We start from the raw sequence: 72,089 nt of genomic DNA, 5'->3' as shown, positions 1-72,089 counted from the left end.
ATCGAGCTTTTTCAAGAACTCATGAATTTTTCAGATATGCATGAATTACTTTATTCTATCATATTTTATTATACATATGAATTGAGATATTCAGATTCAATAAATAATCTATGTGATAAATGAAGGAGAGTGTTTTAAAAAGGTTGAATACACAAAGATATTATAAATTTTTAAAATAATTAAATAATAAATTATTTTATAAAACAAAAAGATATTATAAAAATTTAAAATAACTAACTAACAATTGCTTTTTCAATTATTGTCATTAAACATAAAATAATATCTTTTTTGTCATAAAATCAATACAAGTCCATGATGGATGAAGTCGAGAGCTTTAAATAAAGCAAGCAAGATGAGATAATGTGTATAATTATAATAGTTGTATTAATTTTTCCACTTTCCAAACGTGAATGAGGCTAGTAGTATTGATCAGCAAAAATTCCAACCTTTCATTAATTAAATAATAGCTAGTGCAAAAACAATGTTTAGATAATTCAAATTAAATATAAGTTGCCAAGATATACTAAATAATTATTGTTTATCATAGTTTTAGAGATAAACAATATAAATGAATAGTAAATCATATTATGTTATATATATAATACTTAAATCCAGTTGTTATTATTGTTGATGTTGTTGTTATTGTTGTTGTTGTCGTTGTTGTTATTATTTGCCAAAGATGCATTTCATTAAAACCAACAAGGGAAAAGTACAGTAGGAAATCGCAAAGACAGCCGAAAGCAACAGAGACGAGTCCCAACGAGAAAGTAAGCAAACTGAAAGACAGCGGCAACCATCAAGCTTTTCCCAAAGACTTAATTGTTTAAATTTTTAATAATTCACCTATTGATTGTAATAATTTTTTGTACTTGATATGACTTAATATGTTTATTTACACAGTTTTTTCATGGCTTTCTATTAAAAAAAAGACAGCGACAAAAATAAACAAGGCAAAATTAGTTATGCTTTTGCTCAGCTTAAATGACATGGTTTTTAATCACCAGAAGCCTGACCCAATTTAAATCCAGTTATACACAGACATGTTCTATTATATATCATAGCTAAAATTTTATTTATCGATATAAACAGGGGACAAATCGAGTAAAGAGGATGATTAAAATTAAAGTGTATAATTTCTTAAGAACAAAAAAGTGCAGCATATAACCATAACTGACTCTATAATACAACGAAATTTAAATTCCTTAAAACATTGAAACTAATTACCATAAAATGATTCATATATCAATATAGTATATCCTAAAAACAATCATAATGGTCCTCATAAATTAAAAATAGAAAATAAAATCCCTACGTAAAAGTAGCATCAAGAAGATGTAATAATAGTCTAAAAGCAGCTTAGACCATCAAATTCTGGCGAAATCCTTAGTCCTCCGGCTACCATGCGCTGAGAAACTTCTATTGCCAGCCTCTATTTGGATTTGGCTCGACCTCAGGCTTTGGCTTGGGCATAGGTTTTGGCTTAGACTTCGGCTCCATCTCAGGCTTTGGCTTATTCTCAGCTTTTGGCTTGGACTTTAGCTTGGGCTTGCCACTATAACGAGGTAATCCACCGAAGAAGAAGGAATCAGGGGGACCAAAGATGAACATAAACATAGTTTTTTGTGGTTGTTGTTGCTCTTTGTTGTGTCGTGTGAAAAGAAAAGGATGGCAGATGGGATATTTATAGGTAGGATTTGAGAGAGTTTAAGTTGGAGAGGGTATATATATATATATATATATATATTTATTGGAAGAATATTTATAATTTTTTATTTAAACAGATTTATATCTGATAATAAAATTTCTTAAATATCCAAATTTGATTTGACTCTGTATCATATAAATCTTAATTTTATTAATTATTAATTTTATTTTTCCTTATATAAATTGGAAAGAAAAATAATTAGTTTCAGTAACATACCTTGCAGTGTTAATTTAGATTGAGTTGTGTTTAGCTTTAAATAAAAGATAATTATAAATTTTATTAATTTTTAATAAAAATTTTTAAATATTTCAATATTTAAAAATATTATTGGACAATTTAATATTTTATAAATAATATACGTATAAAAATTGTTAAATAAATTCATCCATGACTGTAAAATTAATATTCAAACAAAAACAATCATCTAAAGATTAAAAATATTATTAATTTATCTTTTGATTTACTTGAAAGAAAAATATTTTAGTTGATTTAGTTTCATACGCTGCATCCTTTATGGATATAAATAGCATAGAGAATCTCTGACCAAAAAAAAAATAGCATAGAGAATCTCATAAGCATCAAATAGCATTCAATAAAATCAATTTGAATTTTTCTTTTCAAAACTTTATGGCCAAGAAATAAGTTAATATTTTTACCAACTTCCCAGCTACGATTACTCATTCTCTTCCCTCCTCCATCCTTCTTTTAATATTAGAGTAAAATATAATGACATTTCTTTTATTTTATTTTGAGAAAAAATTAGTCTTTTAATTTTTAACTCACTTGCAATTCAGTTTCTCAATTATTACTCACTGCGGCTCAGCCACTTAACTTTTGACTCGTCCATAACTTAATCTCTCAATTTTTGACTCGTCAATGATTCAGTCCTTCAATTTTTGTTAATTCTCTTTTTTTCATCTTAGCTTAAATCTTGCATCAAAGAACATGGATAAGGTATTTTAGAGCAAGATATGAGCATTTCTTTTATCTCTTTTATTTAATAAGAATGATTTTTAAAAAAAATTGAAAAATAAGAATTAGGTTATAAGTAAGTCAAAAATTGAGAGATTGAGTCATCGCAAGTCATAATTAAGGGAGAGTCGTAGCAAGTCATAATTGGAGGATTAAGTTACAATGAGTTAAAAGTTAAATAATTAAAAGATTAATTTTTCCTCATTTTGATTATATAACATCTCTCTATTTTTAAAAACTACATCAACCTCCCTTAAAATAATTAGTTATTAAATGTAAACCTTCCTCCTACTTTTGAGATTTTATTTTTATCACCCGATGTTACTTGACCGTTAATCATATACATCTAACCAAAATACCCCTTTTTAAATATTAATGTTATCTAAAAATTATCTTATGTTTTATAAATAAAAATTATTTAAGTTATCCAAAAAATTAATGGATATGTTTTTACCTTTTGAAATCATATTTTTTATTTTTTAGTTATACAAACTTATTTATTAAGTTTTTTAAAAAAATTTAAATAAATAAGTTATCTAAAATAATATTTCAAACGTGTATGTAAAAAAATTAATAACTTAAGAATTTAATATAATAAGAGATAAATTAATCAATATAATTTATTTTTACTTTTTATAAATTTTATAATTTTAATAAGATCTTTTAAGTTTTTTTATTTAAATGCTGTCGTACTTAATTATTTAAAGTTCTTTAAATTGGAGAGAGAGGGTAGACAATTAGATTATAAGGAAAAATTAATAATTTTAAAATTTTATACATAATTACAAATAAAAATTAAGAATTTTAAGATATTTAATGGAATGATCTTAATCGTGTCAAAAATTGGACTAATGTGTAATTTTTGAGAATAAAGGATAGGTCTCTTTAATTTAAGCAAAATAGAAGGAAGGTCCCTGTATTTTATTCTTAATATTATTGTTAAGGGATAAAAAGTCCTTACTTTGTCTTATTGATTGATTTGGTCTCTTAAATTTACAAAAATAAAATCGCCCTTTTATCAGAGACCTATCATTTTCTGTATTATTTGCTAATATGAAATAACCATGGGCTCACTTGTAATAATAACAAGCCTTTACACATGCCAACGTGCTTTTGCTTATGGTCCTAAGACTACCAAGAAAGCCAATAAATAAGGGGGGAAACTGGTAAAAAGGACCTAGTTAGAAGCAACATTAGTCCTAGGGACTAAATGTACTTGAAGAACTAAAGCTAATATTTTATTCATTAAATAATTTAAATAAATGACCAAAATGCCTCTTTGTGTTAATTAATTTTTTTTTCAAAATAGCACAAAATCCTAGTGACAATGCACCTATCGGAGCTCTAGCTGGTAGGTGAAGTGTTGTCAAAAAAATCAACACCCTTTGATTATATGTAATCATCAAGAATTACATGTAAACTCAACAACTATGCTAGGATTTTGACTCAGGGTGTAAGGGTTCTGACTTGAGTACAAGGCTTTTGGCTTGGGGTGTGAGGCTTTTGGCTTAGATGTAAAGGTTATGACTTAGGTGTAAGTGGTTTGGCTTGGGTGCAAGACTTTTGTTTTAGAGTGCAAAGGTTCTAGCTTAGATACAAAGGATCTGGCTTTAATACAAGGCTTTTGGCTTAGAGTGCAAGGTTTTTAGCTTGGATGCAAGGGATCTAATTTAAGATGAAAATGTTTTTAGCTTATGGTGCAAGGCTTTTTGCTTGGACAATTACATATAATATCTTGAGAATTACATGTAAATGAAATACATAGAAAGCACACCCTTGTCAATCCCCTAGAATTACATAAAACTGACTATGAATTACATGTAAATCAATACGGGAATCAATTCGCAAGCATGTCAGAAGAATAATTTGCATGTAATCTCTAACAGATTATATGTAAATCAAACACACAGAGAGCATGCCCCTATCAATCTCCTAGAATTATATGAAAATGATTATGGATTACATGTAAATCAATATGAGAAAAAATTTGTGAGCATGTTTGAAGAATAATTTACATGTAATCTCTAGAGAATTATATGTAAATCAAATACATAGAGAGCACGCCCGTGTCAATCCTTTAGAATTACATGAAAATGACTATGTATTACATGTAAATTAATATGTGAAAAAACTCGGGAGTATGACTGAGAAATGATTTACATGTAACCTCTAGCAAATTACATGTAAATTAAACACACAGAGAGTACACCCTTATTAGTTTCCTAAAATTACATGAAAACAATTACGGATTACATATAAATCAATATATAAAGAAATTTGCGAGTATGACTAAGGAATGATTTACATATAATATCTAGCGTATTACATGTAAATCAAACACACATAGATCACACCACTGTCAATGCCCCTGAATTATATGAAAATAGCTATGAATTACATGAAAATGACTAAGCCAAGAGCTTTACACCCTAACCAGATTCTTTGCACTTAAGCCAAAAGCCTTGCACCCTAAGCCATAACACGTGCAGCTAGAAAACATACATCTAAACGAGAAGCCTTGCATCCTAAGCCGTAAGCGTGCACTTTAAGTCAGAAGACTTGCACCCAAGCCTAAGCCAAAATCCTTGCACCCTCTGGTTCTGGTATCCCAAATCAAAAAATATATTATGGGGAGTAAGAACAATATCATGCCCATGTTAAATTACATCCTATCTTATATAAAAAATGAATAAGGGAACACTCACATTAAGTTCCCTCTTGTTTAAGTATTATAAATTGTATAGAAAGCTATATTGACACGTAAATGATGCAGATTGAACAATGTAACATGGATGACAACTAAATTGTCCCTAAAAAATAAGTAAATGTGAAGAAAGAATTAACAATAATAATTTCAATGAAAAAACATTAATTCCATTAGGTTTGGTCTCTCTTTCTATCAAGTACAATCCAAAAGATAAACAAAGATCATAGGGCACCTCATATCAAAAAATATACTATAAGGGATAAGAACAACATTGTACACATGTTAAACTATATCTTATCCTATGCAAAAAATAAATAAGAGGGTTGACCATAAGTATACTTTAAAATACAATTAAATTTTCATTCAATCTTCCAAGGAGATTTTTTAATTAGCATTTCCTTATAGCTCACTTGAGTTATGAGTCAAATGCAAGAGCTTCTTAACTTGAATTTATTTTTTTCTCCTCTTCAAACAAAACCTTGTGCTTTTATGTGTATAAAACATTATGCCTAAAATGAAAATTAGTAGCCATCACAAGTGGGACATTCAAGCATTAATTGATCACTACTTTATGGGGTGACATATAGAAAATCCTCCCTTTAAGGTAGAAGAATCAACCATTTAAAAAATAACAAAAATGAAGCTAGTCTCAATTGCACAATTTTAGAGATTCTTCAAACTATTGAAGGTAAAAGAATTAAAAACCTTATGCAAGAGTGATGAGATGAACTAAAATATTGTTCATGATCACATTTTATGAATTGTAGCATGTGTTGGCAATATGCATTCTTCATTCAGAACAAGAAAGCAAATAGCACAATAAAATTTATCAAAGCCTATTATAGTACCTGAGAATGGCTTTGGCAACTCAATGTTATATGAAAATTTTCAATAGATTTTGGCAATGTATAACATTATTAAAGAAAAATAAAATTTTGACACCATTAGTGATGCTGGAACAAGAAGGATCAACAAAGAATATTCACTTAGAATGAAGTCATATTTTAAGGAAAAACTTACTCAGTTCAAGGTTCAAAATCATAATTCATATTACATCTAAATTGACAATTCCATTTTAATTCACATTCACAAATAAACTAAAAAGGAATGTAACAATTGAGATGAATGTTATATACATGACAAAATGTAACATCTTGATTTTTAGATAAGAAAAAAATTTTAAGATTTAGGTCTTATTGAGGATAAAAAAGCAATAATTGAAATTTATATTATTTGAGGAGTAGTAATATGGTTAAGTATTTAATTATAAATTAAAAATTTAAATTTAAAATTACATAAGAGATATTTAGTTAAGATATAATTATAAAATTTAAAACATATAAATATGTGTGTGTGTGTGTAGGTAAAAAAAAAAGGTGGTGCAAGGCTTCTTTTAGGTCCCACATCAATTAGATGTGGGAAGAGGAATGGTTCCTCATGTATGAAAGCATTGAAACGTGCATCAAGTGGAGGCAAAAAAGGCATTGAGCAATTTGTAAAAATTGCAACTAACGACTTAAGGGTTTGAATAATTAAATTTAAATCTATAGTATTTTTTAATATAATTGTGAGACTCACAATCTCATTTTTATATTATTTTTCTCCAATTTCTCTCTCCCTCCCACATTGTTTCATCTTCTCACACAAGGAGTGTTTATTTTCTTTTTCTTCTTAGCAAGCTAATACTATTTAGGAAATAACTATGAAATTAATTTTGTAATTAAATAATTTTTTTAAATGCTAATCTAAACTGAAAAGTTAGAGCATATCTGAAGAAAAAGGAAATAAACACTCCTTACATGAGAAGATAAAGTAACATGAGGGGGGAGAGAGGGGGAAAAATAACATAAAAATGAGATTGTGGGTCCTATAATTATATTAAAAAAGACTATAAATTTGAATTCAATTATTCAAACTCTTGGGCTATTAGTTATAATTTTTACACATTGCTCAATGCCCTTTTTGCCTCCACTTGATGCAGGCTTTTATATATGAGAAACCATTCCTCTTCCCACATCTAACCGATGTGGGATCTAAAAGAAGCCTTGTACCACTTTTTTTTTTTTACCTACACACACACATATTTATATGTTTTAAATTTTAAAATTATATCTTAACTAAATATCTTTTATGTAATTTTAAACTTAAATTTTTAATTCATAATTAAATGCATAACCATATTATTACTCCTCAAATAATATAAATTCCTATTATCATAATATAAATTCCTATTATTATTATTATTATATCCTCAATAAGACTTAAATTCTAAAACTTCTTTCTTATCTAAAAATCAAGATGTTACACAAAATAACCAAAAAACCTACCTAATCAATTTTCAATGGTCCCCCTCACAAAGACAAGCATATGCTAGTATTATATCTCCAAGTTTAATGCTGATGATATCACATAAACCAAGATTGAGGCATCTTGCTCATTCCATGTAATATCCTAAATTTTAGATAAAAAAAATTATGAAATTTAAGTTTTTTTTAAAATGATGATAATAATAGGAATTTATATTATTTGAGGTTATTTTAATAATATGGGTAGGCATTTAATTATGAATTTAAAAACTTAAGTTTAAAATTATATAAGAAATATTTTATTAAGATATAATTTTAAGATTTTTTTTAAAAAAAAACTATGTGTGTGTGAGAGTTTAAAAAAAAAAGAAAAGAAAGTAAAAAAAAAAAAAGGGAGGGGGTTTAATCCCACATCGGTTAGATGTGGGAATGAAAGGCACCTCTTCATGTATAAAAAGAGAAGGTGCATTGTGGAGGAAGCATAAGGAATTATTTATTGTAATTTGTGAAAATTGCAACTAAGGACCCAAGATGCAATTTGTGAAAATTGCAAGTAATGGCCCAAAGGTTTGAATAATTAAATTCAAACCTATAATTTTTTTAATATAATTTTGGGACCCATAATTCTATTTTTATATTATTTTTCTCTCTTCCTCTCACGTTGCTCGGCGTCTTCTTGCAAGGGGGGATTATTTTTTTTTTCTTCAGGTATGTTCTAACTTTCCTGTTTAGATTAACATTTAAAAAATTTATTTAATTACAAAATTAATTTTATAGTTATTTTCTAAATAATATTAGCTTTTTAGTGATATAATTATTTTGTTGGATAGAGTAAATATTCTGATTAGAATTTTTTTTATAGGATAGTTAATCTGATGATATGATGGATTACAAATATAGGTTAAAACTCTTAGGAATATAATAAATATTATAGAATATTTTCTTGAGGTTAAAACTCATGTTTAAGAATTTTCGAGTTAAAATCTAGATCTATATGGTTGAATTTATATGGAATCTGAGATGTAGGGATAAACCTCTGATTATTAAATATTTATTTAAGTATGAATAGGTATTTTTGAGGTTATAGAAAGGTGATTTGAGGTTTCAGGATAATTTTAAAATTTTTAATTTATTTTTGGACGAATTTTTAGAATATAGAAGGATGAAATTGTGATACTAGAAGTGATTTGAGGATAAAAAAAATAGTTTATTAGGATACAAGAATTTTAGAAAAAGAATTTGAGAAGTTAAATGAGGCATAAATCTTAAATTAGTATTAATATGGATTATAGATCTAAGACTTTCTAATTCTTTAAATTAGAGTTATTTATTTTAATGTAAAATTAATATATAGTATTGTGAAATATTATGTAGATTATATTGACAAAGATAGTGGTGAAAAAGGAGTTGTGAAGGCGAACTTGTTATTCAAGACACAAGGTAACCATTATTAATGTGTTGTGATGAGTGTGTTTGTGAATGGTTATGTGTTGACTTGTTGTTTGAAAAAATTATGAATTATTGAAAATAAATACTGTTATATACTTGTTTGAAATTATTGCCAAGTGGGTCAAAAATTTATTTTTATTTATCATGATGAGATATTATTGTTCAGATATATTCTTGTTTGGATATTTGAATGATGCATGACTTGTCAGGGTATTTTAATGTATGGTGTTAATGGGAATTTCTGTTCGGTTAATTATTACCACGTGGTAAGCCCTCATTGGACCCAATGAGTGGCGTGTCGCTTGGTCCAACTCACCTTTGGCCGGGTGATTTGGCGTCCGAGCATGGCGAAAGGAGGATATAAGGTGTAGTCATGCAAATTAAATACTTGTTCGGTTTGTTTGAAAATATTGTTCGGTTAAATGTTTTGTGTGCCCACTTAGCAATCGCATGATTAGTTACAATCGCATGCATCATTACATATTAATTTTTAATTATCGGGACTTTTAAGTCTCATTCCCCGTGGTTAATATTTTTACAGGAGTGAGTCCGGCCGAGAAAGCACCAGAGGTGTAACTATGGTGTATGAAACACCATCTTTTACGTTGCCTCTTATTTTGGATTATACAATGTATCTTATGCCAACTTAGGACATATCTTCTTTGTGAAGCATGTAAACTCTAATCCTTTTTATTAAAAGTGTTTATTTGACCAAGAGGATTATGTTTGTCTCTCTTGATTCATGACCTAATTTAAATATCATGCCATGAGGATCCTGACTGTCCCTCATGGTTTTAATTGCTTTTTTGAGATATTTTAAGACTTGTGGTATATTGTCTTGGATGTATCATGATAAGAAAATTTTCTACCATGATAATGGTTTTAATAATTTGCGAAAAATCGGTTTGTATTTTTTAGGGTGTTACATTCCACCTACCTTCTCGAAGAACCTGAACAACAAGTAGGAGGAAAATGATTTCATGGGACAAAGAACAGAAAAATAGAAAGGGAAAACTAGACTGCGCTAATAATTAAGCTAAATTAGAGTTAGCAACCATTAATATGAAATGAATTGAATGCTAAATATGACACCTTTGTTTTTAAAGCAAGACAAGCCATGAGAGCAGCTGCAACATTACCGACATTGTTTTCCTCAATGAAACTAATTGTTAAATTGATGAGAAGCAGAGTGATGATACTTACAAAGTATTGCCAATCAAGGGGCTTTCCCTATATAAAAAAGTTTAAGGAATAATTAAAATCCTCAATAACAAAAGCATTAAAGGTTTGAAGAAGTTTTTTTTTTTGAAAGTTCAACAACAAGAACTCTAAAAGATGAATAGACAAGCACAATTGCCATTTTAGCAGCAGCCTCCTTAACCCATAATAGAGGATTCGATATAAAACTCAAGGACTTTAAAATTTTGCACTCCTGAACGATAATTTACCAAAAAAAAACCAACAGTTTTTATTTTTTACATGGTTTTGATTGAAAAAGTAGCACTAGGAGAAGGGAAGGTATAGGATAGGATGAGTTTTGAACCTTTTTTTTCTTCAAGTTTGTTATGCTAAAAAATGGTGAATCTCTCCTCGAGTTTGCTTCTGGGGAAAGGCGATGGTTGAAAACAAAATGAAGAGAAAACAAAAACAATGAAATTGAAAGAAGAGGAAGAGGAGAACAAAATCAGTGGTGAATATAGTGGGAACCATTGGTAGTAAGAAAGTTAAAAAACATGTTCGGCAAGCATCAGAGTCGCCTCATCAAAGCTTAGCTAGCAATTTTATAGTAGAGGTTGATACCATCTTAACTCATGGGACATGGCAGCATCATCGATCAAGGAGTTTCCAACAGTGACATCGGTAATGCGATGATGACTTGAACAGGGGGCACAACCAAAGGGACATGCAGAGATAGTAAGGAGTGGATAGGGCACATGTGTATTTTAGTTAGATGAGAAAGTAGTTAAATTAAAAAAATAATAACCTTAGTCCTTCAATGACATTTAGTCCTTAGGACTAATTTTCATTTCAGCTAGGTCTTTTTTTACTAATTTTTCCTAAATAAAGAGCTTCAATTGTCTATTAAAATATAAGAGATTCAAACTCATTATACGGTCTACTAATTGACGTGAGCACATTATATATGGAACCAATTTCAATGCTTATCATTTAGATAAGTACTAAGAGCTCATCGTCTCTAAATTATTCAGATTTAATCTAGATGGTTCGGGTTTACAACTTTTTACTTTTACTTTTTTAAAAAGACTTATTTTAATAGATATAGAATTTAAAATAAAGACAATACTTTAACTGTCAGTTTTTTCAAAAAAAATATCTTTTATTTAAAAATCACTAGTTGAAAACTATAAATCTAGACTATGAAAATTAGATCTAAATAATCCAGAGACAATGAGCTCTCAATTCTCATTTGTATGATGAATACTAAAACTGGTTCTCATTATATACTCATCAATATGCTCATTTCCAAATCTAGACTATGGAAATTAAATATGGATGGTTCAAATTTCATTTAATTTTATTATTCTATTTTTATTATTTTATTATTTTAATAAGAGTAGGGTTTAAAATAAATATAAGTTTTCAACTATCACATTTTTAAATGTGATCCCACAATATGGTCTTCTTCTTCTTTATTTGATTTTATTATTCTATATGAGCACAAATCATACTCATCAAGATAACAAGCATGAAATGCTCATCTCAAATCTGAATCATTTAAATTAAATATGGATGGGTTAAATTTGATTTGATTTTAGTATTCTCCTTTTAATATTTTGTTATTTTAACAATGTGCTAATTTAGAATAAAGATAATTTTTCAACCATCACATTGTCTTAAAAGAATAAATTGACCACTTAAAAATCCTAAATATAGATTGTCCAAATAAACTTTGAATGATTCAGAGTACCCAATTTAAACCCTTTAAATCTTTAATCTCTCAATTCCTAGATTTATTCTTCATCTGAACCGCAATCCATCATATAGATATATAATAATTTGAAACAAAAAATAAGATGCAAAATTAAAAATAAAAAAGGTAAAGATAGGCCCACACAAAAATAAAATCCACATAACAAAAAAGGATGCGATAAGACACCAGTCTCTGGTTCACTCAAACTAAATCAAACCATAACAAAGACAACAACTTAAAAGATAAGTCATAATTAAATTAAAAGGCACAGATCAAGAAGGCCAGGCAATAGCTAGCTTGAGAGAGAATTAATTTGAAGGTGAGCCATTTTGAGAGAGAGTGAATAACTCAGATAATCTGGTGGCCACATTTTGTCTGGCAGCAGGAGACACACCATTCTTGCCAATAATGGATTCCAACACTGCCTCTGAAAGTAACTTGTTCTCTATTACTACACCCCCAGCTTCAGGAATTGATCCATCTTTTGAGAACGTTATCTGTTCAAATTCAACAAGGGAAAAAAAAAAACAGTAATTACATGATGATTTAAGATGAACAATTTTTTTTTTTGTTTTGACAAACTTATATGTTCAAATTAAAGGAAAAAATAAAAGTGAAAAAATTGGATTTGGATCAAAGGAGTCACTTGAATCTACTCACCCAATGAGTGTCTTACATGACACGATAACAACTATTCATTTAATTAAATGGTTATAAGATATTTTGTCCTATAATATTTAAAAAGTTATCAAATCTTAAATTTTTTGGAGAAAATATATCTTGATAATATTTATGTATTTATTAAATCCAATGATTATAATTTAGACACTCATTAACTGAATTAATTTATGTCACACTGAATTCAAATAAAAAATGAACTAGATGATGATTTGAAATCCTGAACCAAGTTACAAATTTTTTTTTTAAAAAAATATAAAACTCCATTATACTTTAAACTATATACAAAAAGCCCATTTGAGCCTTATAACTTGATAAGAAATTTTCCAAAACTTTCATGTTTGTACATAAAACTACCCGTTATCATTTTGTTATTTTACTACAGGAATATAACATATTAATAATCTGCGGTGTCTCGATCCACAAGCCGAGGCCCAAACTATACATTTACATCTAAGCTAGCATCAACCAATAAGAATGAGGTAAGTTAATTGGTCATGTGGATGCTCCTTTAATTTAGTCCTTTCTCTAACCAAAAGATAATAATTCAAGAATATTCTAAAGATGCCACGTGTATTCTTACCTAAAATTAAGAGCATAAATCTACCAAATCAATCTCTAGATCCATAAAATAAGGTATTGGTTGATAATTCCTTCATTCATGACTTTAATCATTAGTTATTTTCAATTCAGAAAAGAAATGCATGAAATGTACTATCAAACTCACTTAGTATAAATTTTGAAAAATAAGTCACACAATTCATAATTTGTTAATAATGTGATATGTTACAAGCATGTTTGTATGTATTAATGCATTAATATTGATGACATAATACATATGACTTTCGTTGCCGACCAATATAATATAACATAAGACTTTCGACCAGAAGTATAATGCTTTTCAAACTTCTAATAAATTCGTTTAAATTTTGAACTGAACTAATCTACCTGCCATTCATGACCTTCTAAAAAATCATAAAAGACAACAACATAAAACACAAAGATGATATTGCTGAATAATAAAGTTCTTTTAAAATTTTGAAACATGTGAATAGCATAGTTTCTTCAAAATAAGATTCTATTTTCATTCCTGTAGAATACATGTAAACTCGACTCATCCAAAACTAATCTTTTAATTTAATTGAAAATCATGACTCTTCAATCAAGAGGCTTAAATACAAGTATAAAAATAATAAGCTAACTTGTAACTTTGATGCTCTCTAATTTTAGATAAAATTTAATTTGATTTATTACTCTCTCTTTTTTGGTAGAAAACGAGGCAAAGCCCAAACATAATTGGTCACAAAACGAGGGGTTGAAATCCCCAACAATCTCAATTCACCAAAAAAACTATTGCATTAGGAATTCTGTAATCTTAGTTTTACAAAGTAACTTTTTAACTCTGTAATCTTAACAACGTAAGTTTCAAATATTATCTTTTGTGCTTATCATTGTCATTTAAAAAAAAGAGAATTAAAATGGCAATTTGCTTTAAATTCATTTTTAGTACAATGTTTTCTTTAACAAAAGCTAACTTTAACTATTAATTAGTCAGAAAATAATGGAGAATCCTTATCTATAATTTTAATGGTGCTAAGATTAAATAATTAGAAATGCACTTTATAAAATTCAAGAAACAAAATGAAATTTCATGTAAAGTTAAAGACCAAGTAAACTTCAGCCAAAATAGTAAATACTATATAGAAACTAGAATTAAAAAAAAAATCTCGTAAACATCCAATCATTGGGTTGTAAGCGATTAAAAAAAAAAGTTTTTTTTTTTTGGTGATATTGCCCAGTCAAGTCAACTGATTAAAACAAAATCAACAGTAGTCTGATTTATTTCATCTTTATTTTTGTAAATTATTATGAGGAAAAAAATATGGTTTCGAATTTAAGCAAGACTAACCGTGAGAGATCCTTTGGGAGATTGAGTGAAAAGAATAGAGGAGCCTGGTGGGAAAGTTTCATCTTTGAAGGTTGAAACAAATTTTTCAATTGCTTTTTCTTCTGCTTCTGTGTAAATTCCCAGAGATTTCCAAATTGCCACACAATTTTCTGATACTTTCTCTGAGTACTGCTGCCCAGTCAATGGCAAGATCATTGTCACCCGCGTAAATTTCTCAAATCCACCTGTGAACAAGAAAATATTTTTTAAAAAAATAGAGAAATTTGAGAACTTCTTAAAAAACAATATATATTATGAGTTATAAATAATACTTCAATGTTATTTATAAGAACATATCTATTGGTCCTGAATACAAGACTTCTTACAAAATTTAATGAAATACTGATGACGCGTTTTTAAAAATACCTTTATTTTTTCCACTCTTAGCTTAAGCAATGACTTTAGTGTTATTAAGGGCATGACTTCCATCGTATCTTTTTTTAGTAGTGGTTAAGGGTATGCCCTTTTCAAACCTTATCACACACGAAACCCACACTAATTGTGTGTATTTCTCAACATAACTTCCTAAAATTTGGCCGGATGCGTATGGCAATCGGACTAATCTTTACCTGTATGTGATTGGTTCATCAAAAGCCACCAGAATCTTGATTTTGATATTTCCAAGGAGAAACCAATCAACACGCTTATATCATCTATCTTATCTCTTATGAATTATTGGATCAATCTAACAATGAAAAAGACTTTTTTTATTTTATTTTATTTCTATCCTAATTCTTTCTCATAAAAAAGGAAGAATCATGGACCCATGCAAGCAAATATTTAAACTTGGGAAATCTTCCAAGCAAAGGAAGTGCTATTGTTATTGAAACAACGAGCAAGAGAGTATTTCAACCAGCTTAACCAATAATCTCATGTTTGAAATAGCACTGTTAAAACAAAGTGGTAAAGTCTATTTTCATTGAAAAAGATCCAACAATGCTCGATCTGAATTAGTATGGACTTCTCTTAAGCTCATGATGCCCGATGTCCAAGCGAAAAACAAAGGACTTAGTTCAAACCAATTAGAGCTGGTAATTTGGGTTAAGCCCGACGGGCCAACTCGAGCCCGCCCGAAAAATTTAGGACCAAACCCGAAAAAAATATTAATTTTTTATTGGTCGGGCCTATTTGGGCCACCCGAATAGGCCCGAGAAAATTCGGGCTAAGCTCGAACCCGATCGGGCTTAGCCCGAATACCCGAATAAAAAAATAACTTTTTTAAAAATATATAAAATATGATAAATATTAATTAATTTTTTAAATTTTATATCATTTTATACCAAAATACTATATATATGAGTGTTTTAATATATTTATTTTTTTAAAAAATTAAAAAGATTTATATTTCATATTTTTATTATTTTTAATCAATAAAATATTTCAAAATAATATTTAAAATATATTTTAATACTAATTTTTATATTTTAAGACCCAATTTTTTTTAAAAAAATTTGGGTCCTATAAATCATTTGCATATAAAAAAATAATTTTATATTTTTTATAAATTAAGATAATTAATTTTAAAGTAAAAATAGAATAAAAATAATTTTAAAAATAAAATTTGAGCATGCATGAATTCCCGACTCTACTACTAGATAACATAATAAATAAAATAATATTCTTAAATAATTAGTTGGTTATTGTCCATGCTAAACTTGATTAAAAATTAAGAGTAAATTAGAGTAAGAATCCCTTATATGTAAGAGTTAAATAATATAAAAATTTAAAAAAATAATTTCAAAAAAATAATATTTTACTCATAATTAAATAATTTTTTATATATATAATGATGGCAATTTTTCTTATACTCATAAATTATAATTTGCCTAAAAGTTATTAAAAACTTTAAATTAATCGGGATAATAATTTTAAGTTAATAGTCTAATTGTGATTGAATTAAGATCAACTTAATCGTAATTAAAATAATATAATTTATTTAAAATATATAAAATATTTATATATGACTATGATAAAAGCAATATTTAAATAATTAAGATATTAATTTACAAGTAAAGGAAACATTCATAAATAAATTATACATAATACAACAAAATAATAACAGAAGTTGATAAGTTATTTTTTATTTTATTCTTTTAAAATTAAGATAATATTTTATGCTTAATAGAATTATTTAAAAATTAAAATTAGTTTAAAAAATAAATAAAAAATACTTTGAAAAAGTTTCGGGTATTCAGACCAGCCCGAATAAGCCAGAAGTCCGATGGTGTTAGGGCCGGGTTTAGTTATATGGGCTTTTTAGAAAGGGTGGAATACTTTAAGCCTGATCTGAATAAGCCCAGCCCGAATTGAACCCGATTCAAATAAGCCCGGCCCGTCCGAATTATTGGCTCTAAAACCAATAATGGAAGGAAGTGAAATAGCGGTGTTAATTACATACGTGCCACTGAAATTTATCACGAGGCTAATAATGACTACGACAACGTACGGTTCAGATTTAATTAGTCAAACGGTGAAATTACGAAAACGTTCATCATCCCAATGCTATTCCAGTGAAAAGATCGACGAAATGGCGGATCCGATACCTGAATTCTTAAACATATATAGAAAGAAAAGGCCAGAAGGACAAAGAATCCAAAATCCATTACCTGTGACGATTTCTCTGAAGAACTCGACGGATTCTGTTAACTCCTCCGCCGTCTTTCCCTTCCATTTAGCGGCAAGCATCGGAACGGCGTCATCCTCGAGGTACACTCCGATGGCCGTGAACTTCACGAACTTGTCCTGGATTTGTAGGCCCCTATCCCCGGCACCGCCAAGGAAGAAGCTCTTGTTGGAGCCCGGAGCTTTCACTACCGGTGGAAACTCAACGTTCTCTACTTGAACAGCGACGACGGACGGCGGTGCCATTGCAGCGGCGATATGAGGATCTCAGAGAACGAAGAGCTACAGTCAGAAGAGAGACAGAGAGGCAGAGAGAGAGAGGAGGACTTTCGATTTGGTGGCGTGCCGGCAACACGATGGCCGCAGGGCAGGTGAATTTAAAGAAAAAAAATTAAATTTTGAATTTTTCTTAAAACTTATTTTTTATTAGTATTAATTAAATGTTGCTCATCTCTTTAATATTATAAAATATTTTTAATTTGAATTATACTTTTAAAAAAATTATTTTTTTATATTTATTTTTATTTAATAATTATCTCAATTAAAAAATTTTATTAATTACCTATACTCTTAATTAAAGATATTTTAAAAAAATTTATTAATTATATATTAAAAGACTTAAAATATTTGATATTTGTTAACATCCTATCTAAAGATGTAAGTAATATGAAGTATAACACTTTTTGCAGAGAAAAAAAAAATTGCCCTTTTAGAAGGAAAAAGAAAAAAATAAAGATAAAGATGTGTCATTTAAGAATATCATCGAATAACTCATTGATTTTAGACTTTATGAGCCTTTTTTTTTTTTTATTTGGCAAGCCTGTGCACCTATTTCATGGGAAGATAAGAATAAGAGTAAACTATTATGGTCAATGACTATAGATCTGGAGGGCAAGAATTTTACCAATTTAACTTCTTGTCTCTTTGTAATTGAATTTTTAGATTTTTATAATGGGGTCATTAACCAGAAAAAGTTAAAACTTAATTTTTTTCTTTTTTGATATATAATTTTTTTTTTGTATTCTACATGGAAATATTGAACTTTTTTAAAAGAAAAATACATGATGTTAGGTCATGCATAGTAACATGGGCACCGGCCGGTTGAGCTTGTTTTGGTCAAGTTTAACATATCTTATCTTTTAAAAAAAAAATTCATATAGTCAAGTCTAACTTTAACTTTTTTTATATGGATTCAGGTTAACCCAGCGAATTTGGCCTGGATTACCAACTCTACATTATAAAGATGATAATTTTGGCAACCGGGCTTATACAATTTAATCTTAAAGCATCCTATCTTTTTAAAAATGTTTATATAATCAAGTCCAAACTTAATTATTATTTGGAGAGTTCGAGCTAATTCATCGGGCTTAGGTCAAATTATAGGCTCCTGTATTTCAAAAAAAAATTGAATGTGAGGCATAAGTAAAAAAAAAAAAAAGAACTATTTAAACAATCTTCTTAAAAATTGTGATTAAGTTTTTTTTATATGATATTAGAGGGAGTATTAACTAGTCTTATAAATTACATTAATTATGGGAAATGATTTTTCCAGTCATAGTTTAAGAAGTGGGGCTTTTCATAGCTCTTTAAAAAAAAAATCTATAGTTTTTATTTTTTATTTACATATCATGAATTATATGACACTTTTTTTACCCCTAGACAAAATATATTGAATAATATATCTACTTTTTTTTTAAAATTTTATAAATAAAATTTATAATCAATCAAATCACTTATCATCATAAAATGATGTGATTTGTTCTTCAAACCCTATTCAATATATTCACCATATATTTTTTTTATAAAAACATCAACATAAAATATAAAATCTATAATAAATTATATTATTTATAAATTATGAATAATGTTAGATAATTGGTAAAATATTATTTACGTGATTTTATTTTTTATTAAATTTAATTTGATGAGTCTAATGGACATGGAGGAGTTTGGTTTGGTGAAACGTTTTAGGGGTTTGATTGAAGGATGAGCGCCCGATCTTGTTAGCATTACGATCTCGTCAGTACTACCGGTCAACTTTAGTTTGCGGTGTTGACTTTTATTTTTAAGAAAAAATATTAGCTGAGTTGGCTGTTTTAATATTTTAATGTTTATTATAATAGAATATCAAATTTTATTTTTTAATTAGGTGAGAGTGACTTACCCGGGCTTTGTTTGGGTGCTTATCAGTCTCCTTGCCATTATACTCATTAATATGATGAGATTTGAACTGTTCAAATATGTTTGATATTTAGAATTAATTTTTATTTAATAAAATAATTATTTTAACATAATAATTAAAAAATTATCTTTAATTTGAATTATGAAGTATATATCAAAATAAAAAATACAAAAAATAACATAATACTGAATCTAATGATGATGACTCAATTTCAATTCCTTACATACCAAAAGTACTAATAACTTACTCTCTTTTTTTGTTTTTTTGTCAATAAAAGTTTAGGTGATCAATTGCGTTCTAGGAGCCCATCAAGATTAAGGCATATATCCAAGCTCAAAAAATGCTTACAATGGCGTTTACCAATAAGTTGCTTCTATTTATGCTTAGTAATGCTAGATAGATGATACCAAATATTATATACTTATAAAAAAAACATAAATGGAATGTAGAAAGAAAGAATTAATCTAAGGTCTCATTCAACACAATTAATTACTATAGGTCCATTAATAATTGAAATTAAAAGAATAACAACGCATTGAGCATGGCAACACAATTTGTGTTGTCATTATTCTAAACTCAATTGTGAATGAATTTAAAAGTAATTAATTGTATTGAGTGAGACTCATATATTATTTTTTCATATAGTAGAAAGGCATCAAACTTGATTTAGATTTTTTTCCCCAGACATTTTTATATATCTCTTCTTTTGTGGGTGTGTGTGTGTGTGTTTTTTTTTTTTTTCCCGTTTATCATTCTCACCAGCAAGTCAACTATTTTGTTGAAGTGTAGATTCGTTTATCACCACATGCTCATAGAACCTAACATTTACACATGGAATTTGTTGGTGTTTTTCTTTATTTACAAAAGCAAATCACACTGTTTTTTTTGTTTAATTTTATTATAATTATATATATATATATATATATATTAAAATCCTGAGATAAGGATCATTGGTATCTACGGTGAAGATTCTATTTAAAAATGATTTGTCTGTATCTTGTTTATGCTTAATTTACCTTCTTTAAGCTGTTCTTCTAACTTACTTATTTTCTTTATTCTATGTTTTTTATTGTATAATTTTCATTATCCTCTCTAAGGAAGAGACAATTTGTATAATTTCTATATAAAGTTACGTTTTCAGGAAAATGATAATTATGAGATAAAATTTAATTTTAAAATTCTTGTATAGTTTCATCTAAATAATGAATGCAAAGGGCGTGCCCGGTTGAAAAACACTAATTTGGGAAGGATATGATCTCTTGTAGTCGAGACTCGAAAGAAATTAGACTTTTTGTTAGTCATGTGATTTTAATATTAAACTAAACCATTATATCAAAAATATATATAAAACTAAACTATTTATTTTTAGTAGCTCAATCTATAAGAAATTTGTATAAATTTATTATAAAATATTGAAAAATTTCTCAGTACAAAATTTTTTAAATTTTAATACACGCCAAGCAAACGACAATAATTATTTACAATTTATTTATAATGCGGCTTAGCCTGATATTATACACACTCAAAAATCTACTTCTTACTACTCATTAATAGAGAAAATCTTGCCTAGACTAGAAGCATCATCTCTTCCATACTGATTCAATCAAATAAAATTTTATATATTATTATTTTTAATAATTTTTTTTGTAATAGAGTATCTCTTTAATTTATTACATTTTCTCTCTTTACTCTTAGATCATAAAAGAGGGAAGAGAGAAAAGATAATAAATTAAAATATGGGTAAAACTTATGCATGTAGCTTCATATACTTACTATACTTTTATCTAATAAAAAAAAGACAAGTGAATTTAAATATATTAATAATTAATAATATTAGTAACAAGAGATTGTTACTCCTTTCGTTTCAAAATATATTTTTAACCGAATCTCACTCCCAATAAAATAATTAACTACTTTCAAACTAACTCTATCTTTTTATATTTACTTCTATTAAATACCTTATAGTGAATATAAAGTCATTCATTAATAGGAATACTTAAAAAAAAAAGATAATTATTATATCTTAAAAGACTAAAACTATCTTATATTTTTTAACATTTAACTCTTCAAAAATTTTTTTACAGTTTTTAATGAAGGAAGTATAATATAAATAATTTATAAAAGATCTAAATATTTTGATTTAATTAGAATTTTTTTAAATATATATAAGTCTAAATATATAAGTTTTTCCCTTAAAATATCCTAAAATGACATGAATTAAATGAGGGATAGCACATATGATTAAATACATTTGACATTGCATGTTTTTATTAGAAAATAGACAAATAACATTATGCGCTATATCCATACAAGAATTTCTCATCATTAATATTCATAATTTTGAACCAACAAGCATTGGTCCTAATAGAAGGGGTTATAGCCACTCAAACTAAGATTTTGAACTCAAGTTTGTATGAATGAAAAAAAAAAACATCTTTAAAAGAATTGCTTTCAATTAAGTCCAACAATTCTCGAATAGGCCAGTTAGATAGACATGTTAAAAAAAAAAAACTCACACTCTTGAGGTCAAACAAAAAAAGTATTCCTAATATTCGTCATTTGTCTATAAACAAAGAAAACCAAGTCAAAGTCAAGGGTTATATAATGCTGCGTATCACATCCTAATTTTTAAATAATAAATAAATTATGAATTTAAATTTATATTGAGAATTTAAAATTTAAGAATTTATCTTGTTTTAATGTTTAAATTGATAAGAATTTACATTTGAGATTATTTGGGGTTAATTACTTGTTTAGATATTTAATTATGAATTAAATTGAACCTAAAATAATATACTCTCTCTGTTATCTGACATTTTTTAAAGTGTAATAATTGTTTTTTTGTTAAAAAAATGTCCTTATTAAACAAATTACTTTATATTTTTTTAGAGTGTAAATAAAGGTAAGTATAGATCCAGAAATAAGGATTGGGTTTAGAGGCTCTGTTTAAATAAGAGTTCGAGTTTTAAAAATAAATTTTTTTTAAAATAATCGAGTTTAAGGGTTTGGCCCTGATAAGTCTTGTAAAAAAGGACATGGACTCGGGTAACCCTTCAAACCCTATTATATTATTATTATTATTATTTTCTTTGGTGAAACACGTGTTTGAAACTAATGACCTACTCACTTGATCCTACACGCATTATATTATTAATTTTAATTTATTCTAAAATTAATTTAATATAATTTAATAAATATCAGTGTATAGTATAAAATTTTTGATATTTTTTATTTTTTATAATTATTATGTTTGTATTTTTATAAAAAAATGAACTATTTTTTAACTAAGATTTAAATTTTATTACTAGACTTCTAAATGTGTTATTTAATTTCTAAAAAAATGTGAAGATTTTAATTTTTTTAATTTTAAAATATTTTAATTAATTTATAATGTTTAGTTTTATTTTAATTTTTTTATTTTTTGAAAAAGAACTTGCGGGCTTGGCCTTAAGCCTTTCACATAAGAGCCGAGTTTGAGAAATAGAATTCAAAATAGAAAATCGAGTTTTAGGAATTAGGCTCATAAGGGCTGGGTCCACGTATTCCCAGCTCTAGATAAGTATAAAATAATAAGGTTAGTTTGAAAATAAGTAACTATTTTATTAAAATAAAATTTAATTAAAAATATCTTATATTTTTTAATGGAGAGAGTAAGAAATGGTTATTAGTTTAGTTTAAGATATAATTTAAAGATACAAATAATAAAAAACTATAAAAAAATAATAAATGAAATAAGAAAGGAAAAAAAGAGAGAAGAGAATAAAAAATATAATAAAATAAATGAAACGGAAAACGGCACAGGCGCTGAAGAAGGGCCACATGAAAATTTAGAGAGAGGGAGAGAGAGCGAGATGGGTGGAGAAAGAGAATCGTGGGACCCACAGGATTATTGTCAAATCTCAACCACTACTATTTGAATTTCGAATACGCCTTCGTGCGTCGTCGTCTTCTCCTCTCCACGTCGGCGTCGCCTTTTTTTCAAGTAAGGTTCCAACTTTTTAATTCATCTACAATGTGTTCAAAATAATTTTCATTCGTCAAGCTCTATTTATAAATATTTTTTACTCATCAAAAGTTATTTAATAATAATATTATTTTAATAAATAGAGTAAATTTTTGTATTATAATTTTTATGTAGAATAATTAATTCAAAGTTATAATGATTTAAAAATAAATACTGAGGTTGTTGAGAGTATGCATGACCTTTCATGAACCAACAATTCCACTAGTCATTCCCAAAATCACTGTTAAAGTAAGCAATAAAGTAATCCCAAATGGTACAAATTACATGAATTGAAAGGATGATGTCTTGTTGCAACTTAGCTACTTGGACTTAGTTATATTTTGAGGGTTAATGAACCTCCAAAGCTTGCAGACGACTAGGATGTTAGGAATTACTATGATCAATGAGAAGGCTCAAATCACCTTTGCCTCATGCTCATTCAAAATTGAATCTAAAAGGGCATCTAGGGTTCCATCCCTAAATGTTGCATAGTGAAAGAATGCTTGCAAGTAGGAGAATGTTAGATATTTTATTATGTTATATAATATATTTGATTGTTAGTTATTATATTTTCAGTTAAATAAAATATCCTGAGTGTGGCTCGTTAGTCAGTTATTGATGGAGTCAAGGTTTATAAATATTACTAGTTATTTATTTAATTAAGTAAAAATAGTCTAATGGGAACTATAAGCAAATGACAGTTGTTTGATTGAGAGTACGACATCTATCAGAAAAATCTAATCTCTACTTTCTAGAGTTCCATGACTAGTGATAGCTATTTCTAGTCTATCACTGTGCCTTTCTACTAATCAGAAAATACCTTAAGAATCTTTTTTTTGACCAAACTTTCTTTCAAATATTCTTTCGCTGCTTGTCCAACACCTTTCAAGTATTCTTTTGCCATGCGACACTTGGGGATGGAACCTTAAATGCTCCTCTGGAGTTGATTTTGAATGAGCATGAGGCAAAGGTGATTTGAGCCTTTCTATTAATCATAGTAATTCTTATCATCTTAGTCAGTGGCAGAGAGAGGGGAACCAGTAGGGGCCACGGTCCTCTAATTTTTTAAAATTTTTTTATATTATATAAGTGTTACATATTTTTGACCCACCTAAAATTTATAAAAATATTGTAGCATATATATTTTTTACTTTTGACCTTTCTTATTTTTAAATTATGACTCCGTCCTTGATCTTAGTCATCCAAGTCATCTAGGGGGTTCGTCAACGCTTAAAGCATAATCTAAATCCAAACAGCCAAGCTATAACAGGACATTGTCCTTCCAATCTAAAAAATTTGTACTGTCCAAAATTACTTTGTTGCTTACTTCAGCAACGATTCTGGAAATAGCTGCTGAAACCGTAGGATCATAAAGGTCAAGTACACTCACATATCAGTCTCAAGGCAATTACAATATTGTACCATGCACATGTGTTGAACAAACAATTCATACAATTATAAATACATATCACTAATACTTGTGGGTTATTAAAAAATACAAAGCCATTTCTATTCCATCCTAATTAAATATGTAATTATAATTATCTACCTGTGGGCAAAGATAAATTATAATTACATAATTAATTACAATTGATATTTAAAAATCCACACGTGATTAATAGTGCATGCAACAAATATAAGGATGATGTGGCTACTCCTTAAGGAAAACATACATGCTAATCACAAATATCAAATCTACATTTAAATCCATATGTGCACAGCCTTTATGAGAATTTAATCAGACAATTTAATCAACTATATCGACATGTGATTAAATAACCAGAAGAAATTCTCCCACTATTTAATGTGCCAAATAATTAATTCTAGCAAGTTCAAACGTAACTTTGCAAACTTAAACAATCATATAATTATCCAAAATTAATTTTGCAAATTTTTTCGAACAATTACATAACAAATAAAAAAAATTCTGCAAAGTTTTCCTGTATGTTAAATGGCTAAAATTGCTTCCCTAAAATATTTAATCTCACAATAAATTCTAAAGTAATTTTCCGAACATAATCTTAACCAAATAAAATATCCAAAAAATATTATCCAAATTAATTTATTTAATCCAAATAGAATCTTGACATAAACAAAATGTTCAAATAAAACAAATTCCTTGTTTAGGCATCCCCAACGGTAAAGGATTTAGAATAACAAAAAAGAACAAAATCCAAAATTTAAGATTATCCAAATAAGTTCAGAGATTTATAATCAAAAGTTAATGCCATCGTGATCAACTGTTTCAAACTAGTTCAACAAGCCAAAATTAAATTAAAAAAAATGAATTTCAAACCCAGAAAAACCGCAATAGGCTCATATAGGAATTCAAAGGAACAAATATATTATCCAGTCATCTTTCAATGGAAGAATCAAATAAGGACGAAAAGCATATGCAACCAATATAATATTAATAACGTCAAAAATGAATAGAAACCAGATCGAGAATTTGACCTTTAAAGCCATGCTCACGGTGATCCAATATATGGTTTCGCCCTCTAGTTCAAAAATTTAAATATTCACAACAATAATTTCATTATAATTTTAGTTTATAGAAAGGTATAAAATTAAAGCCAATCTAAATCCAAATGCATGGCTTTAACCGAAAATAAATGGAGATACATAATATAAAATTGATGGATAAAATTTACGCAGCAAAGCAGAGAAGATAAAAAATGAAGCTCTGATATCACATGTTAGAAAAAAAAAATAATTACAATTAATAATATGATTTTGAAGTAATCATATATTAGAGTCACAATGAAAGGCGTTTATGAAATAAATCTCGCCATTGCTTATTAATCTAATGCAGGGTGTCTACAAGTAGTACTTTCAAATAAAAATACTAAAATCAAAGAAAGTTTTGTCATAAAAAAGATTATTAGGATATTTTTTGACTAGTGAGAAGGCGTAATGATAGACTAGAGATAGCTATTACTAATGTGGGAATCCTAGAGGATAGAGATTAAGTTTTTCTAATAGATGCATATTCCAACTCAAACAGCCATCATTTATTTATAGTCTCCATTAGATTATTTTATTTGACTGAAAATATAATAACTAACAATTAAATATACTATATAACATAATAAAATATCTTACGGGCTTCATAGACTTTGCGTAATGATAAGCCTGATTTTATTAATTTTCTTTTCCACCAAATCATATTTAATTGATGAAAAAAAAATGAAGCCCTTAAGCCATATTTCTGTTCCAACTTCCAATAGTCTAACAATGCAAATTCAAATGAATCATTTTTCCGCACCTATGGTCAAATCATGCATTAACTGATAGTGTTGAAACATATAGCATCTTTATATTATTTAATAAAATCTATCTTTTTTCTTTTTCTTTTTGTTCTCATTCGGACTCACACGTAGAAATATTTAAGTACCATACTTTAATTTGTGGTTTAATTGACTCTCTCTCCATTTGTTCAAGGGAACAATGCATACAACCGGTTGCTTTGAAAGCATCCATACAATTAGTTACGTCATATTTTTTACTGATAAAATATTATTTAATATATAAAATAAAATAATTTTGGTGCCTTTTAGATTGAAAAATATCTTTTGTTTAATCGGATAACGAATAATTACTATTGAATAATAATTCATAAGAAAATTCTCATCTCAGCCACACAGTGTGCTTGAATTCTCTTAGATTCCTTCAAAACCTTATCCGCTGATGCATCTTTTCATAGAGGAAAATTGCTTTTGATTTAGATTTGTTTGATAATGAGTGACCGATTCCACCGCGTGATACCTCTCAAATTGGATACGATATCTGATGTGTATAGATACTTTTATTTAAAAAAAAAAACACACACACACACACGCGCGCGATACAATGCGTATCTAAATTATAAATATTCATAAAAAATACATATAAAATATTAAAAAATGTAATTTTAATTCCAAAAATATTCAAACTAGTATATATAATCATTTATAATAATACTAAATTATAAAACATAATTTTTAATTATACTTTTATTCTATCTATATCTAATGTTTTAGTACCTAATCCCTATTAATAGGTTCTTGCCTAGGGTTTTCATGTCAACAGATTACATTCTTATATCTAATAATTAAGAAAATATAATCTTTATTTTTTTATTATATGTAAAACTTATTTCTAGATATAGTGGGAATAAAAAATTAATATCATAATATTCAACAAAATTAAATTTCTTGGACCTACCTTTGAAATATTAACTTTGCAGTATCTGCCAGAAATCTACAAATATCAAATATGTACTAGAAATTAAGAAAACTTAAATTTAAAAAAATATTACAATACTTTATGAACACATAGTGAAAAGTATTAACAAATATCGGTATAATACTGATATAAATACGTGAGAGCATTTGAAGTACCGGGGTTTTTTGTGTCTCTTCTTCTAAACTAAAAATAATATAATAAATATTTCATATTTTTTTACCAAAAAATATTACTTCGTATTCTCATGAAATGAGGCTTGTCCCGCCATAGTCCGTATAGTCCATAGAGTACTTAATCAAGGGGCGTCTTCGTCGTCTGCTCGCTTTCAACTTTTTTTCTTTATTTAAAAAAGTCAATACCATTTAAAAAAACAAATGGAAAATGACTGCAAACTTTTCTTTTTTCGGGACCGCTATTCAATGTATCAGATTTTCAATATATTTGTTTTCTATTTTCGAACGAGTTTGGTAGACAGGTAAAAATAAAAAAACAAAACAAAAGAAAGAAAGAGTTTGGTAGAGGCTAGAGCACGAGAGTTTGGTAAGCTAACGAAAAGTTTATTATTATTAAAATCAGACCAAACTAACTGAACAACCCGGTCGGACTAGAAATTAAATCCGATCCGCCTCATAACATAACTCAAACATGACCCGACCAGGAGAACTTAGGAATTTAGACCAACTCATTTTCTCCATATTTTTTATATGAGGCTGGGCTTAAAAATTCAGTAAAAGTATGAGTAATCGGGCTTTTAGATTTGGGCTTAAAAGCTCTTCAAAATAGGAGTCGAGCACAGGGACAACTCCTAAAGCCTTTTTATTACTTTTTTTATGAAGTCAAAAATTAATCATTTGATTATTATAGTTTTGACCCAGTTATAACTCAATTTTTTAACTTTAACTCATTATAACTCAGACTCTGAAGTTTTGACTCGATTGTAAATTAGTCTTTGAAATTTTTCTCGTGCAATTTAGTCCCTAAAGTTTTAACATCTTAAATATTAATTTTATATTTTAAAAAATATAATTTTATAGATTAAAAATATTTAAAATTTTAATATTTATAATATTTAAAAGGATTTAATAATTTAAAATATTAATAATAAATTTGAAAATATTTTGAATTTTTATAATTTTTTTAAAATATAAAGACCAATATTTAAGAGGTTGAAACTTCAGGGATTAAATTGTAAGAGGTAAAGTTTAGGGATTAGTTTATAATTGAGTCAAAACTTTAGGGATTAGGTTATAATAGTCAAAATTTAGAGACTGAATTATGTAATATCCTCCTCCTTCTAAGAATGATTAATTTCAAATCTCAATTAATAAGGAGATCAGATTAAGATAATTAATATAAGACTAAGTTACAAATGGTTGGAAAAATTAGGATCCCAAGTTTACAAAATCAAAACAATTTTCAAAGACTTCCAATTCGATAATCAGAGATTCACAAATAGGCAGAAACATGGGATCATTACACAAATGAGTGCATTTACTTAAAAATTTGAAACCAAGAAAATTCTAAAAAATTTTAGGGTGTGCACCGCTTCTAATCGAACATGCACTGCAGTGTGTTCGCCTTTGTGCCATGTGCTGTGGCTAGAGACATCATGCACCATTTTAACAGTAAATTCTACTGTCAATTTGACAGCTTTTGGGGCAACTTTTGACGTATTCCAATTCTCCATCCGACGTTCGATTGATACGAACTAGGTGTCTACAAAAGCTCTTTTCAAGCTCTAATTAATGGCTTTAGTTTTATAATCAAATTATTATTTAATCAAAATTTGGATATTCTTTTCAAAACTTGCACTTTTTCAATAATTTTCACAAAACTAAGTGCCCAAACCATTTACCAAAAGCCAACAGTCATTGACACCAATTGGATCATATGCAAATCATCAAAACTAACTCGTGCAATATATCATATCACATTAAATACTCAGACCATATTTTTACTACTCAATCCCTTGATCTCAAAAACATTCAAGGGGGAGTTTAAGCACATTTTCATCAAGAAATCCATGGTTAAGCACATTTTCATCAAGAAATCTATGGTCAACACATAATATGTTTTACTCTTACTTGCATTAGTATTTTGGCTCTATCACATAACATCAACTCACTCCCTATGACCCAAAATACATTTACAACTCACCAAACACATAATGCAAGTAAGAACCAAAAATAGATAAAACCTAGTTGGCAATTTAAATTATCAATTACATATAATGACTTAAAAATAAAGAGGTATACTAAATAGGATCCAGTCTTAAGCCTCTGGGAGCTTTCCTTTTTCCAATCCTGTTGAGCTATTTCTCATAATATTGAAAATAGTGAGGTGAGTACAACCACTGAGTAACTAAGATCCAACTAACTCATACTAATACATGTCAATTAGATTAAATGTAAGTGACAGGTAAATAAACTAGTTCATGTATGAACATATTCACAATTACAGTTTAGTCTTTTCTTGTCTAACAAAAATAGACGCACAAGACAGTGGTCATTATTAGACCACAAAGCATGCTTTTAAAGAGTCAATCCACATTTCTCAATCATAAAGTAATACATGCTCTCAGTATGCAATTCAAGTTATTGGCCTTTCACAAAGTAAAATGCCTTCACGGGTTTATTTCAAAATGATTACAAAATAGGAACTATGTGTCATTTCTCATTAAATGCATGATCACACCTCCCTTATATCCTCCTCATTCCTTTGATATAAAACCATAGGCTATAACACAATGGGGTAGTTTATAATCCATAAATTTTCTAGCCTAAACATTTGTGAGGGGTGTTACTCAATTAAGATGTACTCAACTCACTTATAGAACATGGTTTCTCTCATTTCTCACACTATGGGGTGTCATACACCTTAAACTAGCTTTTTAATTGAACTAGTAGATAGCTAACTAGGTTCGAGTCCCTCATTGAACCAGTAGGACAGTCCCTATGTCATTGAACTCCTCAAGTACATAGTTATTATACCCTATCATAACTCACATCATTGAACTTCAACTACCAATTCATGAAAATCTATATTTAAACTTCAACTACCAATTCATGAAAATTTATATTTTCACAATCATTACCTCAATCATTCACAATCATTGAACTCTATCATTTTAAACATCATTGAATTTCTCATAAACACATAATACGAAAATCTATTAATATTGATTTTTTGAAGAATTTCATATAACAAGTCATGGAACTCACAAAATCAACCTAATGGATTCTCAAGCAATTCATGTCACAACTTGCATTTCATTTCATTTTTACACATTTCAATGATAAATCATTAATCAATAAGCTAATTAACACATAAAAGCTTAAGATAGAATTCTCCTAGTTATTTCAAACCTTTGAGAGGTCAAAGATTTTACTCCTCAAACACTCTCTCCCAAAACTTTCAAGAAGTTAGAATGGCGCCAATGGTAGTCACTCTACAAGCATTTACAATGCAAATTATCAATATCCATATTTGAGCTAATTTTCATTACTACTTTAACATTTTTTAATACTCAAAATTAATTCTTGACTCATGTAAAAGTATCCATAAGATTTCTTAACTTCGTTTAACCCTTACTAATATTATTAAGTCCTTTAATAGTCATTAATGAGACCGTATTGTTCCCAACCACCATTTTTATGAGAATTTCAAACATTTAATGTCCTTCAAATTCCAATGAACATATAATTATAAATATCAAGTTTACTTAGCTCAATCTATTCCCATTAACTATATTTAAGTCAATGAGTTCAAATCCATAACCTCTATGGACCGAAAATCACTATTATCAACCAAACTCTAACTTCTACCATTAAGAAAATGGAAGAAGAAAGAAGGATTTAAGTGTAAGAAGCTTACTTTTGATGTTTATGAGCTTCAAAATACTCCCAATACTCAATTTTCCCAAGCCCTAGTATTGCTCTCTCGTCTCTCTCTTGGTTTCATTTGTTTTTCCTCTGTTTTTTGCTTCATTTCATGACTTATGATAGCAAAAAAGTGACCATGCATCGCGGTGAACATATAATGCGCTGTGGCACATTGCACAAAGAGCCTCTTCCAGGTGTGTTGCCACACATGTGTCGTGGCAGCTTATCCACAAGCTGCGGCGCGTGGTATAGAATCTTCCTTCTTAGAATTTCTTCCTCTTTCATTCCTAGGTGACTCAATTCTCCTTCAAACTCGTGTTTAGGGCTGAAATTGAAATCAAACATGTCTGTTAGGCACCTCTGGCCACACACCTCACTAACACACTTAATTAATCAAATTTGGCTTATTTAATTTGGATTAAAAATTGAGGATGTTACAAGTTGCAACTAAATCAAAATTACAAGGACCAACTAATTAATTTTTTCAAGCTTTTTTATTACTTTTAGTTTAAAATTTTTTTACTCTTTTGTTGTCATCTAAAAAGTTTCTTTCTTAGACTCAATCTCAAATAGTTAAACCCTAACCATGAAAGTATTGAATTATTAGAAGAATAATAAGCAACAATTTTCCAACCTTATTTCCCAATCTTACAAAGATAACATGTGAAATCTTCAACATTTCAATCATCACGATAGTTAGTGAATTGACTTTTATTATTGGTTCATGTGATCTTATCAAAATATTGGTCTTTCCTTTTTTGAGATAACATGTATGCTCTAATTTGTACACACAGCTAGATGTATGATTTTGCTTATAGTAATTTACTTACATTTTATCATCTGTCTTATATATTTCTATTTTTGGATGAACACATGAAAATGACACTATATGTTCATCATTTAGTCTTGATGAAGAAGATGAAAATACTGATGGTAAAGCTTGAACTTTCTCCAGCTCAAGAATTCAAGTTCAAATATTTTGTTTATAAATGATGACAATGATGATCAAGTATTTAGTGATATTTTAGAACAAATTTTAGAATATTTGTGTAATGTTTTATTTATATTTATATCTTAAGTCGAAAATTTGGATTATGGATTTTGTTAAATATTAAAAAAAAAGCTATAAAACCATGCCCTAAGCCCCAATAATTCCAGCCCACCTTTTAAGACAGCTCTGTTGAGCTCTAGTCTCAATGGGCTACGCAACTTAGCCAATAAATAAGGTTTCAGTTCACCTATTTTTCAACTCTACACTAACCCATCAATCAATCTAAAACTACTTAATAGGACATGAAAAAAACTTACCTGTTAGCAAAAATATCAAAATATAAAAAATTGAAATTATTCAAAAAGAAAAGGGCAAAATTACAAACAAAGACCATTGAAGAAATTTTTATTGCTTTGCAAAACTAAACGATTTTGAAACTACTCTGAAGGATTAAGGAGCTTAGATGTAATTAAAATTTACTGTTATTTCAAAATTACTCATCACACACACACACACATATATATATATATATATAAAATAGTTATTCACTGCTGAACCGCCACCGTTAATATTCTCTTATTAATGATACCAAAAAATTAATTTTGTGGTGGACAGAAAGTGTTGCGATCTGATCTGCAAAGCAATTTTAGAATTTTTTGATCTTGTAGAACAACAAATGTTTTTTTCTGGTCCTTGGTTGCAATTTTTCCAAAGACTACTACAATTTTTTTATTTTTAAAAAATGAAATTACTACCAGCCCGCAGCTTACATTATGAGCCACACAAAAGTAATGCTTCAATGCAACCCCATCCATTCGGCCATTCCTTCATATTAGATGCAGAGAGTCGCCACTTCCCCACATTCCCTGCAATGTTCATCTTTGCATGTTCTTTTTTTTTTTTTGGTTGATTGTTTAGACATATTTCTTAATCCATAGACATGTTTTTAATCTATGTTGTTCATACCATCTATCTATATTTTTTAAGATGATTATATGTTTATAATTAAGTTGTAATTTGTCCTTAAAAAATGCTTGGTGGCCAGCCCACCTAACACTCATTTATCCCTGCTTTTGTTAATCTTTGTCCTTGTTATGTCTGGAAATTTTTGCATGCTTATTGATGAAAAATTTAGGAATAAGATTTCTATAATAATATTACTCAAATATGAAGAAATATGAGAAATAATTTTTAGAAGATATTGTGATTGATCATTTGAACAAAGATATTTGAAAGAATTATATTAATATTAGTGATTAGAAAATACCTAAAAGAGTTAATTATAATATTAGGAATATTAGGGACTTTTGGAAATATTATCTTTCTTCCCTATAAAATTCCACGACATTAAGATGAATAAGCTTAAGTTGAGCCCATCTGATGCAAGACTCGCTAATATAAGAATGAGTAGGATTTATTGGGTTGTTTATTTGTTTTTGGGTGCTAGGAGAGAGAGGGAAGGGGGGGGGGGAGAGAGGGAGAGCAATGTGGAAAGGAGTCTGATGACATTTGGAGAATGTGTGTGGAGTGTGGAGTATTGAACCAACAACTTACTCTTTCTTCTCCATTTCGAAACACCTGGGTGAGTGGGGGAGAGAGAGCTTTTTCGATTTGCATGGAGTTTGAGACAGTTTAGAAAGAGAGACTTTAACCCAATCAAATATCCACCATTTTAGCTCAAATCCTACAAGCAAAAATAGAATTTGAACCTATTCAACTCAAGCTTTCAGTTGAATCTAATGATTCATAAAGATTTTCAGTTTTTAGAAGGAGTTTAGGGAGATAAAGGCTAAGAACTTAAGGCTGTGGAATGTTCAAAGTAAAGTAAGTATCAGTTTGAGTTTTTGGATGAATTTATGAGTTTTAAAAGATAAAATGTGGGATTGAAAAATACTGGTAAGATTTTTTTTTTAAAAAAACTTACTTATGGGTATTTTGAGGTAGGAAAAATGATTGGAAGGTATTATATAAATACCCACTTAAAATAGGATTAAGAAAAATTAATAAAAAGTTTTGTCCTGTTATTTCGATTATTTTTTTGTTGAACAGGGGAGTCTCGATTGCTATGTATATGGCTGAAGAGATCACGGTTTGTTGTGTAAATGAGAGAAGAAGAGAATGGGTGTTTATTTGAGGGTGGAGAGTTACATTACCGTGGCTAATATACGAATTTGAGAGCATAGGAGCCTATTTGACAACTTATTCTAAAAATAATTTTTTATTTTTTAAAATAAAAAAACAAAAAAAACCTACTTAATAACGTATTTTCAAAAAGTGTTTTAGAAAAAAAATAAAATACTATTTTAAAAAATAAAAAAATGAAAACAACTTTCAAGTGTTATGGAATTATTGTTTTGGAGAATAAGAAAGAATGAGAAAAATATATATTTTTATTATTTTTTTATTCTCAAAACATGTTTTACAAAACACCGGTTCTTAAAACATTAAAATAAAAACAGTTTTAAACATCTCCTAATTTATTCCCTATTATTAGTCAAAAAATTTGCTGATTAGGGGGCTATGTTGTGTTGTTCCAAACTGCTAAAGTGGAGTAGCAAAATTTCAAATAGGAAATAGAGGGGTTTGTTGGGAGCGACAGTACATAAATATTGTCTTAGAAGGCAATTCTTTAAATAATAATAATAATAATAATAGGAGTAATATGAGATGTTATAATTAAATTATGAATTTGTTTATTTTGAATTGTGGAAAATCATATAGTTGTGATTGAATAATTTTTAGGCTTTGATATTTGTGAGAAGCCTAAAGAAGTTCATTTCCAAAAGAAGTTGAGTGTTTTGATCTAAGATAGTATTTATCTAATTTTTTTGATAGCAATGTTAGTTCATTTAAAGCTATAGAATTTTATTATCATGAATTATAGAAAATTTATGATTTAATGGGATGTTATATTGCTAGTATGATACTTTGGCTAATGCATATCTATTCTTGTTGAGTTTTATAAATTCATGGTGTATGCTCATTATTATTATTTTTTTATGAGAGGACCATTATTGTTTGGAACTTGAAATATACTAATACTATTGAGATTTTTATAAATCTTACTCTTCTTTTTATGTCACAAATAATATATGCAGGTTCATTCAAGAACCATTATAAGGACAGGGATCAATGAATAATTTATTTTCTTTACCTTGCTTCTTAACTATCTTTTGGTATATTTTGGAGTTATAAAAAACACACACACTTTCATGATTATATTTTGAGTTGTATCACACACACACACACAGAGTTTACCAAGATAAAATATTTATCCAAAGAAACAAGATTAGTAAAGGTATTGTAGTAGCTTTATGCTAATTATTGGCTTGAATTTTTTGTCACTTAGAGAACATTCCAAGCCTCAAATGAAGCCTTGATTCACTAAATTTGGAGTTTTACATTATGAGATATGATTTTTACAAAATAAAGTCAAAAATTTGGAAGATTTTCAGGAGATAATTGGAGCAGTGAGGAAGAAAATTTCTCAATAAATATTGGTTGTCATTTGAAGTCCCACACACACACACACACACACACACTCTCTCTCTCTCTCTCTCTCTCTTTCACGATTATATTTTGAGTTGTATCACACACATAGAGTTTACCAGGATAAAATATTTATCCAAAGTAATAATATTGGTAAAGGTATTATAGTAGCTTTATGGTAGTTATTGGCTTGAATTTTGGTCACTTAGAGAACATTCCAAGCCTCAAATGAAGCCTTGATTCACTAAGTTTGAAGTTGTACATTATGAGATATAATTTTTACAAAATAAATTTAGAAGACTTTCAGGAGATAACTGAAGCAGTGAGGAAGAAAATTCCTCAATAAATATTGATTGTCATTTGAAGTCAGGAATTATTTTTCCCTGGAAGAGGACTTCCAAAGCTTGTTTTCTATACTTAATTTATCTCATTATGATTTTTATAGAATTATTTATGAATTTTGAAATTTGGTGAAAGATTCTAAAAGGTGCATCAATGTTTAAAATCAAATTGGCATTTTTCACTTTTTAGTCTTTGGTATTTGATGATTATCAAGGTTTAGAAATATATGAGATGTTTCATTTTTGGTATCAGAGCATTAGATTTTGGCATTAGTAAAGAGAACCTTATGCTCATCGGTGAGAATTTTTCAAATGAACTTGTATGCATAGTTGTGAATATTTTCAAGTAATGATGTTATGTTTTAATATTTTAGACTTGATAAGAATGTCCTATAGGAAAAATATGAATATTGAAAGTTCTTAAGAGTGTAACTCATAGTCTATACATTAGGAGTTTACATTTAGTCATCTTTGAGGAGATATTTAAAGTTTCCAACCTTCACTAGTAAGTTACTTAAGTGTTTATTTTTCTTCCTCTTCCATTTTTCTTTAGTTGGGAAGTTAGGGTTTGCTAGAGAAGTTGATTATTGAACTTATAGGGCTATGTGTAACATTCTCAATTTTAAACCTAATTAATTAAGCCCGATTAAATTAAGTGTATTAATGAGGTGTGTGGCCGGAGAGGCCTAACGAGTGTGTTTAGTTTATTTTCCAGCTCTAGAAGCAAGTCTAAAGGAGAATTGGGTTGCCTCGAAATAAGAAGAGGAAAAATATAAAGGGCAAGGCTATGTGCCACATGTTACGGCTTGTGGATCAATTGCCGCGGTGTGTGTGTTCTGACATGTCTGGAGGGATGCTCTCTGTGCCATGCGTTGCAGTGCATTGTGCATCTACCAAGGCGTATAGTCACTTTTCTACTAAAATATAGTCGTGAAATGAAGCAGAAGAAGGGAGAAAAACAAAGAAATGTGAAGGAGGGTTGAAAATACTTTGCTAGGGCTTGAGGAATCCAAATATTTATAGTATTTTGAAGCTCATAAACGCAAAGGGTAAGCTTCCCACACTCAAATCTTCCTATCTTCTTCCATTTTCTTGATGTTAAAAGTTAGGGTTTAGTTGATAATGATGATTTTTAGTCCATATAAGCTATAAGTCTGAATCCCTTGACTTAAATAGAGTTAATAGGAGTAGATTGAGCTAATGAAACTTGGTATTTATGGGTTTATGATGGTTGGTGGTTGAGAATTATTTAATATGCAAAATTTCCCATAAATATGTTAGTTGGGAATAATACGGTCTTATTAATGGCTATTTAAGAGCTCAATGATGTTAATGAAGGTTAAAGGAAGCTAAAAAACCTTATAGATATTTTTATATTAGTAGAGAATGAATCTTAAGCATGAAGAAGTGTTGAGTTACTAGTGAAAATTAGACCAAAAGTGGATATTGATGAACTTTATTGTGATTGATTGTAGAGTAATTATTTTGGCACCATTCAAGTTTCTTGAAAGCTTCGGGAGTGAGTATTTGAGGGATGAAACCTTTGACGTCTCAAAAGTTTGAGGTACCCAGGGGAATTCTATCTTGTACTTTTATGTGTTAATTAGTTATTGATTTATATTTGACAATTGAATTATGTGAGATTAATTAAAATAAAAATGTGGCTTGTTTTATTTGCAAAACCCACTATGAAGTGGTTATCTAATATAATTCAATGATTTTAAAATTATAGAGTTCAATGATTGTTAACATGTGAGGTATAATAATTATGAAAATATGGAGTTCAATGACTTGTTTAATTTGGAGTTCAATAATGTAAATTGTGATAGGTTACAATGACTATGTATTAGAGAGTTCCATGACTAATTGAAAATGTGAAGTTCAATGAGATTGATAGTTGAGTTCAACGATTTGACTGTGTATAATATGTGATTACCATGTATGTGATTAAGTACAATGATATGATAATACATGCTTGAATTATGTATATTTGTGCATTGCATGATCTCAAGGGGTGAGAGTTTGCCTAAGTAGAGGAGTAGAAATTTAAATTCGTGTCATAGGGCTTCTATCTGAGTTAATGGCTTGCCTGAATTGTTTATATACTTATTGTCTTACTTGTTCAATGAGGGACTCAAACCTAACTAGCTATCCAGTAGTTTAACGAGGAGGCTAGTTTAAGGAGAATGACACCTCATAGTATGAGAAAATGGGAAAAATCGTGTTTCACAAGTGAGTTAGAAAAACCTTAGCTAGATAACCCCTTACACATGTTTAGGCTAGGGAAGTCTTAGATCATAGATTGTCCCAATATGTTATAGCCCATGGTTTCATGTCAGAGGAATAAGAAAGATATAAGGGAGGTGTGATCATTCATATAGTGAAAAAAGGGCACATGGTTATCTGTATTGTGACCCTAATAATGAAAATCATGAATTGAGCTTTAATTCCTTGCGAGTATATGTCCATTGATTGGGTGGCAAGCTCTCTTCCTACATGAAAGTTGTTAAAAAGCATTATTTCATGGGTATGTGCTATTATGCCTGAAAATGTGAATTTATGCTCTTAAACGTTTTACATGATTTAAAAACTAATTGTACTACCACTTGCATTTAAATTAATTGACATGTATTAATATGAATTAATTGGACCTTGGTTACTGAGTTGTTGTATTCACCTTACTATCTTCAATATTACAGGAAATAGCTCAAGAGAATTGGATGGAGGAAAATAACCAGACGTATAGGACTGCAATCTTATTTAGTAGCCATTTTTATTTTGAGTCTTTATATGTATATAATGATTAAAATTGCCAACTAGGGTTTTCACTAGTATTATGTGCTTTGTGAGTTGTAAATATATTTTGGGCTCTAGGGAGAGTGTTTGTGAAATGTGATATATGTTACAGGGTCAAAATACTAATGTAAGTAAAAATTGAGCATATTATGAGATGTTATTAAATTATTTGATGAATTAGGTAATTGAACTCCCCCTTCAATGTTTTTGAATTAAGGGATTGAGTATTGAAATTGTGAATTATAAGTGTATTATATGATGTGGTGCATTATATAGGTTAGTTGTGGTGTATTATATGTAGTCTAAGTAGTATTAATGGCTTTTGGTTTAATGGATGATTTAGACATTTAGTTTTTGTGAGAAATGTTATAAAAGTATAAGTTTTGAAATGAGTGTTTAAATTTTGAATGTGTAATAATTTAATTATAAAACTAAAGCCATTAGTTAGAGCTTAGAAAGAGCTTTTAGTAAACACCTAGTTTACATCAATCAGACATCGAACGAAGGAATATGGTGCATCAAAAGTTGCCCGAAAGCTATCATTTTGACAACAAAAATTCACTGGCATGAAATGTGCCACGAGTCGTGGTGCATGGCACAGAGGCAAACAAGCTGCAGTGCAGGCCTTAAATTTTGCAGTCACTTTATTTTCTGACTCTTTAGCAAATGCACTAATTCTTGAAATGATCGCATGCTTCCACATAGTTGTAAACTCTGATTTGTCTATTTTAAAGTGTTTGAAAATGGTTTTAGTTATGAAAACTTAGGATCCTAACTTTTTCACTTATTTACAAACTTGGTGATATGTCATTTACCTTGAGCTAGTCTATTTAATTATGGAGATTTAGAGTTAATCATGGATTAGAGAAGGAGGATATTACACTATGGATCCAAACCTATTGATTTAAATAGAGTTAATGAGAGTTATTTAGGTTATTTAAACCTAACATTTATGACTTTATGAGTTTTAGTAGTTATGAATAAATACCCAAAAATTTATATTTGTGGAGGTTGGTGGGAGTATTTAATGGCCATTGCTTATGCTTAGATGAGTTATCGGAACCAATGTAAGTTAAAGAAAGTTAATAAACCTTATAGATATTCTTGTATATAGGGAATTAGAGTTTTAGGAGATTTAGAAATATCAAATGTGATGTTAGGAATTATCTTGATGAAGATATTAATGATCTTTGATGTGATTAAATGTAGATTAATCACAATTTGACACCATTCAAGCTTTGAAAATCTTTGAAAGTGTGTATTTTAAGGGTAAACCTTTAACTTTTTAAAAGTTTAAAGTAATTGGTGGAAATCTCTCTTATACTTCTGTGTGTTAAGTAGTTGCTTAGATTTATAACTACGATTGAAACTTGTGGAATGGTTTATAATGCAAAAATGGCTTGTGAAAATTTATTAATCATATGATGATAGGGGCTTATGAATTAGTCTGGGAATTGGATGATTGATGAAGCATGTGATATATATTGAGTAATGTGAAACCAAGAATCACTTCTTGTTATGTTAAATTATCATTTGTGAAATGATAAATATATGTGTTTGTATTGTGAGTAATGAGAGAAATGTTGATTGAAGGAGTTCTATGACAACATGACATGTGTAATGATATGTTCATTTGTGATATAGAATTGAACAATGTTTTGTGATGTGAAAATGTGATAAATGTAAAATAAAAAGAGTACGACGATATTGCTAAGTATGCTTATATGATGGATACTTATGAACGCTATAAATATTACATTTATGCATTGTATAATCATATGAGATGAGAGTTCACTTAAAAAAAGGAGTAGTGAGTTAAAAATCCAAATGGTATGGCCACTATTTAGAGCTCGGTAGCTCGCCCGAATATATTTAAATTTATTATCCCACCTGTTTGATGAGGGACTGTCCTATGGTTTATTGAGAGACTTGAGCCTAACTCTAGTTTCTACTTATTTAATAAGGAAGCTAGTTTAGGGAGAACGACATCTCATAGTGTTAGATTTAGGAAAAACTGTGATCTACAAGTGAGTTAAGTAACCTTGGCCAAGTAGCTTCTCACGTATGAAAGACTAGGGTAGTCTTACATATAGATGAGCCTATGGTGTAAGAGCCCACGGTTTTATGTTAGAGCCATAAAGATGATATAAGGGAGATGTAATCTTGCATATTATTATTAAAGGTACATAATTGTCTGTATTGTGACCCTTATGATGAAATCACATGATATTATATGATTAATGTTGTATATGTGATCAACATTGCATATATGATATTGAGCTTGTGAATGGTAGTTTGTTAAGAGTAAGAAATGTTATGCCACTTGCACTTTAATTAATTGATATGGATTAATATAGGTTAAATATACCTTAGTTATTAAGTGATTGTACTTACCCTTCTCTCTTCAATATTTCAAGAATTAACTCATCAGTGTAGGATCATGGAAAAAAGCCTAAGGCTTAGGATATATTCATCCTAAATTTGTATGCCTCATTATTTTGAAAACCATGTGTATAATTCATATCGACAGTTCAAACTAGGAGATTTCATGTTTACTTACTTACACTGGGTGATTACTAAGCTAAGTTACACTGGGTGATTACTAAGCTAAGTTATGTATTTTAGATCTTAGGTTATGTATGTATTAAACTGTGAGATTTAGAAAGAGCCAAAAAGCTGGCAAGTAAGAAATGAGTAAAATATGTTATTGATAATGAATGATGTGATGAGTATGAAATTAAGGCTCCCTCTTTTGTTTTTATTATTAATCCCACTGTTATGAGCAATATACCTCAAACTTTCCCTTTTAAAAATCTCCCATCTACCCTAATGAAGCCTATATCCTTATTTCCATCCAACGTATTACATATTTACTAAAGTGAGATTACATTTTCAGTCAAATACAAGTGCAAAAAAAAAAAATTCAAATGAGATTACCTTAGCAGAATTGAAGCATATGAACATCATCTTAAAAACTCTTCTTTCAGCTTCCAATGCCTCATGGCTCACCTCCACACTACAAAATCAGACCCTAGATTTGATATCCTCGCTTCATTACAGTATGCTTCTAACTTTCCAAACTCATCATATCTGCCCTTCATTTCTTTTAGTATTTTCCTCTTTGCTTGCTTGCACTTGTGGATTTTAACATTAACCTTTAGATCCTACTTCACTTATCTCTTCATTTTACTTAGCTTGTATTGAGGATAATTTTGTATTTTTTCCTTGAAGTGCTGAACTATCCACAACTGAGAAGCACATTTATGCTTAGAACACAAGGTCTTAACCATCAGACCTGGACTGGATCCATCTTTAGAGGCATAAAAAAAGGAATGGATAGCCCTCTTCACATTTACGTCACAGCTTGGTTAGTTTACTTCTAGTTACTTTAACCTGTACCCCTATTTTAATTACATAGTTATCCATGGCCCTTTTAAGCTCTCCTTTGTTAGCAAATGTCATACCTAACATTAAAAAGGCCTTATACCCTTCCTCATAAGGCCTTCTCACTTCCTCTAAAGGCCTATCATCATCACTAGGGTCTAAAAAATCTTCCTTATTGTCACTCTTAATGCCAACGGATAGCTCACTATCATGAAATTCAGAATCTAAGCTCTCTTTAGTATCATTTAACATAGAGTCTCCCCTATAACTCATCCTCACTATCAGACCCTTCATCCCTGTCAGATTCATGATTGTCATCCATATTACATACATCCTTATTAGATTCAAAGCCTTCCCCATGTTGTAAAATCACCTTAACTAATACCCATTCAACTCCAATCTCGTTTACTTAAGAGGTTATCTTAAAGTAAGCAACAAGTTGTATCAGTTTTTGCAAATGAGTTGTAAAAATGGTATCCTAAGTTTTCAAATTTTAAATCCTTTTAAAAAGGCTTTACAAATGAAAGATAAGAGTTTATTAACTATGCAGAATTCTGGAATCATTAAAAGGATCAATGCATTTGCTTAAAATTAAAAAAATAGTGAAATTTTTACAAAACCAGAGGCGTGCATTACAGCTCATGAAACTTAGATCGTGGCTGGTAAACCTCTGTGTCATGTGTTGTGGCTTATTGAATAATGCATCACAGTACATCACACATTTCATGACAAGAAAATTATGTTATCAATTTGATAGCAATCAAAGCAACTTTTGGCCGCCCTAATTCTCCGTCTGACGTTTGATTGATGCAATCTAAATATTTATAGAAAACTTTTTCCAAGATCTAGCTAATGGCTTTGGTTTTACACTCAAAATATTTTTCATACAAGAATTGGACACCCATTTCAACATACTCATTTTTTTCACCATATGATGCAAAACTAAGTGTTAAACTCACATGTCAAAAGCCAAAAATCATAAACACTACCTAGACCACATAACATAGACCAAAATGGACTTGTGCAATGTACCACTACATTTAGAAAGCTTATAAAATATATTTTTAATGATCAACCCCTTAATCTAAAAAATAAAAATACATATAATATATATATATAATTTTGAAATATATATGTATATATATATTCGTGTGTGTATATATATATTTAAATATTTATTTAATAAATATTAATATATATATATATATTTATATGAAATATAAAATTTAAAATGTAATTATATATATATTTTTTAAAAATATATATCCATATATGTGTATATATATATCAAATATATATATATATATGATATATGTATATGATATATAAAATTAAATATAGATAATATAATATATATATATATATATATATTCATATATATATATATATATATATATAATATAATATGTATATATGATATATTATATTATATTATATTATTTTATGTTAGTTTTAAATTTAATTTTGTATGATAGATTAAATTTAATAATTAACATGATATGAGAGAATAACATGTTATTTTTATAATTTAAATTTAAAAGATAAATTTGAATTAGATATGATATTATGGATTAAATTTATGAGATAAATTTAATTAAATTTTCGTGGGCTTTTAAGTAAAAGACGAAAACCTTTATCTATATACTATATATAGATAGGGACGTCTTTTATAAAGGAGGAGAGAGTTAAAAAAATTTTGATGGTAAAAATACTCTGAGAGCCACGAAATACCCTATAAAAAGAAAAATTAACGTTCAAAGAAGAACAAACGCTGAGAGCACTAGCACGCTGTTTGAGTTAGAGAGCTGTTCATGTGGATATCGATCGAGGGAGCAGATCTATGTTGTCAGCTCCTCAGATCCAAACTCTTGAAGAGAACGTGTGCTAACTTCAAAGAATTAAAAGGTAACTCTTCTATCCACATTGACTTAAATAAGTTCATTCGGTCCATATCAGGATAGAGATTTTAAAATTTTAATCTTATGCTGTGCCTCTCTATCCAATAGAAAGGAGGTAGAGAGGGGTATTATAATGCTATTGAGAATGAGGAAGCCGACAAAAATTGCTCTTTTAGAAACAAGAGTGCCTTCTAAGAAGGCGAAAGATTTCTTTCAAAAAATTAGACTTCATAATTTTATTGCTATTGAAGGGATGGGTTTTGCGGGAGGTATTTGGGTGGCGTGGGATGTGAATTATGTAGAGGTGGAGTGTGTGAGAACTTATAAGCAATTTAGGCATTTCAAGGTTAGATTTGGTAGTGATGATAGTTGAGACTTAACTGTTGCTTATGTTAGTCTAAGAGAGGTTGATAAAAAAAAAATTAGGATGAGATTATTAGAATGGCCCCTTCTTTAAAAGATCCTTGGTTATTGGTTGAGGATCTAAATGATATTAGGGGACCTATAGAGAAGATTATAGGAGCAGATGTTAATTTGAAGAGGTTTGAAGTGTTTGATGATAGGATTAATGCTTGTAAGCTAATTAAGATGGAAACTTGTGGAAATAAGTTTACATGGAGGGACCTTCTTATTCCAGGGTATGAGCAAGTTTTTGAGAAGCTAGACCGTGGGCTTTGTAATGAAGAATGGAAATTATGTTATTAAGAGGGAATTGTTAAGGTGCTACCACATTTGGGTTGTTCGGATCACCATCCTCTATTAGTGAGTATTGGAGAGGATAATATAAGGGGCTCTTATCCATTCCGGTTTGAAGTTGCTTGGCTACTTTATAAGGATTTTGATAGTATGGTGAAGAACAATTAGGTGAAGGATGGTGGAGTTGAAGAGAATTTGAAGAATCTAAGTGGAGTTCTTGGTATGTGGAATAAAGATGTGTTCTAAAGTATTTAAAAGAGGAAGAAGATTTTGCTTGTTAGGCTGGATGGTGTGCAGAGGAAGATTATTTCCTTTAAATGTCCATTTGGGTATTTTTTTCGGTTAAAGAGGAGATTGCAAGGGGAATTAGAAGAGGTGTTGAGATAGGAGGAAGTGTTGTGGTTTTAAAAATCTCGAGGTGATTGGATTAATGATGGAGATAAGAATACTAGATACTATCATCTCAAGACTGTTAATAGAAGGAGAAGAAATAAAGTGGCCATACTAAAAAAGGATGATGGGAGCTGGGAGGAAGATCTGGAACAATTAAAAAATATGTCTGTTTCTTTCTTTAGAGAGTTGTTTAAGGAGGATGGAGAGGAAGTGGTAAGAAAACTGACTAGACATAAGTATCCAGTCATTGAAGATGACTGTTAGGAGGAGATGTATAGATCGGTTTTGGATGAGGAGATTAAGCATGCTATGTTTTCTATTGGGGCTTTCAAAGCCCCAAAAGAAGATGGTTTTCCTATTGTATTTTTCCATAATGAATGCGAAATTGTTGGCAAGGAGGTTTGTGATGCTATTAGAGACTATTGGAGAGGTTTGTAGGAAATGAAGTGTATTAATAGTACTTTGCTAGTGTTGGTGCCTAAAGTAGAAAAACTGAATCAATAAGGCAGATGAGACCGATTGCTCTGTGCAATGTAATCTACAAATGTATCCCTAAATTTTTGGTGAATAAGATTGAGCCTTTTTCAAGCATATTAATGGCACCTAATCAAGTCAGTTTTGTGTAAGGTAGGCATATACAAGACAATATTGTAGTTGCTCAAGAATTAATCCATAGTATGAAGAGAACGAGGGATAAAAAAAAGGTTTTTTTGCAATTAAGATTGACTTTGAAAAAGCCTATGATCGAGTTTGATAGAGTTTTTTAAGGGAGGTTTTGATGAAAATAGGCATGAAGGAGGAGATAACAAAACTAATCATGCGTTGTGTAGGTACCGTTTCAAATCAGGTGCTCTGGAATGGGTCTAAAATAGAGTGTTTTGAGCCATCTAGAGGGATTAGGTAGGGTAATCCTCTATCTCCATACTTATTTGTCTTAGTAATGGAGAAAGGAGAAGCTAACGTATGTCATTCAGGATGCAGTAGAGGAAAAGAAATGGAAGCCTATTAGAATTGGAAGGCAAGGTCTTGAAGTGTTGCATCTGATGTTCGCAGATGATTTGTTTCTCTTTATAGAAGCTTTAAAAGAGCAAATAGAGGAGGTGTTGTAGTGTATGGGAAGTTTCTATAATGCGTTTGGGCAGAAAGTGAACTATAGGAAGTCTGCTATTTTCTTTTCCTCTAATGTTTCTAGTGAAAGGAGGAAGGAATTGATAGGAATAGCAAGTTTTAAAGGGGTAGAGGATCTTGGTAACTACCTCAGAATGCCTGTAAGTTATGGGAGGCAGAAAACTATGTGTCTTAGTAATGTGCTAGACAAAGTAAAGTGTAGATTAAGAGGATGGAAGGCTAATTGTTTTAGTATGGCTGGGCTAGTTACTCTTATGAAGTCCATTGTGGGTTTTATTCCAGTATATCCTATGATGGTCACTAGGATTCCTAAACAGATTTTAGAAGATGTACAACGCGCTCAACGATCATTTATTTGGGGGCATGATGTAACTGAGAGGAAGATGCACCTTATTTGATGGGAGAATATACACAAGCTAAAGGAATGTGGTGGATTAGGATTATTGAATCTAGAAGATATAAATATGGCCTATTTAATGAAGTTGCTCTGGCGACTTAGAATTGAGCAAGGAGGTTTATGGATTGCAGTTTTGAAGCACAAGTATAATAATGGCAAGCTGTTTGGGAATGATATAAGGATGGGACAAAATGCATCTACTCTGGGATACAGTGAATAATGGGTTGTGAAGGAGGCTAAGTAATGGCAACAGTACATCTTTTTGGAAGGATACTTGGGTTAGAAGTGTGGTAATACTGTAGAATGAACGCACAGGGTAGAGCAGTCTTGAGGAAAAAGAATTGATGGTTTTTGAATTAGTAGATGCTAATGGGAATTGGAAGTGGGAATGTTTCGAGAATGAAATATTTAAAAAGGAAAAATTATTGATTCATGTGGTTTTACCTTCAAGAGCTGAAGAGGTAACAGATAGGTTAGCTTGGGGTAGAGGAAGTCAAGGTCAATATAAAGTAAGAGAGGGATATAAGAGCATTAGAGGGGACAAGTTGGGTTTGAAGGATCCTAAGTGGGAAATAATTTAGAAATGGAGAGGGCCTGAAAGAATCCGAGTATTTCTATGGTAGTTGATGTAGGATAGATTACATACAAATGAGATTTAATATAAAAGATGGGGTGCAAGTGCTAATTGTATAGTGTGCAGAGACTTGGAAACAGTCATGCATGTCATGCGAGATTGTAAAGTAGCAAGGAATTTATGGGAAAATTTTAGTATGTTGTTGCAAAATAGATTCTACACAGCAGACAGGAAAGATTGGTTGATAATGAATCTTAAATCCAAGCAAGTGATTAGAAGCATACCTTGGCCTATAATTTTTGAGGGTGTTTAAAGGAGCTGACTCGATGGTGCAAGTGAGGCAAATCTGGGCTTTTGTGCAAGAGGTCTGGAAAGTAAAAGCTCTGCCATTACATCTTATGAGTAAGGTAAAAGGAGATTTAGAGAGTAAGTGGTGCAGACCTGTTGAGGGATGGGTAAAACTCAACACGGATGGGGTTAGTAGAGGTAATCCGGGGATAGCAAGTTATGGTGGTGTACTTAGGAATCATGAAGGAGATCGGGTGTAGGGTTTCACGATGGATGTTGGGTGGTGCTCGGCTCTGGTGGTTGAAGGATGGGGTTTATATAAGGGACTACTTTTAGCTTGGGAGTATGGATTTTGAAAAGTGCAGGTGGAGGTAGAGTCATTGGAGCTAATGAATCAATTAAAGGGGAAGATGAAAGTTGATACCTTGGTCGACCAACATATGGTAGAGATTGAAAGGTTGGAATCTCTGTGCGGACCTTCTCGTAAAGGGATGTCTGAATTTACGAATCTCATATTGTGTATGGGATGAGGTGGCTTCATGGGTTGAAGAGATGATGTGGCTGGGGAAGGAGAGGTCGAAGACAACGTTTGATCCTGGTTGAATTCACTTAAGTATTTGGTTTTTGGTTTTATTTTGTTCTTTTTTAGATTTTTGCTTTGTTTTGGGCTTGACTTTTGTCTAGCCTTGCGTGAGCTGTAGGCCTTAGGCCTCCTTTTCTTTACAAAAAAGAATAAATATTTTTTTTACTTTACTTGTATCTTTTTAGGTTAGATTTGTGAGGTTGTTGGTGAAACGAAGTGGCGAGGCAAGTGGGACTTGGGGTGTCTCCACTTCACAACTCTCCATTTCTCCTCCATTTCTTTAAAATAGCAACGTTTTGATTGTTAAAATAATTAAAAAAAATTGAAACCAACTAAGCACCCTCACCCAGACCCAACTTCTCTACTCCAATCATTTCCTTTACACTGTATAAAATATTTGGACAATTTTGATTTCATTGATGGTCCAAATTTAATATTTAAATTTTTTATAATTTTAATATTAAATCTGTGCTATTTAAAATATATTTAAATAATTAATTTATAAAATTTATAAAAAAATTAATATTAAATTAAACCATTCATATTAAATTTAAACTATTTAAATTAATAATAAAACATATTATTAATTTTTTTTATAATTTTAATAAATATAAAAAATAAATATTTTATAGATGATATGTTTAAAATATTTTAAACAGTGTGCAGGAAATGATTGGAGGAGAGAAGTTGAGTCTCGGTGAGAGTGCTTAGTTGGTTTCAATTTTTTTAATTTTTTCACAGTCAAAACGGTGCTGTCTTAAAGAAATGGAGAAGAAATGGAGACTTGGCAAGTGGAGACACCCCAAATCCAGGCAAGTGAGTATGGCCGGGGGAGAGAGAGTGACGTAAGACGGTTGACAAAGTCAAGCGGTGTAAATTATTACTTGGTCTCATGAAGCTCTTTCCTGGAAACCCCATCTATTTCATCAAGTTTGTTCAAAGCGTTTCTTCAAGCTTTAACTCTTTAAATCCCACCACCACGGCGACAAGTAGAGAGATACAGAGCGAAGGGGGGATCACAGTGATGAAAGAGACACAGACCTTCTTGTTATTGTTCTTCTTCCAACTCCTTTTCATCACCGTCCCGGTCACTTCATACAGACCAGTTGAGCATTTCGCTGTCAACTGTGGTAGTTCCGCCGACGGTCTTGATAAAGATCAGAGGAATTGGCCCGGAGATAATGGCACCAATGAATTCTCTCTCATAGATCCCCACAAAGCCAGCCAGTCCGTCGAGGCCGCCGAAGCACGAGTTACCCCAACAATCCCCTACGGCACTGCACGCGTCTCTCGCTCCGAATTCTCGTACTCGTTTCCGGTGACAGGCGGCCAAAAGTATATTCGCCTTTACTTTTACCCATCTTCCTACGACCCCCACTTCCGTCGCTTCGATGCAATCTTCTCCGTCAAAGCAGGACCCCACAACCTTCTTAAGGACTTCAATGCTTCAGCTAACGCCGACGCTGGCGCTTCACTCATTACTACACAAGAAAAAACCATTGTACGAGAGTACTGCGTCAACGTTGACCCAGGTCAGAGGCTAAACATAACCTTCACGCCCAGCCGATCTCACGAAAACGCCTATGCTTTCGTCAATGGGATCGAGGTTGTCTCTATGCCCTCCTATCTTTACTACACCAATCCTGTAGACGACCAAGAGGCTATGAGCCTAGATGGAAGAAAAAACATCCCGTTTCCGGTCATAAACAGCAGAGCTCTTGAGAATGTGTATAGAATCAACGTTGGTGGGCGGCAGATCCCTCCCATTAATGATACTGGCATGTTTCGAGATTGGGAGCCAGATAACCAGTACTTGGAGATCGAACGCCCACTCAGTATATCAGCAGTTTTTGGTAATTTAAGTCTAATCTACAAAGATAGTCAAAATTATTTTGCACCAGATGAAGTATACAAAACTGCTCGAAACTACGGGAAGAATGAAAAATCCAAATTTAATGTGACCTGGAGGTTTCAAGTGGACTCAGAGTTTTATTATATGGTAAGATTGCATTTTTGTGAGTTTGATGAACACATTGAAAAGGTTGGGGACAGAGTTTTTCAAATTTTCATAGATGATACTTTGGTGGAACCTCTTGCTGATGTGATGCTGTGGAGCGACAAGATTCTTGTTCCTGTCCATAGGGACTATGCGGTGTCCATGCTGGGCAAAGGAAGCTTAAAGAAACCGAATCTTACAATTAAGTTACAACCACACCCATATGCAAGAAGTACTTTCAGAGATGTTTTATTGAATGGGATCGAAGTTTTGAAAATAAGTGACTACAATGACAATCTCGCCGGTGCTAATCCCGATTTCCTTCCATCTCCCCCAATTTCATCCACCCCATCCTCCAAGAATGGAAAGAAAGCGAAGCTAATTTCCATTATCGTTGGGACATCATCAGGCTTCATTGTGGTGTCTCTTATTGTTTTACTGATTTTCCGGCGATTGATGAGAGCTCCAGACAAGGAAGGAAGTTCATGGTGGGGACAAAAATCAGGAGACTCATCAAAAAAGATCAAATCCCATGGTTCATCATTGCCGTCCAATTTGTGTCGCTGCTTTTCAATAGATGAGATTAAAGCAGCCACAAGTAATTTTGATGATATTTTTATTGTGGGCGTTGGAGGGTTTGGTAATGTCTATAAAGGTTACGTTGATGATGGTACGGTCCCTGTGGCGATCAAACGGCTCAAGCAAGGTTCCCAACAAGGGCTCCATGAGTTTCAAACTGAGATTGAAATGCTCTCTCAACTTCGTCACAATCATTTAGTGTCTCTTATTGGTTACTGCAACGACGGCAACGAGATGATCCTCGTCTACGAGTTCATGGCTCGTGGGACCCTCCGTGACCATATTTACGATACTGATAACCCTCCACTTTCCTGGAAGCAAAGGTTGGGGATGTGCCTTGGTGCTGCTCGTGGACTCCATTATCTTCATACTGGTGCGAACCACAATATCATTCACCGTGATGTGAAATCCACAAATATCTTGATAGATGAGAAATGGGTGGCTAAAGTTTCGGATTTTGGATTATCCAAGATAGGACCCATAGGGATGTCCAAGTCTCACGTAAGCACAGTGGTGAAAGGAAGCATTGGTTACTTGGATCCAGAATACTATAAGCGTCAAAGGTTAACTCATAAGTCTGACGTTTACTCCTTTGGAGTTGTATTGCTGGAAGTATTGAGTGGGAGGCCTCCCTTGCGACGTAACGTGGAGAAGCAGAAATCAAGTTTAGTGGAGTGGGTCCGAAAATGCCATCGCGAGGGTGTGATTCATCAAACTGTTGACCCTTTCCTGATAGAAAGTATCACACCAGAGTGCTTAAAAGCATTCAGCGACATGGCACTCCAATGTTTGGTGGAAGATGGGAATGAACGGCCTTCGATGAACGACGTTGTGTGGGGCCTAGAGTTTGCGTTGCAGCTTCAAGAAGGGACAGAGGGATTAGTGGGGCTTGATGTGACCGAGATTGAAGGAAGGAGCGAGGAAAGAGCTCTGCTGAGAAAAGCTACAAATGTGGAAGAAAGTAAAGTAGGGTTCACGAGCAGTGATGAATCAAAAGGCAGCAGGTTGACTACTTCAAGCAGTGAAAATCAGTCTTTAGTTTCTGGGTCGATCTTCTCCGAGTTGGGTCATCCAACTGTTCGATGATGAAGAGAAGTCCACGAAAAAAAATAATAATAATAAAATAAAGAAAGAAAGAAAGAACACGGGTTATTATTGCTTTGTGATATTTTTTGTTCATTTCCTTACGCCAACGACTTCGCATGATTGTATATATATCTGTTGCTGTGACGCCTATTGGAATTTCTTTTATATCTACATAAATGTGTGTGTGGGGGTGTGTGTGTGTGTTTGTGTGTGTTAGAGGAAAACAAATTAAACAACAAATTGAGATTTGTCGATGCTATATATATGTAAGTTGAAAATTAAAATAATTAATTGTTGCAATAAATGAAATAAAATACGTATGATACAAGATGACGAATTGACGATATTTGAACACTTCATATATTTAAAAATATTCAGAGTATAATTTATAGATCCAAATTAACAATTTATAATTTGAAAATCGTGGGGCAATCATCTGGGAAATAGTCTATAACTCCAATTGGGGAAATAAATAAAATTATGGAAAACCACATGCCAGTGGGCGGTGGCTGGAAATCTCCATATAGTAAATAGATTAATTAGCAAGGCTTCAATTTGTTGATCATTCATAATCAGGGTACTTCACCATAATAATGTTTCCAATATCTTCCCCAAAGATTCTTGCACAGAAAAGCCCTTGAACTTATAAGTTCCGTAGACTAAGCCCGTAGAAGATGTCGGCTCTTGAATATGGTGGTAATATCATGGTTTTACATTTGGAAATTTCACAAATGAAATGTAATTTATAAATTCAAAGAATTAACTATCCCATCTAGCAGGCCAGTTTTTCGAAAATGGGTTATCCACTTCCCCCTTTAAATTTCTGCTCATAACATATGTTGGCTTTCACACGAAATATCATCAATAAATACATTTGTAAGACCAAAATAATAATAAATCATAAAAAATATATTGCTCTTGGAAGTAATAATAGAGTGCAAGTTCTTGTTAAATTTGAACCCTTCCCAATGAGCAGCTTGTAAGTTAGTGATCGTAACAGGAGCATATTTATTATTGATTTGAATATTCAAAACAATAGTAGTACAAGCACAAAGAGCCATATCCAGTACTGTCTACTTTTCGTGCTTCTGAATTTGCTTGGAAGGAGAAAGCTTCAGGAATTAGTTCAATGTCTCAATGATGACACTTCAAAAATGACACACACAGAGACGCACAGGATATACAATAAGAATACTGTCCTCGTCATTATGTTTTTTGGTGTATTAATCCTATGATGTAATTAATTTTTTTTTTACCAACTGTAGTTTGTACGTAATTAAATCGATCGATCAAAGCATGAGATACGCTATCTTTCAAGTCTTGCAAGAAAAAAAAAAAAATATATATATATATAATATTTTCCCAAAGATCAATAAGCACTTTCATGTAAATATATATTTTTTATGATATGAGTTGGTTTATGTGCGATTAACGATAATAGTTGACGCTTAGATTTAATATTATTAATTTATGACAAATAAATCATAAAAAAATAAATCATACCGAAGCTTTGAAATAGGTTTTTGTAGAAGACTCAACTTTGAAATGGGTAGGTGGCTCAGAAACGTGACGCGTGAGTGCCTGCTTGCGTGTGCGTGCGTGTTCGTTGACAAAAGAAAACCATTTTTAATTTGAAGATTCATCCCAAGAGAACATTGAGCGTGGAATGATTAACCTCATCCGATTTCTTCATCTATGGTAAGAAATGCATAATTTTTGTTTATTAATTTAAATTTATCAATAATTAGAGTTCGAATTTAAGTCACGCATTTTAGGTAGTGTTGAAGAAAAAGAAAGCCTAGACTACGTAGATCAAGCTCATATGTTTAAGCTTAGCCCATAAATCCTTTTATTTTAAAATTAATTTTTTTTCAAACCTGACTTTTATTGATCAAATTTAGGTTATGTTTGAGGTCGAAAGTCAATTTTTACATTTTTTTTATTTTTTTATTTTGACCTATAAAATTAAAAAAAAAATTCTACTGGATAATGTAAATAAATATTGATAATTGACTTTTTTTTTAATTTGAAATACATAGAGGAGAATTGGCTGTATATATGAATAAAATGTTTAATTTTTTATATACTCATAAAGTATTTATTAGAGGACACATGGCACTGACTGGATTAACTGATTTGGTCTGGAGTTTGCTGAGTAGGCATTAACAATTAGACGCACGTATTTCACAAATCTAGTCTGTCCGAGATGGAAAATTAAAATATGAAAAGTCTCAAACAAAAGCGGTCCGAGTTAGAGCTTTGAAGTCGAGCATCTAGTTTGAAGAGAGGGTGACGTGACGTATTGAGTGTGCAAGTCGAACCATCTGGTTCAAAGAGAGGGCTACACGAAGGCTCTGATTGTGCAAGTCGAGCCATTTTGTTCGAAGAAAGACGATGTGAACACAACAAAGGTACTGGGTGTGGCGCTCGATCCGGAATTTCTCAAAGAGAAAAATCAAATAAAAAATAAAAATATTTGGAATCATCATTAAAATTTTAAAGGATAATTTTAAAAATTTTTTTAATATATGATCTATTTATAGAGGAAAAGATAATAGGGCTGATTGTATATAGGAAAGGTATTTGGCACTCCACAATATCCATTTTTGTGAATGGTTACCTTAAATTAACTATATAAATTTAAATGGCCTTAAAAAATATATTAATTATCCTTAATAACAAAATAAGATAAAAAATTAAGAACATTAAAAAAGAAAATTTTTATTTATAAGTTGGACTTGACGTAAAATAAAATCCTAAGGCTTATATACCCTTTTGAAGATCAAAATTCACATACTTTGAGGTAAAAATGCGTGTCTCTTGGTTGGAAATTTTTTTAAAAAAATTAATTATTAATTTTTTATAAAATAGTTTTGATGTTGGTTTGTAATTTTTATTTTAAAAAATATTTTATTTCTTTATTTGTGACAATTTTGAGAGATAATCTTGGGGAAAATATTTTGATAAGATTTATGAAAATTTCATGTATCCAAATCCATCTTCCAAATATGATTTATTTATTTTAGGAAAGCCTTTTTATTTTTATTTAAGGATAAAATATTTTAAAAATATGTACTTGCTATAATTTATCATTGCATAGGATAAGCTATTTAACTTATAAATTTGTAAGGACTCTGAAAGTCTCACACAATTGATGATTTTAAATTATATACATGCAATAATTTATCACTATATAAGATAAATTAATTAACTTATTAGCTTGTGTAGACTCTAAAAGTCTCAAGCAATTAAAAGAATATAAATCAGTTTATAGATGAACATGTTGATAATTTATCTACATGCATACCAAATTAGTTAACTTAAAAATTTTTGAGAACTCTAAAAATCTCTCATAACAAACAAATTAGGTAAAATCATATAATGAAGAATCAATAAACAAATATTTGAGATTTAAATTTTAAAATCTCTGAGGAATACCTTCCCACATCGTATATCTCCAAATTTAATCAATCATGATATTTGCATAATTATTTAAAATGTTAAAATTTATCAAAGAATTATATTGAAGTCCCTCACTCATATGATGTTATTATAGCATAAAAGAATAAAATTTTAAAGAGTAAGGCTCATATGTGAAGATTTAAGATGAAGAAGAATAAAACAATAGCTACTGAAAATCATCTCACGCACATCATGTTCAATCACATGAAGACAAAAATTTGCAATTCAATTAGAGGGGAGATCACATATAGAGCTCAAAAGGTTCTATACTCAAACTTTAAGACTCAATCTTATGAAATACTTGATTAATGTAAAAGCATGAAGGCCTAAAGTTTAAGAGAAGGTGAATTTACCTTTATAAATCTTGATCCACTTAAATCTCTATTGTCCTCTCTCTCACGGTTTTCTTAAATCTCTCTAATTGCCCTCTTGCTCTACATTTGCTTTTCTTTATATAAACCTCAAGATTTAGGGTTTCTCTAAAATTTCAATCCTATCATGATCAAAATTAATATTTTTATATATTATTATTATTAGAAATTAGATATTAATTGTTATCTTTCCCATTATTATATCTCGACCATTGTATTATTTTGAAATCTTCAAATCTTAATATTAGATATTAGATTATATTATCATAAATTCTTAAAATCATAATATTATAGTATATTATATTACATTATATTCAAATTATTATATTAAATTGTGATCTAGCTTGATTATATTTTTTTTTATCATCTTCATATCCAATACCTTTTTAAATTTTTTATTTATTTATTTTTTGTTAATTCCTATTTTCATTTTTATTATTTTATCTTTTTTATTATTTTATTATGAATGTTACCTTATTTGTTTACTAAGGCTCGGATAAAATATGGTATTCACACTGGTCGTGTGATTGTAGTGTGCATACAAGGACTTGAATCTTTGGGGCTTCAAGGAGGGTACATGCATGTAGTAGATCATCGTCTTTCACAGGTGATGAATCTAATTTTCGCATTGATATTGCTTTTCATGAGTATGGCGAAAATTCTTTGAAGCACTCGTCTATGTACTTTATTTTCCATTTTAGCATCATAGATATTGAGATGATGGAGTCTAATAGGGATAGGGGTCAGAATTGGGAAGCAATTCACATATAGTTAGATGTAATTGATCAGAGATAGTAAAAGTGGTATGAGTTGAGAGGTAAACTTAGAAGGGTATAACTCAATAGTTGTAGAAATTCAAGCTTACGATGTTAGTAGGGTAAGGGAATACAGGCATGCAAAGGGAACCCATTTTGAGTAAAAACACTTTCATTTAAATTCACTAAATTGCAAAACTAATTTTACTATCAAACTTCTCAACATCAAACTTTGTAACCAAAAACATCATAAAAATTTTTTAACTAAGAACCAAGCTATAATATCACTTGTTGAAAAGCATAGAAATAATAAACAAGATAAAATAATTGAAAATTATAAAGAAGTTAGAGAAAATAATAAAAGATGACTCAGAAAATTGAACATTAATTTGAAAACTCCAATGTAAGGGATAAAAAATCCACAGGCAACAAGTGAGGAAATTCAATATAGAAAATAAAAATTATAATAATTTTTTTTACATGAAGTAACTTGAGGGATTTATAGTTCCTAAAAGAGAACATTGCATTAGTCACTTGAAGAAATCTTTATATGGACTTAACCAAGTTTAGGCAGTGATATAAAAAATTTGATGATTAAGCAAAGCTTCAATAAAAGCAGGTATGATAATGGTGTTTATTTTAAACAATATTTCCATGAGTCTTTTGTGTATTTGTGGCTCTGTGTTGATTGTATGCTTATTTCTTCCAAAGATAATTATTTAATTAGCAAATTAAGACAACTACTCAGTAAGAAGTTTGGTACAAAGGACCTTAGTTTTGTAAAGAAAATTCTTGGCATAAAAATTTGTAGAGATTATCAAGTTAGAAGTTGCTTGTATTTCAAAAGAAATATATTTTGAAGGTACTTAATTAATTTAATATATATGAGTGAGTATGAACTTGTGGTTACTCTTCTTTCTACTCATTTTTAATTATCTAATGATCTTTGTCCAAAATCTAAAAAGGATATTAAGAATAAGAGACAAAATATATATAGAACTTTTCATGAGCTAAAAATGTTATCTTGAATATCGATAATAATAAATATCTCATAAAATCTTAAATAGAGATATGATAGATTTAAACTAAGATAGCATATAAAATAATCACAAAGAATTATAAAAATTTAAGTCATAATCTCAATAGGAAGAATATAGATCTGGGTCTAAATGCTTGGCAATAAGGGTGTTCAAAGAGTTGTTGTCTTGATTGGCATGTTTCCATCATGATCTTGTTGATTGGTCCCGAAAATATTCAAGACAAGACCAAATAGGACTAAAATTGAGAGAATGATAGATAGGTTTTAAGATGATCAATTAATTCAAATATATCCAAAATGTCAAATTTTATAAATTTGTAAGTTTATCTTTTAATTTTATAATTTTATTATGATGAATTTGCAACTTATTTTTTAAATTTTAACATAGTTGAAGAATAAACAAATGTATAGAGTTTAGTACTTGACATTTAATTTGAATTAATTGATCCCTTTAAAACCTATCTATTATTTTCCTATTAGAATTGGATCAGGATGTGATGGGACATGGATTAAGTACCTCTTGTCTTGCGCATGCATGTAAGTAAATTTTATTTTAATATTTATTTTGTAGATATTTTTTTATTAAGATCCATAAAAATCATATGGAAGTATTTTTAATATATGGTTTTTTTTTCTTGGTTGAGGTGGAACCCTAATTTTTCTATAGACTTGGAGGTATTATACAAAGAAGTGATTTATCCAAGTCTTTATTATCAGTTGTAAACTTGTTATTGTAAGTATGAATGAGTTAAATATACAGCTCCAATCTAAACTATTTATAGAGATTTTATTTTTCTTCTAGCCTCTAGTTTGTAATTTTATTAATTTCCTCAATTGGAGTTAAAAATAAGAGTTATACAGTGAAATTTTTATATACATTAGATACACCACATTATTTATAGTTTGTTCAATTAAAATGCCCTAAGTCATCTCAATAAAATCTTATGTGATATTATTTTAATTAATTTTATTCTTATAATAGAATTTATATTTAATTTCTTAATTTTTCTCTTTTTCTTATCATTAATGTCGAAATTAATTTATATTTAATACCATTTAAATATTATATTTTGATTGAACAAACCACAAATGACATGATATACCTAATCTATCTAAAAATTTCTCGAGTTGTAAATATTCTACAAATACTCTAAAAAGATTTCGTAATTCAACACTTAATTTTCTTATCATATTTTTGGAAAAATCTATCCCTTGACCATTATAATTTACCTTGCCTTTTACATAAGTCCTTATGATTTAAAAAATTGTTAATTCAGTCCCTGTAGTTTGAAAAGTTTGAGTTAATCCTCACTGTTAAATATAAATATTTAACATGTGCATGTGGCATAATAGTGTGTTAATTAATAGCTAATGTGGCAAGATTTTTCTTTTCCTACTATTTCTCTTATCTAAATCTTCACCGTTACTGCTTATATTTTGTAGGAATAAGATAAGATGATAAGGTGACGGATTTCTTCAGCAAAAAGGTGTATTGGGCCTCCCCGTATTAAGTTGATGTCTTAAAAGAAATATATGTATACTTGAAATTTGTAAATTCCTCTGTTTGTAGAGGCTTAAATCAGTATGCAAAGCCATAAGCTTTACTGTAGTGTTTGACAAAATTATCACTACTCATCAACTTTTACTCATGTTTGCTGGAGCTAAAGGCAAGATAGAAACTTGCGAAAAATTGAGACAGCACAATAGCTTCTTGAATCAAGAAGATGGCATTCCACCTCTGTTTAAAAACAGAGGTAAATAGAGCAAAAACTTAATATAATACTACAAATCTTACATTTCATGAATGGTACAAACATAATGAATGATAGACACACATAAAATTAGATGGAGAAAGAACATCACTCACATTAATTAGTTGCTGTTAGCCATGTAAGCTGATTTTAGACGAAGAGGATCAGTTGCTTCTTTAAAAGTATGGTGATGAGCAGCCATAGCAGAATGAAGTATGAGGGGCTCATCAAGAGAAAAAAGAAATTACAGAAACCTGATTTAAAATTGAATGAAATTATAAGAATTAGCAAATTGACTTTCCCATTATTGAATTGGAGTTACAAATTACACTTTGAAGACTTTTGTAATTATTCGTATTTTATTTCATTCATTAATTAATTTTCAATTTGCATATCTTTAGCATAAAAATAAATTGCAAAATGTTGTATAATTTGTTTTTTTCCCTCTAATATATATATATATATATATATATAGAGCAAAGAAAACTCTAAACGTGCAACAGAAATACAACTCTACGAGCATACAGCGGACGACGGATTCTGTGTCAGTGCTCAGCACCAAATCACTGCCATTTTGCAATGTTATCCGTCGTCTTTTAAAAGATTAGTATTATAATAAATAAATAAATATTATAAAATTATGATTTTAATATTTAATAAATAAATAAATTTAGCTAGTTAAAATTTGACTTGAACAATTTAAATAAAAATTTGGTATGAATAATTTAGAAATGTACTAAAAAAATAAAATAAAATGATATGAAGAGTTTAAAATAAAGGTTGAGTATTGAGTCTAGCAAAATAAGGTAATCTCTCCGGTTTTATATATAAGAGAAATTATCATTTTTTGCTTATTTTTTATATGAGCAAAATCACATTTTCTTAATAAGTATTTATTGTAAACTTTTTAAATTAGCCTTCACAATTTTATCATTCTTAGTCATAAGAGACAATTAATGAATGCTTGCTTAACACAATTAATGAAGGGTATTTTAGTCTAATTTTTTTATTTTTAAATATAATTAATATAGTTAACCGATTTTCTTAAACTATGTTATACAGTTTTTTCTTCTATAAATAGAAACGGAGGGAGTAGTTTTTTATAATATAACAAATCAATGTTTGAATTTTTTTTGTTAAGAAAAGTACCTAATATTTTATAGCATGCAGTGCCATAGGAGAATTCAGAACCAGGGATTCAATTTCGGTGCTTATTAGCTAATGAGCACCATGGTACTCATCAGCTGATGAGCAATCTAGACCGTTCAAATTTATCAATTTTAATTTTATATTTTATTATATATTTATTAAAATATAAAATTTTAATAAATCTACTTTATCATCAATTTAAATAACACTTTGAATGATTTAATTTAATATTAATTTTTTAAAATTCTTATAAGTTGAATGTTCAAATATACTTTGAACACAATGCATATCTGAATATTCAATTTATGAAAATAAAAAAATTGAACCATCTATATTGAATATGTATTATTTAAATTGATAATAAATAGATTTCTTAAAATTTTATAATTTTTTTTAATAAATATAAAACAAAAATAAAAAATAAATTCTATAAAATTTGGACCGTCCAAATCTTTAGAAGCTGATTACTTCACGAGCGCCAAAGCCAAATCCCGGAGCGAGCGAGGCATGCAGTGCCGTAGGGGACTGTTGGGCTGACTTGTGCCTCAGCGGCTTTGACGGATTAGGTGGCTTTGTCGTGATCTCTGAGAGAGAAATGAATGGAGACAATATCTCCGGTCGAATTCCGCGGATCTTTATCAAGAACATCGCCGGAAGTACCACAGTTGACTGATAAATGCCCAACAGGACTGTATGAAGTGACCGGGACGGTGAAAAGGAGTTGGAAGAAGAAGAATAAGAGGAAGGTCTGTGTCTCTCTCATCATTGTGATCTCCCCACCACTTTATCTCTCTCTTCTTTTCGTCCTGATGGCCGATGGGATATATTTGAGAAGTTAGAGCTCGAAGAAACTCTTTGAACAAACTTGATGAAATATTGGGTTTTCAAGAAAGAGGGTTTCATTACACAAATTCAAGTAATAATATACACCGCCTTGACTTTTCCAACCATCTTACATCACTCTCACTCCCCACCATGCTCACTTGCCTCGTCACTTTGTTCCACCAACAATCTCACAGATCTGGCCAAAAAAGATGAGTAAAAGTATTGAGAAGTCAGGCGAGGATCTTTTTTCAATAATGATGTATAAATTAGGGAAACTGACAATCAAAGACCATCTAAAAATATTAAACTCAATTAAAAATTATAACATTTTAAAAGTCTAATTAAGGATCAATTGAAGTAAAAAAATATAGTTTGTGAGGTGAAATTTATTAACATCACTTAATAATTTATTAATTTGTTTTGAAAAAATTTTTAACATATATTGTGAAAATATGAAACTTCATTTAGGAATTGATTATTTAATAAAAAGCATTATTTGAGAATTCATTAACCCGATTTGAAAATATTTTTAACATATATTATGAAAATAAGAAACCCCACTTGAAAATCAATTGAATAACAAAAAACCTTAATTTGGACAAGTCACTTTTTATTAATAAATTGATTCCCAAGTGAAATTTTATTTTTTCACAATATACATTAGAAATTTTTTCAACTATGGTTAGTGAATTTTCAAGTGGTGTTTTTGGTTAAACAATTGATTCCCAAGTGAAGTTTCATATTTTCATAATATATATTAAAAAAATTTTTAAGTTGGATTAATGAATTTTTAAGTTGCGCTTTTTGTTAAACAATCAATTCTCAAGTGAGATTTTATATTTTCACAATATATATTAGTAATTTTTTTCAAGTTAGGTTAATAAATCTCACTTCACAAACTACATTTTTTTATTCCAATTAAGCACCATGGTCTTTAATTGTGATTTTAAAATGTAATGATTTTTAAAGGGTCTTTAATTGTCATTTCACTATAAATTACCGTTAAGCCTTAAATTATGTGTAATTATAATTTAACAAAAGAAAACAATAATTTAATAAAGTAATGTTGGAATATCATAAAGGAATGTTATAAGGCTCCGTTTGGTTCGAAGGGAGGGGAGGGGAGGGGAGGGGCTCCTTTTCCCTCCCCTCATTTGGTTAGGAGGAGGGAGCCCCTCCCCTCCCCTCCCCTCATTTGGTTAGGAGGAGGGGAGGGGAAATTTTTAAAATTTTCCCTCCCCTCCCCTCCAAAGCCTCCCCTCCAAATTGGGGGGGAGCTCCCCTCCCCTCCCTTCCCCCTCCTCCCCCTCCCCTTCCCTTCCCTCCTCTCCCCTCACCTCCCCTCCCCTCCCCTTCCCTCCCCTCGAACCAAACAGACCCTAAGTGATTAGATTTAATTACTAAGTTTGTTAGTGATAGGTGATTAGAGTTAACCGCTAAGTTTATTAGTGGCCCTAAAAGTTTGTATAAAAGATATTATATTGTTAAGTTGAGTAAAGGAATTACATCTCACTTTTAACATAGGCCCTCCTTATCTCAAAGTATTTTTGGGATTCATAGTTTTTTCCCCCAAATTGAAGTTGTATTGTTTATCATGTTATTTAATCATCAATTCATCATTCTTTTATTCAAATTTTACATTAGTTAACAAGTAAAATGATAACTGAATACTAAACTCATACTTAAGTTATCATTTTTTTGTTAAGTTGTAATTATACAGTATTTAAAATTTGATAATATTTTATATATTTTATAAAATTTTTTAATAATTAAAATCTTTAAAAAAACTTTGGAGTGATTTTTTTTAAAAAAGATACAAGTAAAAACAACTTTTTTTCTTTATTCTTTTGTTCTGAGGAAAACTTTTTTCTTCATTCACTTGCCCACCACACTTTACTGTTGCTCTTTTCCACTCCACTGAAGCAATGAGCTTTGTGTTTCCGTAGAATTCGGAGTATTGTTTTTCTCACCGCCACATATTAACTTCGATCGGCAATTAATTGAGCAATATTCGCATTTTTTTTAAAATCAGTTGTAGCTGGTAATATCCGTATGCACATGCATCGTCAAGGAACACACACTGCACGAAGCAAGAAAAATAAGTATACTCGACATGGTACTTCCTTTATTAAAAAAAAAAATAGGACACATGTTTTGAAAGATAGATGTTCAAAAATATAAAAAATTAATTTTTAATATTTTAAACTACAATTACTATGTTTTTTTTAACATCCTTGCACTGCTATAAAAATGAAATTAGGTAGCATGCATTTTATATCAATTAAAAATAAGATGTCACTAAAATGAAAGCTCAAGTATATTAAGAAATGCCACTGTTTATTAATTATTTTTTATATATAATTTTTTTAAAAAAATAATAGGTGACATTTCTTTTATGAAATGCCACAATTTGTTGTTACTAAACAATTCCACAGCATTTCAAAATGAAATGCCACTTAATAGTTATGATAATATTATAAAAAAATAATTTTATTTATTATGGTAATTATAATTATAATTGCAATAGTTATTAATACAATTATTATTATAATTATTAAAATATTATTATTAATTTTAGAACATATTATAAGATAAATTTAGTAGTTAATTAATAATCATTATTAATATATCACAATAATTTAAAACTAAAATATAAAATAATAAATATAGTTTTTCAACATTTATTTCATAATAAATATAATATTTAAAAATTAATTTATTTAACTAATCTTAATGGTGATTTCTTCACATAATAATTTTTCTTTATTTCATTATTTTTTATAATTATTCTGTAATATATATGATAGTTTATTCATATTTTATTTAATTAATATTAAGTGGCATTTCGAAAACGCCAGCCAGTTAATTTATATAAATATATATTATTTAAATAATTATTTTTGATAAATATAATAATTAGTAAATATTTTATTTAAATAATTTTTGGTGGCGTTTCATACAAGAGGAAACGCCACCTAAGAATTTTAATTTATTTTTTTTTTTAATTAACTATTTTTTAAAAATATATTTTTCCCAATAATTATTTTATAATATGTATAATATTTAATAAATATTTTATTTCTTTAACCTCAGATGATATTTCTTGTGTGGTATCAATTAATTTTTATTTAATAATTAATTTTACTCTAAAATTTATCTTTTTAATAAATATTTTATATTTTATAATAAATATGATATTAAACAAATATTTAATAAATCTTAGGTGGCATTTCCTGCCTGATGAAATGCCACCTAATATTTTTTATTTATTTTATAGAAATATATATTATTTTCAATAATTATTTTATCATAAATATAATATTTATAAAATATTTTATTTAATTAATATTAGGTGGTGTTTCCTTAGAATAAACAGCATTGGTGATCCTCAAGGTGACACACTTAGTCTAATAAATCTCTTATCCAGCAAATTTTTAATTTGCTTCTTCAACTTTGCCAATTTCGATACATTTTATATGGGGCTTTTGATATTGATTTAGTTCCAAGAATCAAGTCAATTGAGAATTCCACTTCCCTTTTAAGAGGTAGTCCCGTCACATCCAAAAATACTTTCGAACACTCATTTACTACACTTATGTTCTCAACACCACCTTCATAAACTGTACTGGCAGTCATGAACACCATGTAAGCATCACAACCTTGTCGAGTCAACTTCTCTACACTAACCACCGACAATAACTTGAACTTTTCTAAAGAATCCACTATTATAGATAACACTGGCAGTGAAATCATCTTTTTGGCACAATCAAGCATAGTATTATTTGCTATTAGCTAGTCTTTGCCAATAATTACATCTATTCCTTTCATAAGAATACAGATCAAATCAATCTTAAAAATTCAGCCCTCAAACTGAATCTCAACACCTTTACAAGCTTTACTAGTAATACTAGATGATCCAAAAGGCTTAGTCACTCTAATGAGCATGAGTAACTCTTGCATAGACTATATCAATCGATCCACACACTCCTTACATACAAAGCAAATTTGTGGCACCAGAATCAAATAATGTCTCAATTTGAAAACCATATACATAAATCATACCTCGAACCAAGTTCGGAGATGTTCTGGCCTCTTCATGGGTAATTGCAAATACTTGGCCAAGAATAGTAGATCATCGCTCAGTCCCCTCAACTTTACCTTCTAGGTACTACCTTGCCAAGTGTCTTGACTTGCCGCATTTGAAGCAAGCTCAACATCTTCCCTTATGAGATCGACCATAAATGTTGCATTAAGGCATTGTTCCTATACTCTGTGTCAATGCTGGAACACTGTACGCTTGCCTTGAGGATTGTGAAGGCTCAATTTTCACACCTCCACTTCTCTGCACCAATCCCTTTTATACTAAGTGAGACTGAGATCCTTTGGCAATACCTTTCTTTCCAGAGGAACTAGAACTTCCCAAACTATAAACCAAGCTTCTTCAAAATTCCACCTATTGGACTCATTGGGGATGAGAATCTCCCCAAACTATCTTGTCTTCTCCTAGCTTCAGCCTCTCTATCCCTTTTGGCAACTACTCTCAACTTATGACATATGTCTTCATATGTCGTTACATTAAACAAGGCAATCTGTTACTGATACTCAGGCTTTATCTTCTCTAACAACCTCTCTACTTTCCACTTAATGTCATTAGTGTGCTCGAGATAGGTGGAGTAAACCAACAAATCATTAAATCTCTTAATGAATTCTTCCTCATCCAAGTCTCCCTGCTTGAGCGCATGAAATTCCTTCTCTTTCTCTGTTTTGAAAGAAATTAGGAAGTATTGATCGAAGAATATCTTTTTAAACTCATCCCAACTCAAACAGATACGACTAGCAAGTTTTACTGACTCTTACCATCTCTTTATAGCCCCAACTAGCTACATTGAAGCCAGGATAACTTTCTACTTAGAAGTGCAAACTACCACTTTAAAGATAGTCTCTAGGAGCTTAATCTATAACTCTGCTTCCCCTCCTTTCATATTTCCATCAAATATTAGTAGATTGAACTGAATAAAAGTCTTCCAAGCACGATTTATAGATGGATTATTGTTGGAATCCTCTTGTTTATTACTCAAACCCTGAGATGGTCCAGGCTTACTCTGCACTTCCTCTTGCACTAGAGTACCTTAAGACTCAACTCTCTCTTCTTGTTCTCTACCTCTCAAAATAGTATCATGCTCTCAGACCGTCTACCTTATATCTAGCATCATATCTCTGAGCTCTTCTAATAACCCATCCTTTCTAACTCTTAGTTGTGGTTGAACCAGTTGAACTTTTGATTCTTACTCCTCATTAATAGCTCGTCTAGATATAACACTTTTAGCATGAGTACCCCTTCTCATTGTATAATACTTTTCTCCCTTCCTAAGGACAAACGTAATAAGAAAAGTGAGCAGCAGGGAAAGAGTTATGTAATGAATAGTGAGAAGTTGCCATATCTAAGATGAATGCAACAAGCAGTCATAATAATGAGGGATTGGAATGAAAGAATCCGATACCACAATGTAACCTCTCCCAATTTCTATTACAAAATCAGAGGAAATTTGTAACACCCTCAAATTTACAGACCGATTTTTTGCAAATTATTAATTCAAGAAATCATTTTTTTTCTTTATTTTTTTTTTCATTGAACCCTTATCATGGTAGAAAAATTTCTACCACGATACATCCAAGACAATATACCACAGGTCTTAAAATATCTAAAAAAAACAATTAGAACCATGAGGGACAGACATGATCCTCATAGCATGTTATTCAAATCAGATCATAAATCAAGAGGGACAGACATAATCTTCTTGGTCATATAAATACTTTTAATAAAAAGGATTAGAGTTTACATGCTTCACAAAGAAGATATGTCCTAAGTTGGCACAAGATACATTGTATAATCTAAAATAAGAGGCAACGTAAAAGATGGTGTCTCATACACCACAGTTACACCTCTGGTGCTTTCTCGGCCGGACTCGCTCCTGTAAAAATATTAACCACGGAGAATGAGACTTAAAAGTCCCAGTAACTAAAAATTAATATGTAATGATGCATGCGGATGTAACTAATCATGCGATTGCTAAGTGGGCACACAAAACATTTAACCGAACAATACTTTCAAACAAACCGAACAAGTATTTAATTTGCATGACTGCACCTTATATCCTCCTTTCGCCATGCTCGGACGCCAAATCACCCGGCCAAAGGTGAGTTGGACCAAGCGACACGCCACTCATTGGGTCCAATGAGGGCTTACCACGTGGTAATAATTAACCGAACAGAAATTCCCATTAACACCATACATTAAAATCTCCTGACAAGTCATGCATCATTCAAATATCCAAACAGGAATATATCCGAACAATAATATCTCATCATGATAAACAAAAATAAATTTTTAACCCACTTGGCAATAATTTCAAACAGGTATATACAGTATTTATTTTCAATAATTCATAATTTTTCCAAACAACAAAACAACACATAACCATTCACAAACACACTCATCACAACACATTAATAATGGTTACCTTGTGTCTTGAATAACAAGTTCCCCTTCACAACTCCTTTTTCACCACTATCTTTGTCAATATAATCTACATAATTATTTCACAATACTATATATTAATTTTACATTAAAATAAATAACTCTAATTTAAAGAGTTAGAAAGTCTTAAATCTATAGTCCATATTAACACTAATTTAAGATTTATGCCTCATTTAACTTCCCAAATTCTTTTCTAAAATTCTCGTACCCTAATGAACTATTTTTTTTTATCCTCAATTCACTTCTAGTATCACAATTTCATCCTTCTACATTCTAAAAATTCATCCAAAAATAAATTAAAAATTTTAGAATTATCCTGAAGCCTCAAATCACCTTTCTATAACCTCAAAAATACCTATTCATACTTAAATAAATATTTAATAATCATAGGTTTATCCCTACGTCTCAGATTCCACATAAATTCAACCATATAGATCTAGATTTTAACTCAAAAATTCTTAAACATGAGTTTCAACCTCAAGAAAATATTCTATAATATTTATTATATCCCTAAGAATTTTAACCTATATTTTTAATCCATCATATCATCAGATTAACTATCCTATAGAAAAATCCTAATCAAAATATTTACTCTATCCTACAAAATAATTATATCACTAGAAAGCTAATATTATTTAGAAAATAACTATAAAATTAATTTTGTAATTAAATAAATTTTTAAATGCTAATCTAAACAGGAAAGTTAGAACATACCTGAAGAAAAAGAAAATAATCCCCCCTTGTGAGAAAACGCCGAGCAACGTGAGAGGAAGAGAGAAAAATAATATAAAAATAAGATTGTGAGTCCCAAAATTATATTAAAAAAAAACTATAGGTTTGAATTTAATTATTCAAACCTTTGGGCCAAAAGTTGCAATTTTCTCTAAATTGCATCTTAGCCTCTCATGCTTCCTAATGCACACACCCCCTCCTTTTTATACATGAAGGCACCTCTTCTCTTCCCTCATCTAACCAATGTGGGACTTAGAAACAACAACCTTCCACCCCCTTTTTTTTGTTCCTTCTACCTTCTCTCTGTTTTTTTTTCAACACATACATAAAAAAAATTATTTATGTATTATATCTTAACTAAATATTGCTTATGTGGTTTTAAATTTAAATTTTTAAATTCATAATTAAATACCTAACCATAATATTATTTCTAAATAACCTCAAATAATATAAATTCCTATTATTATCATTTTTTTTCTCAAAACCTAAATTCCACAATTTCTTTATTATATAAAAAATCAGGATGTTACAAAATTAGCTCAATTACCATATACTATTAAAACCATATTGTAATAAAATACTTGTTTGAAGAGCTTGGGATCCTAAGACTTGATAATTTCAAAACATCAAAAATTAAAACCACATTGTAATAAAATACTTGTTTGAAGAGCTTGGGATCCCAAGACTTGATAATTTTCAAAACATCAAAATCATTTGAAATCCACTACATAACAAACATTGCACAGCGGAAGAACAATACTTGCATTCACCATAATTTCACTATAAATACACATGTTTCCACATTCATATCACCTTCACAACTAAATCTTAGCCCTTAGTTATATTTTCACCACATATTCACATATATAGACTAAGATTTATAAAATCCTTACAAATCTCAACAATTCATTGGATACATGCATGCAAAATCCTATGGCAACTTCATATACACATTATATAAAAGATTTAGGTTCATTACACAAACTCTTCTTGTAACAACTTTAAGCCGATCTTGTCTCTTTCCCTTTACTCAGCTCACTACTGCATCCTGCAAAAATATAATCATAGGGTGGGATAAACATCTCAGTAACAGAATAATTTAATATTATCAATTATCACATGCAATCATAAGCAAGTATTATATAACATGTGGGTAAATATAAAGAATAGAATACAAGTTTCACTTCAATTCACATCGATATATCTTATTGCACTACTTTACAAACTATGCTCACTACAATTCACTAGTCGTTATAGCAATAGCATGATCATTTTAAACTGAACATACAAATCACACTGATTTAAAATCATAGGTCACCTCAGACCAATATATATACTCATTAGCCTTGAGCTCACCTTTAGTAGTAGAATCACCTGGCTAAAGGCATTCTAGCTCACTTTCGAACTATAGTCTCCCCCATTACATATGGGGTGTCACTGGTTCCAACACCGCATCATTAATGTTAAGGAACCTAAATCTCCAATATCACCCTTTAATAGGTACTAAGGAGATAATCTCTAACAACGCACCTTGAAAGGCACTATGAAGATATAATTCTCCAACACTGCACTAGTCGAGCATTAAGGAGAATAATACCATATGGTCTTTCACTACTTCTTCCTAGGGTGAACTCCCACTCCTATGATCATGCTTTCATAACACCACATTCCATTTGTGTATAAAACTATATATAAACATAATATATATATATATATATATATAGATTCTCAAAGCATACAATTCATAAAAATCAATTATTTAGAAATCAATTTCATGTAGAAATGGTCATTTAGCAAACATATTCATTCTAAACATTTTCATGCAATAATACTCATACTTTCAAATAGTTATAATAGATAATTAAATAGAGAAAGTTATTTCATTATCTCAACCTTTATGTCATAAGAAATGTTACTCATAGATGTCTTATTCGTTTACAATAGCCACATTAGCTCTCCACCTCGAGTAACACACAATATGCCAATCTACACATAATTGGCATAATTAATCAATTAATACAATTGACCAAAAATACTAAATTATTTCTTAAAGCCATTCTTAGTTGTTCAATCACTTCCACTAAATTATACTAGGTCTATCACCCTTAAATCACCATTTTCTATCACTTCTACAAGTTCTAATTCATGCTTTCTTTCATTCCACTCACAATTTCCTTTAGTTTAGGGTAGAATTAGGCGTACAACTTTAAAAACTTTATTGTCAAACCCCAAACTAGTCACAAAACCCTATTTGAAACCCCAAGAATCTTTCTATTACATAGGGATAAGGAACAAACCTCTTAAACTTCCCCGATTCTAATTCTCCCTCAACTAATTAAAGAGAAATTTATAATAGAAATAAAGCTTAGGAATGTACGAAGCTTACCCGATACGTTAACAATCAGAATATTTTTCCTTGGCCTTAAAAATCCATGCACTAGCATACCAACTCCTTCTTCTCTCTTCTCCTTCATGTTTTATTTTATTTTTCTTCTATTTTCTCAAGCTCTCTTCAAACTTACGAGCCAAGTTTTTGTGCCATGCACCATAACACATGCAGCATCCATCGTGGGGTATGGCATAGTGACAAAAAACCTCACTATACACACACACTTCATCTCGAAATATGGTTCTTCCACCTGTATCTAATCATTAAGCATTTCAATGAGTCAAAATATCAATTTACCCTTCCAAAGTCCAATCACATCTTAACTACCAATTTGCCCTTAATTAGCAACTAATTCTAGGATTAAGAAAATTTGAATGTTACAAGTATACTAATAACATGTCCCTTCTTTTCATTTTTATCACTTCTTATCTACCTATCCATATATATATGGATCTTTATGATTTTGCTATTGTTTATCTTCAGTTAATAATTTTTCTTTTCATTATTAAAGGGTTTGTTCTTTTAATTTACTACTAAGCATATTTGTTGGTGAAACAACTCTCTAGGTATGAAGCTTTATCCAAATCTAGGGAACAGATAGCGAGATCTTCAATCTTTGTGTTTTTAATGATAAACGATTTACTTTTGTCAAGTTTTGGACTTTCAAGAAGGTAATGATGATAATCTTGGATAATCATTGAGGAAAAACTTGTTAAACATTAGTCATAATTTTTTTAATTTTATTATTTATTTATTTTTGTTGTAAGTATTTTTTTTTGACAACTATATTGTAAAAATTGTTGATAAACCTTATTATATCTCTTAACTAATATTTAATTTATGTTTTTTC

The 72,089-nt window shown here is 29.9% G+C and overlaps 2 protein-coding genes and 2 long non-coding RNA genes across 4 annotated transcripts; 1 reads left to right on the top strand and 3 right to left on the bottom strand.

Annotated features, from left to right (window-relative positions):
* Window positions 1-12,189: 12,189 nt before the first annotated feature.
* Window positions 12,190-17,663, bottom strand: LOC129292226 (chalcone--flavanone isomerase). Its single transcript, XM_054929788.1, has 3 exons — window positions 17,304-17,663; window positions 14,659-14,882; window positions 12,190-12,568 (listed from the first exon to the last, which is right to left on the bottom strand). The coding sequence occupies exons 1-3, from the start codon at window positions 17,563-17,565 to the stop codon at window positions 12,380-12,382; spliced, it is 675 nt and encodes a 224-aa protein (XP_054785763.1). The 5' UTR covers window positions 17,566-17,663; the 3' UTR covers window positions 12,190-12,379.
* Window positions 17,664-31,372: 13,709 nt separating this feature from the next.
* LOC129292766 (uncharacterized) lies at window positions 31,373-48,548 on the bottom strand. Its single transcript, XR_008588982.1, has 3 exons — window positions 47,981-48,548; window positions 42,164-42,242; window positions 31,373-31,934 (listed from the first exon to the last, which is right to left on the bottom strand). It is a non-coding gene; the product is annotated as an uncharacterized LOC129292766 (long non-coding RNA).
* An 836-nt stretch (window positions 48,549-49,384) lies between these two features.
* Window positions 49,385-52,388, top strand: LOC129293555 (receptor-like protein kinase FERONIA). The gene has a single exon (XM_054931575.1). The coding sequence runs from the start codon at window positions 49,460-49,462 to the stop codon at window positions 52,226-52,228; it is 2,769 nt and encodes a 922-aa protein (XP_054787550.1). The 5' UTR covers window positions 49,385-49,459; the 3' UTR covers window positions 52,229-52,388.
* Window positions 52,389-67,381: 14,993 nt separating this feature from the next.
* LOC129292523 (uncharacterized) lies at window positions 67,382-69,240 on the bottom strand. Its single transcript, XR_008588897.1, has 3 exons — window positions 68,833-69,240; window positions 68,102-68,167; window positions 67,382-67,552 (listed from the first exon to the last, which is right to left on the bottom strand). It is a non-coding gene; the product is annotated as an uncharacterized LOC129292523 (long non-coding RNA).
* Between the last annotated feature and the right edge of the window lie 2,849 nt (window positions 69,241-72,089).

The sequence above is a fragment of the Prosopis cineraria genome, unplaced genomic scaffold (genome assembly GCF_029017545.1).
Source record: "Prosopis cineraria cultivar Desert tree isolate PC_DT_omini unplaced genomic scaffold, ASM2901754v1 PC14, whole genome shotgun sequence".
Classification (NCBI taxonomy): domain Eukaryota; kingdom Viridiplantae; phylum Streptophyta; class Magnoliopsida; order Fabales; family Fabaceae; genus Prosopis; species Prosopis cineraria.
Note: the sequence above shows the minus strand (reverse complement) of the source record. Positions and strands in the feature narration are given on the sequence as shown.

Coding starts and splice junctions, on each gene's coding strand:
- LOC129292226 (XM_054929788.1), bottom strand. CDS start 17,565: ATGGCACCGCCGTCCGTCGTCGCTGTTCAAGTAGAGAACGTTGAGTTT. Junction 14,883..17,303: donor CTTCAGAGAAATCGTCACAG/GTAATGGATTTT, acceptor TCTTGTTCACAG/GTGGATTTGAGAAATTTACG. Junction 12,569..14,658: donor CTCCCAAAGGATCTCTCACG/GTTAGTCTTGCT, acceptor GAATTTGAACAG/ATAACGTTCTCAAAAGATGG.
- LOC129293555 (XM_054931575.1), top strand. CDS start 49,460: ATGAAGCTCTTTCCTGGAAACCCCATCTATTTCATCAAGTTTGTTCAA.